The sequence below is a fragment of the Mustela nivalis genome (genome assembly GCF_964662115.1).
Source record: "Mustela nivalis genome assembly, chromosome: 6".
In the NCBI taxonomy this organism is placed as follows: Eukaryota; Metazoa; Chordata; class Mammalia; order Carnivora; family Mustelidae; genus Mustela; species Mustela nivalis.
This window is the reverse complement of record NC_139025.1, coordinates 37,194,451-37,257,649: the sequence shown is the minus strand read 5'-3', so window position 1 is coordinate 37,257,649 and position 63,199 is coordinate 37,194,451. Positions and strand designations below refer to the sequence as shown.

At 40.1% G+C, this 63,199-nt stretch overlaps 1 protein-coding gene across 1 annotated transcript; it reads right to left on the bottom strand.

Annotated features, from left to right (window-relative positions):
* Window positions 1–2,640: 2,640 nt before the first annotated feature.
* On the bottom strand, window positions 2,641–34,576 carry GPHB5 (glycoprotein hormone subunit beta 5). Its single transcript, XM_082736437.1, has 4 exons — window positions 34,503–34,576; window positions 11,245–11,347; window positions 8,372–8,581; window positions 2,641–3,976 (listed from the first exon to the last, which is right to left on the bottom strand). Exons 3-4 carry the CDS (start codon window positions 8,573–8,575, stop codon window positions 3,788–3,790), a joined length of 393 nt encoding a protein of 130 aa, XP_082592563.1. The 5' UTR covers window positions 8,576–8,581; window positions 11,245–11,347; window positions 34,503–34,576; the 3' UTR covers window positions 2,641–3,787.
* Window positions 34,577–63,199: the final 28,623 nt, after the last annotated feature.

Genomic DNA, 63,199 nt, shown 5'->3' with positions numbered 1-63,199 from the left:
ATATTCATATCTGTATTCCCCAGACACAGTGCCTTGCACAAAATTAAGGTTAATAAATAATTGTGGAAGGAAGGAATGGAGGGAGAGAAGTGGAGAGAGGGAGCGGGAAGAAAGAACTTTGAAAAAGATTCAAGGCTAGCATGGAGAGAGGTATTTCACTTTTCAATTAATAACTTTCTCAAATATATATATATATATATATATATATATATATATATATGTACATATATGTATTCATTTCTTTAATACCATGGACCAGGAACACCGTCTTCTGACGACTGCTGTGGTTTCGCTGCCTGTTAGAGCAATTACATTCACCTTCCCTCCTACCTCCAGCTATAGGTCATCACCTGGGCTCCGCTATCCCAGATCCTCTCATCTCTGCTGACACCAGGAAGCCCAGTTCCATGGTGGTTTCTCCTGCCATCAACCCCAGTCGACAAAGGACAACCACTATGGAGCCTTTCTGGGAGCAGGTGCCCCTCGCTAATGCATTCCTTAACACTTCCGTGAAGGGAGTGTCTGCTGAACCTCCAGGTGAACAGTCAACTGATGAGTTCTCGGGTCTTATATAATAAATCCATTCCAGCAGGCCCACCTCCCTGAGCCTTTTATCCTCAAATATTCTTCCAGGACAGTTCTGGCATCTTCTCTCCATTAATATAAGCCACTATAAGCCATTTTCCCCAAGCTTTAAAGAGCCATCCCAATAGCTCAGTGGAACAAAATCCAAGTGTAAGAATGTTAAGTCCTGATTCATGGGAGAAGGTGCCCATTTAAAAAAAACTCTTATCCAGTCTTAAATTCTGCCACTCTCCCCCTCATCAATTGAGATGGGAACCCGACACCCTCAAGATCCAATCTCATGTGCATTCTAACTCATCCCTGTTTACGTTCTTCGAGTCCTCAGGCAGCTTCTGTGGAAGATCTTGTTCTACCATCACTCAGAAAGTCCTTCCCTGGTTGGGTTATCCTTAGACTTGAACTTAATTATCCATAAGAGGTTGTGGAAAGTGTGTGAAGAGGTCAAGTATTAACACAGGCAACATCCTTCTTGGCTGGGGCCTCGGCCTGGCCTCGGTAAGGAGAAGTGGGTCCCTTCCGCTAGGGAAACTCAACTCATCCACTCATTGTCCCCTTTCCAGCCCTCCGTGTCCCACTCCTTCCCTAGAAGCACCTTGACTTAAGGGTAGGAGACTACTGGGCTAGTGCATGCAACCTTTTCAGTAATGCAGCGGCTCTCCCACTTGGGTCTGAGGCCTGATGTTGGGCACAGTGTGCCCTCCAGCTCCAGAAACAGAGGATGCCTTCAGTTGTGGCATTCTCGTCATGCCCTGAATGCTTTGACTGTATTTAACAACCAACTAATCCCACAGTCCTGACAATTTCCACTGTTCCTGCATCTTTCAGATGTTATAGATACTGATTAGCCAGCACATACATTTCCTCATGTAGTCCAACTCAGGGAACTCTTAGTCATTGTGATGCTATGGATGCCTTATGACCCCACCCCAGCCCCCACCCTGACAGCTAACATCACTGTCTGTGACATTTCAGCTAAGCATCCCAGAAGATAGCTATGCTGGATTTTATCCATTCACACCCTCCCCCTCCCTCCCACAGATCCACTCTCCACTCTTACTCAACCTGCTTCTCAGGAGGCCAACACTTATGGACTGAATCAATGGGCTCCCAGCTCCCTTGCTCTCTGCCTTCCCATTTAATTCTGCTGAAAATCAGAATGTGGAACAGAGTGATTTGGGGGTACTTTCTCTCCCCACCGGGCTTCAGTTTGGGACTGGCTAGGTCATCCTAAAAAAGATCACAGCTCCCAGGTGGCATTCCTCTTCTACTCTCTCTGGGGTCTGATAATCACTTACTCTTCTTCTCCTTCAGCCTAGGGATGTTCACCTCTTCTAAACAAGTATTTGGAGCGTTTTATCACCCCTCGTTGGTTTCCATAACTCTGTCCACACATTTATAAATAGCATCTTCCTTGAACTGTCCTCAATATCCTGCTGCAGTGTACCCCTTGTTTCCCAGAGGGCCCCTTACAGATGCTGTAGTCACCTTCTCTCACATTGTGACAAATCCTTACTGCTTCTGCTTTTCTTCCCTAAGTTTCTCTAAAAAGCAGCCCTTTCTATCAGAAAATTCTGAGGGAAGTTCTGAGGGACGGACTGAAAACACTTGAGAAGGGCCACGCTGCATCGTCCCGAATCACCACCCACCCCCTGGCCGGCAGAGATGGCAGGTGCTCAACTATGTGTTATGTGAGAGTGACCTTCTTGCCTCCCACCAGACCTGCACTAAAGACTAGGCTAGATTTTGCTCATGTCCTTTGTCCCCAGATGTCCACCTCCATACCCTAGTCCTTGACCATCAGTCCCAACATTCACCTTCCTATTTTCATGAGGACTTATCCATTCCTCCTTCCATGAGCACTCCTGGCTCCCAGCTGGGATATACCAGGGGCCTGAGTCCCAACGGAGCCACCTCTGGGATCATGAAATCCCGTCCCTTCCTAAACGTGACATTCTAAATGAATGTGTAAGTAAAAGTAGCTTTGGGGTTAATTTTGAGTGTGCTTGCTGTTGTTATTCCAAGAATATTAAAAAGACTAAAAAGACTTTTTTGAAAGTTTTCATGAATTCAAAAGACAGAGGACTTGCTTTATTGGCATTAATACAGATTTTCTTGGCATATCATGAAAAAGGAACAAGGTTCATTTCAACCCCAAAATGCCGAAATTAAAGACACTTGCATAATACCAGAGTCAAAAAAAAAAAAAAAAATCACAGAGAATCAGCTGCTGTAAGATTTTAGAGAGTGCAAGAGCTCGACCATCACAGACTTCCCCTGAGCCAGCAGCGCAGCTTTACCCGACAAACGTGCAAAATTTCTGAGTTTAAAAAAGTCACAAATTAAAATATGCTAAATGAGAAAGAATATTTGTGATTAATCATTTGGGGCCTAGCTTCGGGAGAGCATCACATGAGTCTAAAATCAGAGTTTAGCTGCAACGTCTTTAGACCTAAATGATGGCTTTAGTTACATATTTTTTTCTGAGGCTGTTTTTTTGTTTGTTTGTTTGTTTGTTTGTTTTTAATCACAAAAGGGCCTCTTTATTCAGGAGATCTTTGAGAATTATGCATGGGCCAAGAATCATCCAGAACTGGAGGTTTCTCAATTTCAGCTACTGTTGCCTCCTTTTTTAATCTGAGCAATCTCTGTTTCTCGTATAGGTAAGCACTCAGTTAAAACAAGAAGGGAGTATTTTCTCGAAGGAAGCTCGCAGCTGGATTTTCTTTGGGGGTGTGAGGACAAAGCATGGGTTTTATTAATTTCTGACCCTTAAATCATAAATCTAGTCAGAGACCAATTGTTAAATAAAACATGAAAATGTAAAGACTTTCTAGAGCCATTTCCTAATTACTCCTACTGTATTTAAACCATTGGCATATTATAAATCCAAATTGGAGGAGGATTGTGATATACACAGATTATGTTCTGAAATTCAAGGTAAAGACAAAATAATTTGCAAGTGTGTGAGCCAGAGAAATTATTGTGGTGAAAACACAGATACTGTTTTGCATTTTTAGCATCAATAGGCTGCCTCTGGGCCTTATGCCTGAGATGGGCCTAAGGAGGACAGGTACCCCTCCTCCACAGGGGCAGACAAAACTAGACAGTGCTCGAATACAGGGGGAAGGCTGCTCGTGCTGCCCATGCAGGTGGGTCTGGGAAGCTCAAGGCCACCAGCTGTGTTCTGCTGGCCACATCAGCTTCAGATGGTCTCACACTCCGTGGTGGCCGTGGAGCAGGCCCCACAGTCACAGCGGACAGCCACGGGGTAGGTATAGAAGGGGTCCACTCCAGGCGCGCAGTTGGGCAGCTTGACCGTCACTTGTCTGGTCTCGTTGTAGGTACAGACTCGATGATGGGCTTCAATGTAGGGGGGTTCCAGAATGGGCTTCTGTCCCCACAAGTAGAAAACAGAAAACCCATTAGAACAAACCATCCTGTTTCTTGTTCCCGGTACCATGTATCACTATCAGAAATTAACTCACTAGTCATTTATTTACTTGTCAATCTCTCTCGTCCCAGTAGAAGGCAAATTCCTGAAAGCAGCAACCTGCTTTCCATATCCTGAGCTCCCAAAAGAGCCATGGCACACGGCAAGTGCTCAATAAATATTGAGCAAATGGATATTCCTGATCATTGCAGAAGTCTTCTAACTGGTCTCTCTTCCACCATCATCCCCTACAGTCTCTTCATGACACAGCAGCCCCAGGCAATTCTTTTTAAAATTAGGTCAGATCCTGCTCAAAGCCCCAGACATTTCCCATCTCATTCAGAGTCAAAGTCAAAGACGTACGCCTTCGAGACCCTCTGCTATGTCTCCATCCTCCCTGTCTTGCTGGCTTTCTCACTCTGCTCCAGCCACAGGAGTCCCTGATCGTTCCTCAGACCCACCCACGAACAGTCCCACTCCAGAGTCTTTGCCCTGTTAATCCCAGTGCCCAGAACATTCTTCTCCCTTATGACGGACTCTTATGCCATTTTGGCTCAAGCGTCACCTTCTCACAGAAACCTTTCCTGACCATCTTTAAAATTGCAACATCCCACCTCCACACCCTGCCATGTCCCCACCCTCTTCCGGCTTTATTCTTTCTTCTGTAGCACTTGTCAGGACCGGGTGACACTTTACCTATTGTATTTATTTGTGTTGGGTTTCCCCCACCATTAGAACAGAGATTTATGCCCATTTTATTGACTGCTGCGCTTCTACTACCTAGAGTAGTCCCTGTCACCGAGGAGCTTCTCAATCGCTATTTGTTGAATCAATGACAGAAGACAGAGCAAGGAAGGTTCCAGAATGCCCTGTGGGCTATTCTGATCATCAAAGGATTCACTTCCTGACCTCCCCTTTTATACATCTTGAACTCCAAGATAATTTTATAAAGAGCCTAGAGATCAGGAAATGAGCACAAAATAGTAGTTTAAATCTCAAGCCCTAGAGTGGAAACTCCATCTTCCAGGAATTCACCAAAATGACCAACATGAATAAGAGGCACCACACTATGTTCTTTAGGCCTTTGAGAAAACGGAAGTTGTTCCCTTGGTCACATACTAGAATCCACTAGAAAGGTGATCTTGTGGACATCCAGGGAATGGGCACTGTTCAAAAAGGAGTGTCCTCCCAAATGTTACCATGGCAAATCTGGAAAAGTCTCTAGTGTTACCCAGCTTGCTCTTGCCATCGTTATAAACGAACAGGTTAAGGTCAAGATTCTTGCCAAGAGAATGAATGTACATACTGAGCAGGTTAAGCCCTCAAAAAGCCTAGATAGCTTCCTGAAGCACATGAAGGAACATGATCAGAAAAAGAAGGAAGCCAAAGAGAAAGGTACTTGGGTTCAACTGACGCACTAGCCGGCTCCACCCGGAGAAGCATACCTCATGAGAAGCAACAGAAAAGAACCTGATCTGGTGCAACCTCTTCCCTAGGAATTCATGGCATGATAAGTGCACAAAAAATAAAAGACCGCAAGACTGGGTTAAAAAAAAAAAAATTTGAATCCTGTAATCAGACCCTTAACCTTAGGCCCCTGTTGTGCCACTTGCCGAAGATTTTGGAAAGTCCACTTAACCTCTCAAAGCCTCGGATTCCACAACTGTAAAACAAAATCTTCCCCTCACAGCCTTTTTATGAGGATAAGGTAAGATGACAGTTGGGATGTGCAAGGCCCAGCACCAAGTTAAGTGTTCAGTAAATGTCATCTCTTGTTCCTACCAGAGCTGTTCTAAGAGTAAGGAAGTAATAATAAAAGTAGCAACTTACAAGCTTTCAAAAAACAGTGTCTTCACTCGTATTGGGTACGTAAAATACAGGTAATGAGGCCCAGAACAAAGTTCTTCCATGAACATCATGAAAAAGATTGGCTTTGCTTTTTCTAAGGACTATACGGAAGACCTCAACTTAATATCACAGCTTCCTCCACTTTTCAGAACCTCTTCAGTTTGCTTCGTATCCTCTTACCCTCAGTAATCTGGAATCTCAACCAGAGTTGCCACATAAAATCTAAGACACTCAGTAATATTTGAATGTCAAAATAAACAACAAATTTTTTTAGTGTAAAAATACGCCCCCAAATATTTAATGGGGCAGACTTATGCCAAAAACAAAACAACAAAAAAGCACAAAACAAAACAAAAAAACAAACACAATTGTTTATCTCTCATTCACATTAAACTGGCATCATGATCTGGTTTGGTTTGGGTTTTTTTTTTTTATAAATCTGACAACCCTAAACCCAGGCCATGAGCAAAGGCTATTTTCAGCAATGTTCCCCCTTTGAAGTAAATCCAGCCACTTTGTTGTCACGGACATCCTCATTTTAGACATGCTTTCCAGTTCCCAAAAATAAGTGCTTTATATCTCAGAAACTTTCAGATTACTGGGGATTAAATTTCATTCTTTTATTTATTTTCTGTAAGTGACCTCCCTGTACATACAGTAGAGTAAAGGCATAAATAAAAGCTGGCTAACATGAAGGAGAATCTTATTCCCTAATGGTCTTAATGCTTCCATTTCTCCAGTGAGAGCACAGTCCCTGACCTCCTGTGGGTGACCGGGATCCAATTAAAGACATTCATCAATTTTTAAAGAGAAGAGGAAAATGAACTGAATTGAAGGAAACACAGTTTGAAATCTGGGCCCAGAAAGAGCTCCTGAACTTTGAGTCAGGGTAGACACAGCCAGGCCAAGCCCTGAATATGAGAAGATACCAAAGCTCCCCAAGTCAGTTTGATGTCAAGTCACGGCCATGGTATCCTTAGCAGTTGAAATTCCATTTGTCTGTTAGGTCTTATACCCCTAGATGATGCAAAAAATACAGCAAATTGGGTGGAATAGCTTTATTTCATTGGGAGATTCCATCACCATCCCCAATCCACTCATGCGGTCATACTTTTATCTAAGTGATAGCAGGTTGCTCTCTGAGTCCCTGAAAGACGGCTATTTTTTCTCATGCCAGTGTCCTCTCGTAGTGCTCATGGACTTCTAAGTTGGCATCAATTAGGTTAAAAGATGTATGACTCCAGATAGAGGTCAATCCCATATAATTCAACAAATATATATTGAGTGTCTTGTTCCTACATGACACTTCAACAAGGGCTATCAAAAGCACAAGAATGAAACTTCTCTCCTAAAAAATTTACAATCTCGTGTTGTGTGATGGGAAAAAGTAACACAAAAGGTAAACCAGAGTCAGGGCTGACCAGGGAGTCAGAAAATCTCTAGGGAATGAGTTGGCCCTGGACACAAGCATCATAGGATATATTTAATAACAACAGATGAATATGAGAAGGGATATGAGAAAAAGACCAAATGTGAGATTTCACAAGGGGTATTTAATAAAACTTTTCAAAATCATTCTGACAAGACTGAAGCTCAGGACATTGGGAAAATAGGCAAACTTCATATTGCTGAGAATCTTGGATGCTGGCTTTGGAAATTCCAATAGTGGGTGCTCATTAGAAGTCTTTGAACCAGGGTGACAAACCTGCACTAGAGCTTCATTAATGACCAACTCGGACCTCAGTACAGAGTCAACAGTCACTCCATGGCATGACGGGACACTCTATGATAAATGGGCCCCTTTTCTTCTCATCTTGCAAACATCTCCTCACCTCAGCCCAATGGAGTTCTAACTTTGTCTAAGATTTTTAACCTCATTTAAATGTAATGCCTCTTAAAAGGCTGGATGGATATCATTGACTACAAAGGGACTTTGTGGACAGACATGTCTGTGACAATCTCTGAGGTCCCCACAAATTGCAGTGGGGAGCTGGGATAGGGCCACACTGTGCATGAGCCACTGAGGGAAGAACTGAGAACCTGCCCTCACCTTGCTCGAGAGCCTAAGACCTATCTCTTGTTAACTGGCTGGCTAGATCACAGGTAGAAGAGTATAGAGAACGTTTGGTGACACGCTTGAACCAGTGATTTATTCCCAACTTTCTACTGACTATCCATATAACTTGGCAGTCACTCACTCCTTGAATTCCTCCATGTCATCTGGAAGATGTGTAGAATAATAGCATATCTTAACCTTCCAGAGATGATTCCCAAATACACAGATACTATGTAAATATGAATATTAATTATATCAATGCTTTGTTAGAGGGGCAAGGTCATGCTTCTTTCAGATTTTTTTTTTTTTTTTTTTGGAGAATGCCAAATAATTGTCATTAAAAAAAATTCTGCAGGAATGCCCCCACTCTATCTCATTTTATTTAAAAAGTGAACACAGGAATCAGCCCAGGTGGCTGGCCTGAAGGCTTTGCCTTCAGTCTTGAGACTCACCTCCCAGGTTTCACAGCGGCCCCAGCAGGCATCCGTAGTGATCCGAAGGCCCCTGCAGCCTGGCTTTTTGGCCAGGAAAGTGAACTCCCTCACGGCACAGCCCACAAAGGTGAGCAGGTTCCCACTGGAGGTGCTGAGGACACAGCTGCAGCCAGCAAGGAGGAAGAGGGCCATGGGGCCAAGGAAAAGGTATGCCAGCTTCATGGTGTTCTTCCAGAGACGGAAAGGAAAGAGAGTTTACTAAGAGAGCCAGCTTCCCAGGGCACCTGGGTGGCTCAGTCAGTTAAGAGACAGACTCTTGGTTTCAGCTCATGTCATGACATCGGGATCATGAAATCAGGCCCCAGCATCAGGCTCCACGCTCAGCACAGAGCCTGCTTGAGACTCTCCCTCTGCCCCTTCCACCTGTGCTCGCTCTCACTCTCTCCCTGAAATAAATAAATCAATCTTTAAAAAAAAAAACTAAAAAGAGAGCCAGCTTCCTTCTAGGGGGTGACCAATGATATTATGGTCACTGTCAAAGGCATTTTGCTCTTAGCATTTCAGAAGAAATGAGCCAAGAAAGTGCAAATGCCCACAGACACCAACATAATGGCCCAGATATTCCTCTGACTCCAGCATGGTTTCCACGGACCTACTGTGCTCACTAGACATCTAACCCCTCCCCTAGGGCATTCTCAGGATTTTCCTTATTGTTCCCCAACTGCTGGACTTGACCCACATGTTAGAGAGCTTTATTCCAATGATGTCTTCAAAATAAATGCAAAATATGAGTCACACCAAAAGTAATGCATATCTGAACATACTCCACAAACACACACAAATTATTTTTGTTCATATCTAGGGTATTTGGTGCCATGTTCCCTACCTGCTCAAAATTATATTTTCAGTGTCATGGATGGGGAATGGAAGGGATGGCAATTTAAAAAAACCTCCATGCCCAGATGTACTATTACCAACCCAGGGCACAGAAAACAGGGATGTGCATAAGATATTATGACTCCCGGCACCTGAATTGGTAGCATTCATAAAAAATGTATCCTATTAGCTACAAATTGCCTCTGCTCTATGCTTCCACTGTAATAGGCACCTGGTTGTGATTCAATTTAAATCCACACATTGGAAAGCATTAGAAGGGTTTAAAACCTAATCCTAATCTACTGTCAAGTCTATCCTCCCTGGGTCATGGTGATTTTCTGTGCTTTTCCAGGAACCAGAGTCATTCCCTACAGGCTTCGCCCGCAGGACAGAACACACCTGGATGTTAAAGGGAGAGTGGACACCACGTGGATGGAATGTCCTCCATTCACTATCACCTCAAATAATTCATTACTGCTACAGAATTATTTATTTTCAAATCGGATATCTCGGTCTCATCTACTTCTCCTGATCTACCTCTGATCTGTCACCTTAGCAGGGCTCTTTGGAGTTCCCTTCTGGTGGACTGAAGCTACAAATACGGAGAAGCACTTACCTGATCTCGCTGGAGCTAACTCCTTTTAGAGCTCACACTTGCACCCAAGAGGTCAGAAAATCACAATGAGTGCCAGAAGTTTGCTCTGGTAAATGTCTCTACCCTCTGGTACCAGGCTGCTTGACTGCTCAAATATATAGGAAGGGTCTTGTCAATCAAAACAAAAGAGAGGCAGATCCTTACAGGAACCACTAAACACATCAAAGCCTTGGGATATAAAGCCAGTCTCTCTTTTCCAAAACTGATTAACTTAAAGGGTGTTGTTTTGTTGCTTAACATCACCTACTGAAACAGAAAGTTACCTTGGTGGGTGACATAATCCTAGGGAAACAGTCAAAAGTAGTTCACCTGGGAACAAATGCACTGGGGCAAGATGGATTAATTTTCCTTCATGGTAACCACAACTTTCCTTCGAAATAGGAGTCAGTCACTAGCCACTCACAACAAACCCTTTCCCTTAGCTCACAACACATTTCAATACATTGAAAATAACAAAACGGTAATTCTTCCTGGAAAGAACACAGGATCACAAGCTGAAAGGATGGAACTCACAGTAAGAAGAAACCTTTGAAAGTCTTAAAATTAGTTAAGGATTAGCTAATATTAATAACACTTTAAAATGAGTTTATAGGAAAACACACACACACACACACACACCAAAATGTCCAAAGAGATTCTCTTGTGGCACAGGAATTAAAGAGGACTTTTTATTTCTTCTATATGGTTTTCAGCATTTTTCACATTTTCTACACTGTGCAGACTTTTAGAATGGAAAATCAATTGATATTGACAGTTTAGAATTAAAATAAACCAATAAGTATATATTTGGGCTGCATGTAATGATATTCAATGTTGTTCCAACAGAAATGTTTCATTAGACTCTGGTTCTGGAAAATCTGAACTAAGAATGCAATAGTATTCTTTATGAGCATGGGACACAGTTTATATTCCAATCTGCAACAGTAGCATACAAATGGATTAAGGACCTCATTGGTCATGGTATTATTCTGGGTGCTTTAAAAAATAAATGAACCAGACACCGTCCCTGCCCTTAGGAGTTTATATATCACAGCAAATAATGACATAGCCAGAGACATTTAAGATGCACATTACACAAGTAAATACTACATAAAGAAATTAAAAACCTTTCTGTTTCTTGCAAAGGAAAAGTGTTCTGTAAATATATGCTACTCATTCAGGGCTTGATTTTTTTTTCAAAACGTGTTAACAACCCTCAGTGAATCCATCACTAGACCATCAACATACCCATCTCTAGAATCAGATTATGATACGTGTCTTATCGAAAATTGAGCAGGGCTTGGAATAAAGGACTTTCTCCAGCCCTTGAGCCTGTGGGTCGCATCACCAGAACTGGGGTCCTGTGGGACAGACTGCTTACCTGGTGTGTTCTTCTTCACTTGCTTAAAGTTCTCCAGTTGGTGGTGAGCTGCCATCCTAAATTGTATTTCTGAAGAGAACTCTTCAGCCCTTTTGTATCAGACCTGAAACATATATATTTGCCTCTGTAATGTCATGAGATAAAGACAACAAAGAGAAGCCAAGGGTACTTTTCTTCTACAACCTCCAATTCCCTTGTAATGCAGAACCAAGCAGCACACCTGCCCCACCCCCATCATCATTAACCTTTAAGAATGACAGTTTCTAGTCACCAAGCACCTCCTATGGATTCTGCTGTGTTTTCACATACATTATCTCTCAATCTTATAACACTTCTGTAAATCAATGATTTTTTTTCCTCCTTTTTCCATTGGGTGAAATAGAGGCTCAGTTATTTTGCAATCTGCCCCCCTCCAAAGCCTTCGACAGCACTGGGCATGGTAAAGAATGTGGTTTCATCTCTACTACCAAGTGTTGAAGGTGCTTCCTGGGACACTGCATTAAGGAGACCTCGGAATGGTCACAGTGCAGAGGCCATGGCTCATCAGCTTCATCATGGGTGTAGAAAAGGGGAATGATGTATAGATGCTACTTTTTTGCCATCCTTACATTATGCCTTGCCACTTGGCTCTCCACAGGCCAAGCAAGAGGTTGCATGTGGTGTCAAAGTCTACCTAAAGAATATCTTGGCACCAGGTGTGTGCATCTGTCACCTTCCCTCCCATCCCCATGGACGTTCCCACCATTGAAGTCACCCTCTTGAGGTATTAAATGAAGATGTGGGTGATGTCTCTCCAAGTGCAGACCCTGGAGAATCTTCTTTCATCCTGTTCTATTTTCATCTTCTTATGGATTCATTGTTCCCATGGTGGATGAGTCACAAGAAAGAGCTTCAGTAGGGATGTGGAAGGAGAGGGCAGAAGGAGCCTGGAGGAGCCTGGGGGAGCATGACAACAGAAAAGGAGAAGGGTCGGTGCCTTGAAGAGGAGACTGAACAACCAAGGCCTAGTCCAGGGAGGAAGGCCCAGACGGGGAGGGCCCAGGAGTGGGCAATGTGTGCAGGCAACAAAGACATCACAAGAGCCTGGCTATTTGCTCCGCTGCTCAGCCACGGCGACTGTCGGTGGCACAGCTTCCTCTGTGACAGACACGGGCAGGTCACTTTTCTCAGCTTCGATGTTGCCATCTGTAACATGATGCGGTTGGACCTTACAATTCCTAAGGCCCCTCTTGCACCAGAATTTAAAGTTTGGCAAACTCTCTTATGAACAAAACCAGCTGAGGGCAAGTCAGATGGAGAATCCAAAGATTCAAACTACAATAAGTCTTCCAGATGAGGGTTCAATTCTTGACTTTGACACGTGCCAACTTGTGATCTTGGAGAAGACTCATAACCCCCTGAGTCTTAACTTTCTACAAAACTAAAAATGCCTCCTGCATAGGGTTCCTGTGAGTATTCTACAAAATAATATCTAAAGAGGCGCCTGGGTGTCTCAGTTGGTTAAACATCTGCCTTCAGCTAAAGTCATGATCCCAGGGTCCTGGGATTGAGCCTGTATTGGGCTCACCACTCAGTGGGGAGCTTGCTTCTCCCTCTCCCTCTACCCCTACCTACCCTCTACCCGCTTGTGTCACTCTCTTGCACGCTCTCTCAAATAAATATATAAAATCCTTTTTAAAAAAAATAACATATATAAATTGTTCATCCCAGTGCTTGATACCTGATAAACAGGCAACAAATGTTTCTCTTTCTTTCCCATCATCATTGTGTACCTCCAAGAAATAAAAAGCTGTTAATAAGAAATTACTTCACATCATTGATTTTTAGGCATATCCTGATTTCAAAGGTATTAAATGTGGGGGGAAATGTGAGCCTGAGAACAGAGGAGGCAGTCTTTGAGGGCTGTGAGACCCCACCAGCATCCTGAAACCAGGAGACATGGGGTGGCAACAAGCTTGCTTCCCCAGCCAGCCTGTGGTGTTTTGATTGGATGCTAAAATTAACAACACATTTTCCAGTATGGAAAAAAGTCTGGAGCATAAGATTTAGTCTTGAAGGTCCAACTCTCACACTTTGGGGGTACACACTTTATCATAGTTCCCATATTCGATATAGGAATAAATCTTCATGAATATCCCAAGCAATTTCAGTGCTGGCCAACAAGAGAGTCAAATTAACTGAGCCAACCAATGCATACTAAATAACCCACTTTGTCCCACGGGTACTAAGTGAGGACCCACAGGAGCAAAGCTGTTTGTTCTGTAACTTACAATGATCTCTTAAGAATTGAGAAGAGATGTGCATGCTTTGATAATGTGTTTCCACATTGTCTTTTCAGAATAAACAATGCTCTATCCAAGGGTCACTTAACCAACATTAGGCTTCCTGTGGATGAAAAAAAAAAAAAAAAAGCCGTGAAGGAAGCTATGTGTTTCAAGGAATTAATAGAATTAGTGATTTTCTGCAAACAGATGTAAGGAAGGCCAGCCTTAGACTTTACATAGCTGTATGTTGCTTTTAATACCCCTTATTTGCGGTGGGGTGGGGGGTGGAAATCTGGGTTTACAAATGAAGACAAATGGTGAAGTACTTGGAAGAAATTAATTTTATTGAAAGGACATTTCTTCCTTTCAAAGCACTGGGTATTTGTGGGACAGCTCCTCATTTTATTGACTTAAAGAGATAATATTTGCCCTAGATGATGGTGTGGTTGCTATGGTAACTTTTTTTTTTTTTTAACGAGACTAAAAATAATGAAGCCTGTGTCTGATGTACTAGGACAAGTCAAGCCTTTCTCCACAACTGTCTAAAAGAAGTATCTGTCAGTTGTCACAGATTTATTTCAGATTAAGGGGCACATGGTTTAGGCACTGAAGTGGAATGTTTTTATTTCCGCCTGACTCTTCCACTTTTGAAGGTCATAGCTTTGCCTGGCATGGCAGACACATGCCTAATAGAGAGGAGCTTAATGAGTCACAAAGAAGCATTCTTTATTTCAAGTGCGTCCTGTATTCTCATTGGAACGAGGCCACAAAGCTGCTGGGTCCCCAAATCCTGCATTTGTAATTCCCTAGGCAGTTGCACAGACAAGGCCAAGGCTGTTGTTAGCGAAGCTTCGGAGCAACAGCACCTCATTTGTTTGCTGCTGGCTTTAGTCCAGAGAAAGATTCCTAGGATCACGGCTCCAGAGTGCGCACATGTGGCTCTGCGTGCCCGTGCTTGGGCCGGAGGGAAGGTGCCGGGAGAGAAAAGAGGAGAGCTGCTCTCCTCTCGAAAGTATTCACTGCACAATCCAGCACATATTTAGTAAAGCAACTACTCTGTGCCAGGCATGGGCCAGCCCTGGGGTCACTGGGCTCATTAAAAAAAAAAAAAAATGCTGATGTTGGGAGACATGGGGGAATAGCCAACAGCTGGAGAGATTTCCCTCCTGCTTCCCTTTCTCTGTTTTCTTTCTTCCTTCTTTCTGGCCTTCCGGTGTTAGTGAGTCTTACCATGTGTCACACACATGTGAGTGCGTGAGTTGAAAATGGAGATGGACCCGGGGACCTGTCCTCAGGCAATAGTCTAGTGAAGATGATAAATTAACCAATGTACATATGACCCAGAAATTGCACTCTCGGGCATTTATCCCAGGGAAATGGCAATTTATCTTCACACAAAAACCTGTACGCAAATGTTCATAGCAGCTTTATGGATAATAGCCCTAAATTGGAAACAACTCAGATGTCCTTCACCCTGTAAATAGTTAAATGACCTGTGGCACACCCATCATGCAGAATACCGCTCAGCACTGGCGGGAAAAAAGCACATGACCCCTTGTAAAGGTCTCTGGAAAAATCACACTGAGTGAAAACAGCCAATCCTGAAAATCGATATACTGTATAATTCTGGTTATGTAACATTCTAGAAATGACAAAATTATAGAGATGGGGAACAGACTAGTGGCTGCCAGTGGTCAAGGTGACTCGGGGAAGGAGGGAAATGGGTGTGGTTATAAAGGGTCAACATGTAGGATTTTTCTGATGCTGGAAATGTTTTGTCTCTTGAGGGTGGTGGTAGATGCAAGAACAAAACATGTAACAAAATTACAGAGAACTAAATACACACATGTTCACAAAATAAGTACAACGGGGTTGAAGGAAGCATGGCGGTTGACTATATCAATGTCAATTCCCCAGCTGTGATATTGTACCATTGTGTTTTAAGTACAAAACACATTGTGAGAAACCAAATAAAAGGTGCACAGGAGGGGCGCCTGGGTGGCTCAGTTGGTTAAGCGACTGCCTTCAGCTCAGGTCATGATCCCGGACTTCCAGGATCGAGTCCTGCGTCCGGCTCCCAGCTTCTAGGGGAGTCTGCATCTCCCTCTGACCTTCTCCTCTCTCAAGCTCTCTCTCTCACTCATTCTCTCTCAAATAAATAAATAAATAAATCTTTTTTTAAAAAAGTGCACAAGATTTCTCTGTATTATTTCTTACAACTGCATATGAATCTACAATTATCTCAAAATAGAAAGTTTGATTAAAAAATAAATCAACACTTTATTTAGGGGGTGGGCAAAACAGGTGAAGGTGGTCAACCAGGACAACTTCCAGTTATAAGATAAATAAGTCCTGGGGAGGTACCCTACAGCATAGTGACCGTCGTTCACAATGCTGTATCGTATACTTGAAAGTGGCTAAGAGAGTAGATGTTAAAAGTTTTCATCGCGAGAAAAAATGTGGAACTATGTGTGGTGATGGATGTTACCAAAATTTAATGTGGTAGTTATTTTGCAACCCATACATATATCAAATCGTGATGTTGTATACTAAAACTAAGACAATGTTCTATGTCAATTATACCTCAAATTTTTTTTAATTTTTTAATTTATTTCTTATTTTTTATAATCATATAATATATTTTTATCCCCAGGGGTACAGGACTGTGAATCGCCAGGTTTACACACTTCACAGCACTCACCATAGCACATACCCTCCCCAGGGTATACCTCAAATTTTTAAATGAAAAAACAATGACTCTGCATTCAGGAAAGCAAAACAAAGAAGTTCATTTTTAAGTATTACTGTTAAGAAGTTGAATTAAAACAATTAGAGGCTTAAAAAATAAATCAATCGATTTATCATTAAATGGGATAAATGCTATGATAAAAATGGATATGGAAAGCTATGAGAGCTTAGACTACACGGCATCAAAAGAGATGATTTCTGGAGCAGTGACTCCAGTGTGTTGAAAGAAAATACATTCCAGGCAGAGACATATCACCGGAATTGAGGGCAGAATGTCTGTCTGTCTTGCCCACCGTATTTCTCCAGTGCTAGAACACTGAACAGCTCAGTGTTAATGATCAAAACTGTTGAGTGAATAACTGAAGACATGGAAGAGGGTATGGCGAGTTTGAAAAGGTAGAAGGGGTCATCACGGTCGAGCACACAGTGCGTTCATGAAGAGAGACAGGGATGAGGACGGTAGCAGCAGATGGGCTCCGGGCCAGGTACTCTGAAGCCCTCATCCTAATTCTAACATAAAATAGGAGCCAAGTTTGTGTTTTAGAAAGATCCTGTGGGCACAGTGAGGAGACAGATTGAAGTTAAGATGCTGGCTGGGTAGGCTGCTGTGCTAACCCAGGTGAGTACTCTGCTCCCAACCTCAAACACTAGAAGTCCTGCGTCTAAAACAGAGGTGGCTGTTAAACATAGACTTTGAGGGGCGCCTGAGTGGCTCAGTGGGTTAAGCCTCTGCCTTTGGCTCAGGTCATGATCCCAGCGTCCTGGGATTGAGCCCCGCATCGGGCTCTCTGCTCAACAGGGAGCCTGCTTCCTCCTCTCTCTCTGCCTGCCTCTCTGTCTACTTGTGATTTCTCTCTGTCAAATAAATAAATAAAATCTTTAAAAAAAATAGACTTCGAAACACATATACAAAGAAGGTGAAATTAATTTTAGTGATTACTCCCAGGGTGTTGAGTGCCAGAAATAAGACCGTACTTAACCCAATATCACCCAAAATTTCTACATTTCAACATGTAATCAATATAAACCATTATTAATGAAATATTTTATATTCTTCCTGTATCTTTTCCTTATATGAAGATTTTGAGACCAACTGACAGCACATCTCAATTCAAACTTGCCACATTTCAAGTGCTTGAGAGCTACATGGAGTGGTTACCATATTGGACAGCCCAGGTCCAATCCAGAGACATGCCGCACAGTGGCAAGGAGTATTTTTTTGAGCTCTTAGACGCTTTTCATATGTCACATCTATTAATTCTCACAACAGTAATCCTATGAACTATTATTATCTTCCCTTTCTAATGAAGAAACTGAGGTCAAACACGTTAAACAAATTGACCATGGCCTTCCAGTTACTCAATGATGGAGCTAAAATTCAAATTCGGCTCTGACCGATCTTTACTTTATCTAGCTGCTTTAGCCACAGCATCGTGCTGTTGCAGGGAACAACCTTGACCTACAGTGAGGGGATCATAAGCTCAATCTTCTAGAAATATCTGAGTCCTCAGCCAGCTGAGCCTGTGTCCATGATGCACGTGAAATTTCAAAGTTTAAAGCAGTAAGGGGTACATTGAAAAATGATAGAGAGTGAGACTTACCAAAATGTATATTTTTTCAGATTTCTGATCTGCTGAGCCTGATTGCATAATTTGAAAGCCTCAGTGTTTTCTTACCTAACGTCACTGAAGAGCCTACTTCAAAATAAATTATGGAAAGAAATCTCTCCTAAGTGAAGATAGCCTGCCCTGACATTTACTGAATGATGAAGCCATGGTGATGATCAAGTCCAGAGAAGGGAAACGACTATGATCAAGGGGCTGGAGGAATTTCATAAGAAAGGATAGGCTTGGGACGGGGTGGGGTGGGGGGCGTTGGAAAACCACCAGCGTAAAGGATTAGCTGGACAGGCAAAGGTTGAGGAGAAGGAAAAGACCATTTAAGATCTCAAAGCCAGGACAGCTGCGGTACGTGAGCAACAATATTTTTAAGGCTGACCTAAGACCCATTTCTCTCTGTCGCCAAGGCCCCTGGGTCCTGGATGTCTCTTGGTACAAGTAACCCACCTTTGCAAAATGCTGGGCAAGAATTAGAGATGTAGTTTGAGCCTTTAAGAACTGAGTGAAGTAAAAGTCTCAAATCCATGATTCTGAGTTAACAAGCCATGGAGAGAAAACAATCTAGTCCCAGAACGTAAAGCTCAAACAGGCTGCACACAAGGTACAGAAACACTTAACACTATCTGTTGATTGCCTCACTATCTACATGACCTCGTTATTTGGATGTCACAGAAATGCCCCAACTTCCCAACTTCATGGTGTCTCACGGTTGTTTTATCTCTCTCTCTCTCCAGACTCCTTCCCACCCACTTCATCTGGCATTTCCAATCTCTGCAAATGAAACCTCTTGAGATTCGTTCTAGGCACCTCCCTGTCCCAAACTCTCCCACTCCCCACTGCACACACCCCCAAAATCCCATCCGTACTGTTGACTCACCTCCAAACCCTGCTAGATTCCCAGCTCTAAGTAGATGCTCCAGGACTCTCCCATTCACTCTTACATCCCTAATGCTTGCACATCATATGCAAGAAAGGTTTACCTGAATGAGTAAAAGACTGAATGATTGTGAGGAATAACAAATATCACATATGCCCACTTTCCCCAACTCAAAACTTCATCAGTCTCCATTAACATTTAGCAAGTATTTCCAGGAGAGCAATCAATCCCACAAGAATTGTTTTCCCATATCTAAATAAGAACCCAGGGGGCCAGTGCTGGTGTTCTCATGAAAGGCCCCCAGCTTCGAGTTAGTGCTGTATGAGGCCCACACATGGGGGTGTGGACTTTTCGGCCCAAAAAGCAGTCTTGATAGCATTGGGCCCAAGGAGCAGGGTCAGGGCCCACCTCCCCCATTATCATCTTTCTGACTACAAGACATTGAACCTGGTGGCTTCCACCCACCCCCCACCAACGCTCACAATTTTAATAGAACCCTCCATGCAGGGGTCAAGCAGGGCATATATATGCTTCGTGGCACTTCTTGGCAACTTGGTCTGTTTGGTTGGGTTTCATGACTAACTTCAATTTCTTGGAAGCAGAAAAACAATTTCCCTTTTTGCAGCTTGAAATATCTCATCAAAGAAATGTGGAGAGTATGAAAATTAGATTTGATTGGCAGCCAGCTCTTTGCTTCCATCACTTCTGTTCTGTAGCTCTCTTTAAAAAAAAAAAAAAAAAAAAAAAAAAAGGAGTAGGGTTTTCTGACAGCCTGATGGGCAATGACATAATTTTAATAATCCTCTCCTCTTTAGGCGAAATTAAAGAAAAAAATTTCACAATGAAATTACTGTGCCTCCAAGATGTAGTCACTAGATTCACCCTCTTTGCATTGTTCGTGTCCAGCACTCTGGAAACAAGATGCATATTTCAGGCATGCCTAACACTGTTGTTAATGCTCTACTTTCTGAACTGCCTTGAAGGTTGATGAGGCCTAAAGCAGATGGAGCCAGAAGAGTGAAGCGTTAGAAGTACTGTCAGAGTCCACAGACACATACACTCAATTCAACTCGGTTCATCGCATAAAATTACGAATCTGATTCTCCAGTTTAAAGAATGACAAGACCTTTTATTTTGAGATTCCAGCCTAATCTTTTTCTTCCAAGGTCATGCTCAGGATTGGTTGGGGAGAAGGATGCTTATCTCCCATTCCCACTTTTCCATAGTGGGCAAGAGAGAAGAGTGTACATAGAACACTTCAGGCTTCTGTCTCTGTATTCCACACTCCCACCATGAGTCTCTTATCAGATCAGTTGCTGAGATTGGGGAATAAACAAGCCTGGTGACTCAACATCCTGGAGAATCAGAGTTCAAGTAGATTTATCAGTGAGGATGGTTCTAGCTGCAAGTACCAAGGACGAAGCACTGAAGTTGTCATAAACATATATAAGTTTAAGTAGGAAGAAGTCCAGAATCAGGGAGATGGGCATTGGTGCGGCTACTCAAGGACCCAGGTGTTTTGCATTTTTCTGGTTGCCTCTGAGCATGTTGGCATGCCTCCCTTCATGACCTGCTCCAGCTCCAACCCGTGTCCCAAAACAAAACAAAAGAAGAAGAAGAAGAAGAAGAAGAAGAAGAAGAAGAAGAAGAAGAAGAAGAAGAAGAAGAAAGAAAAGGAATAAGGAGAGGAAAGCACCTGTCACAAGCATTTCTATTTTAAGAGAGGAAACGTCTCAGAGGAGTTTCCTGCTGATTTCCTCTTTAATCCCTTGGCCAGAATCAGGTCACATACTCACGTCCTAGCTATAAGGAAGTCTGAGAATGGAAGTACTTTCAGCATCCATGTAGAAGACCAGCTCTGCTGGCAAGGGAGAAAGGCCTAGAATGTCTGTAGGGTAAACAACCACCAGCGCCTGTCAAATGTTTTGATATTCAGAGCTAAGGCCATTTGACTACATATCAGGTTGTACTCTCTAATTTAAATTCATTCGGTAAGAAAGCCAATATTTTTACCTGCTCGCATCAGATCCCTGTGTCTCATTTTTCTGTTAGTTTCAAGCTCAGAGCAAAGGGAGGGTCCTGGTTACTTGTCCCCCCAAAATACTAACAATTACTGCCAGGAGCATTGTTGACTCTAGGAAGATCAACCACCACCACCTCTTTGGATCTCAGCTTTATATGGAAAACAAAGAATTTGGATGAGTGCATCTTCAAAGCCCCTTCCAGCCCCAACAGGCTCTGGTTTCATGACTGTGCGTTCAAATGTCTCCAAGCAGTGAATCAAATCACAAATAGCCTAAGAAATGTTATAAAAGGAAGAAATTCGACTCACATTGACTCGCATTAGCCTTGGGGAATAAAAACTAGTAAATAACGATGAACTCTGAAGCTAGTGTCAGTTTAATAAGAAGAGGAACTTGTGACTGTGCCCCCAGGCATGTGAGAGAGAGTAGCCATGTAATGGACTTACAAGAGTTTAGGAAAATCGCTGCTCCCTTGAAATGGAGTCCTGTAAGTCTAGCAGAATACAAGGCACTAAAAATGGATCTCTCCTTCATCTCTGTATTGAAATAACCTCTAATATCTACAGTGTACAGCCCAAAAACCTTGATGTCGTTTATAAAGGGTCCTTTCCAGCCTATCATTGCCCTACATCCACACACTGAACATACTAATAATAACAGCGAATATTTTTAAAGCATTACTCTGTGCTCAATACACATGAAGAACTTCATCTTTCATTGTCTCTTTTAACCCTTACCATAAGAACAGTGAATAAGATACCATCTTCATTTTACGTATGAATAAGCTGGAATTAAGTAATTAGCCCAAGGCCACACAGCTAAAGGTGGTAGAGTCATAATTTAAATTTAGGCAGACTGTGCCCAGAGCCCATGCCCTGAACCACTATGTTGTATTTCTCTGACAATATTTAAATATTTTTTAAAACTTGTTTACATTTCTTTTTCTTTTTTCTTTTCTTTTTATTCTTTTTTATCTTTCTTTTTTTTTTTTTTTTTTTTTGAGCAAGAGAGAGAGAGAGAATGCAAGTGGTAGGGGAGTGGCAGAGGGGGAGAGAGAGAATCTTAAGCAGGCTCCATGCTCAGCACAGAGCCTGAGGGCTCAATCTCACGACCTTGAGATCATGACCTGAGGTGAAATCAAGAAGCAGAAGCTCAACCAACTGAGCCACCCAGGGGACCCCATTTCTATTTCTACCAGTAATACATAAGGGCCATTTTCTCTTCATCCCCTAGTTTTACGTCTGACAACTAGATACTCCCATAAATATTTAAAGAATGCATGTGTGAATGAGTGACTTCCTATGCCGACTTTCCAGTCTTCTGCAAACACACTCTACTCTATTACACCCCCATGCTCTAGCTTAGACTGCTCCTTCTGTCCAGCAGACTCCTACTCCTACTCTTCCTTCAGGAATGGGTTGAAATGTCACATCCTTGTTCTGTTCCTCCCAACAATCTTCGAAAGAGAAAAATAGGTCATATGGAAAACAAGTCATAGAAGAAGGAACTAGAATCAAAAGCCATATGATTTACTTATTAATCAGGGTCAATTAATGATAGCTCCCAAACCTCAATAACTCACAATAAAATGAGGTACCTACTTCCAGTTATAAAATAAATAAGTCACAGAGATGAAAAGTACAGCATAGGGAATATAGTCAGTTATTGTAATAACATTACATAATGACAATTGGTGACTATACTTATTGTGGTGTGCATTGAATAATGTCTGTATAGAGCTGTTGAATCCCTATGTTGTATACTAAAACTAATATAACATTACAGGCCAACTATACTTCAACCAGTCAATCAATAAGTCACAGTCAGCAGAAGCAGAGGACAGGGTTCTTTAATCACTAAGGAACAGAGGACCCATCTTGTGATGGTCTGCAAAGGGAAGAAAGATCTTACAGGACCATGTGAACCTGCAGAGGGTGCATCACTCTATATCCACATCCCATTGGCCATAACTAAGCCTTATGCCCCTGACCTAACTGTAAATAAGGCTAAGGAACAAGATTGTCCTGAATGCCCAAGAAGAAGAAGAAAGAAATTTGGTGAGCATATGATATTGTTCTCACCATAGCTTCTTCACAGTGATACAAAAAAATGGCTTCAAACTGTTAATGAAAATTATTTTTATCTTCAAAAATTCTGTACCCACACCAATTTTCAATCAAGCATAAAAGAGGACTAAAGAAATATTCAGATATGTAAGATTGCCTAAAGTGTGTAGACCTTATGTATCCTTTCTCAGGAAGCTACCAAAGAAGGTAAACATGGAAATAAAGGAAGAAGAGAACATCAAATCCAGAAATCAAGGATCCAGTGCAAGAGAGAACTGAAGTCTAGAAATCATAGCTGTATGGAAGAGGGAGCAACACTGGAGCAGAAAAGGATAAGTACCTGCATTTGAAGAATGTGGAAAATAAAAGGGAGCTGGTGTGATGTGTGGGCTCTGTTATACCACCATGCCCTGGCTTATCCTGGTCCGTCATCAACCATAGTAGCAGTCCACAGATAATATCTAAAAGTTATAAATCTAGAAATAGCAGTATATGCATATGACTTGGAAATGGAGAAGTAGATTACAAAAGGAACAGCTAAAATGGTTGCTCCAGGATACTGAACTGGGAGGTAGGGTAGGATAGCACAAAAGAATGCCATTTTTCATGACAGCTCTTGGTAGAGTATTTGAGTTTTTAATCACGTCTTTGCTAAAAATTTTATATATTTTTTAAATAAGAGAAGAAGGAGAATGAAGTTTTCATAACGGCTCCTTTGTCTTATCCAAAGAGTCCACCAAGAACCTTATTATGGTTTCAAAATGTCAAGGAGGGAAGAAAAAGACAGGGCAAATGTGCACAGATAGGACGTCTTCTTTAAACCCCAAGCACCCAAGTGGTGTATTTTCTCTTTCATCCATTTCTTTTTAAAAATACTGGTCAATGGCCCCACCTTCGTGAATAGGTTCAAGGAAAGAGGGAAAGGACTGGAAATAACAGATAGGACCATGGACAGAGCCCCTGGATGATCACTAGTGACCACCACCTATGCTGGGCCTATCCACCATCTTGCCAGAAAAAGGTAAAATAAGACATTTTAGGCATTTTTTCTGAAATCAGTATACTCTATATCCTCCTTATCTACTGGCTTCATAAGCCTCTCAATATTTTTTTAGTTTGACATGAGTTTTTGGTGAGTCATGTGGATTGCCATAGGTATTGGTTTCCTAAGGATTTGTACACATATCAGTCTTACCTGTCTTATTTCAATAATTCATCTTTTTTTTTATTATTATTCAGGAAGCATTTGTCCATTTCTTGGCCTCTTACTGCCCTCCATGCTTCCAAAAGTTAACCAATAGTGGTTCTGGTCTCAGTTCTATAAAACTGATTAGAATTTTTTTTGCTCAATTCTAAATACTTAACCACATTTTTAAATGTGGGGACATCTCAGTTGTCTCTTCAACAACATTCACCCTGCAGTCATCTTCTGAGCACCATTCTAGGTATGGGGGGGTGAAAAATATGATAATACTTACTGCTATTGAAGGACTCAGTCTAGGGGCGCCTGGGTGGCTCAGTGGATTAAGCCTCTGCCTTCGATTCAGGTCATGATTCCAGGGTCTTGGGATCGAGCCCTGAATTGGGAATCTCTCCTCAGCGGGGAGCCTGCTTCCCCCTCTCTCTCTGCCTGCCTCTCTGCCTACTTGTGATCTCTCTCTCTCTCTCTGTCAAATAAATACATAAAACCTTAAAAAAAAAGAAAGAAAGAAAGAAAAATAACTGGGGAACCCGAGTGGCTCAGTGGATTAAGCCTCTGCCTTTGATTCAGGTCATGATCCCAAGGTGTGGGATCCAGCCCTGCATCAGGCTCTCTGCTCAGCAGGGAGCCTGCTTCCCCCTCTCTCTCTGTCTACCTCTCTGCCTACTTGTGATCTCTCTCTCTCTGTCAAATAGATAATAAAATCTTTAAAAAAAAAAAAAGAAACTCAGTCTAGAGGAATAGGCTGAAAATTAAGTCAATAATTTCATCAGTAGTAAGGGCTATGGTAGAAATATGCATATAGACTGTGGGTTAGGAAAAACACTTGAAGCAACCTGGAGAAGGGAAAGGCTTCCTGGAATTAAGCATCCTTTTAAGCACATGAGGGACTTAGGAGTGAACATGTTGAGAGAAAGGAAAGGGCATTCTGGGTAGAGGAAAGAACATGAAAAAGCTCTGAAGTTAGAGAGATCTTAAAAGGGCCAGGGAATCAAAAGTCATTTGGGCATAGGAAGAAGATGTCAGGCCCATTCAGAGAACAATGGGGGCATGTTTTGAAAGGAAGACACTGAAGGATTTTATTCAAGGGAATGTTGTGATTAGATATGAGTTTCCAATAGATCTTGCTGATTCAGAGAAGTCAAGTGTGTAAGTCATAAGAAGAGGAAGGAGAGACTGGGGAAAAGAGATTCTGAGCAGACATGAGACCATTGAGGTACGAAGGGGAGAAATCCTGAGAGTGTGGATGAAGACAATGGAAGTGTGAATAAAAGGGAAGAGAGAGCAACTGAAATCTATAATTAGGAGGTTAACCCAACCAGATCTAGCTATAAAGTGTGAAGGAGGTGAGACACCTCGGATGGCACAAGTGTCTGGATTTTCTGAGTTGGTAGATGGTGGTATCATTGGCCAGTCAGAAAGGGACTCTGTTGGAGTAGATTTGGGGTCAAGTGTGTTCACTTTGTTGTGATTTTGAAATACTTGCCAGACATTTGAGTGGATATGTAAATATCCACTGTGGATATTATATATTTACATATTTACATGTTGATTACATTGATTAAATATTGATCACATACAAATTTACATATTTACATATTGAGTGGATATGTAAATATGGATAGGTAAACACATAGGTCTACAGTCCAGAGAAAGGTCTAATCAAGAGAGAAAACAATTGAGTCATCTGCACATAGAGGTGGTGGAGGAGGGGATGAATGAGATTTCCTCGGCAAGATGTGTAGTAAAGAAAAAGATAAGAAGTCAAATAAGGAAGCTCATAGCTTAGTACTGAGCTCATTTGGACTAAAGCATTTATCTTCTCAGGATTCCTACACCTTGACTTAACCCCATCATTTTGATGTCTATGTACTTTTATCCTCTGCTTTAGACACAATCCACTTGAAGGTAGGGGCAAAATCTTGTTTGATTTAGTATTCCTGGGATCATGTACACAACTAAGAATGTTCTATATGTTCAATAAATATTTATTGAATAATGATCCTATATTCATAGAGTTTATGGAAGAGAGAAAAATAGCAAGTCTGATATGCTTCAAATTCAGAATAGCATGAAGTTTTAGCATGCTACTCAAAATGAATTATAATCTAACAACACACCTCTTCTCTCTGCCTCTTCATTCTCTTAATACTCACTTAAGAATAGAAAAATAGTTTCTAGACTTTACCATTTGCTTCCTTTCCCCACTATGAAAACAGGAGTATTTTATTTTTCTGGCATGCCTTAGCTCACTTTAAAACTAAATTTTAAAACCATAGAAATAATCTTGATTGGCTTCTGCTCTCTGTTAATCATCCTTTGAGCCCTGGTGGGCAGGGTGAGATCAGGCTCCCTCTTGGAGATAATACATGGGCAACAATTCCAGCTCAAGAAAAAGCAAGCATGATTACTCTGCGTGAGCCTCCCTGGGACAGTTTACTGACATTGGAAATTCGTCATGGTTACCAAGTACTTTGATTTCACAAAAATAAGAGGTCTTCTTTGCTGAGGTGAAAAGTAGTGTTTCGGTTTATACAGATTAACTAGAGAAGAACCACAAGTTCAGGGTCAAAGAGCCAAGATTTTTCTCCTCTTACTGAGCCAGCTACCAGGCTATTCAGAAGATAATGATTGGTGTTTATAGTTACTATATTGGCAAGTTTGAAAGATGGTAAAGATGGAATGGATTTTGTCTTTGAAAAGAGGCCACCAGAGGCAGGGTACTTCTCCATCTGCCTGTCGAAGTCTTCATGTTCCCCAACAATTGTGTTCTGGTTGGTAACTAACCAAGCAAATGCAAGTTAAGGTTCTGTGTTTGGCACACTGTACACAAAAAAGCAAACCAAAAACAAAAATGTTAGGTGACAAGATTTAAGTTCTGGGCTTTGGTTTTGGTTAGTCCAATGCAGCCAAGAGCCAAGGCCAGGGGTCCAGACAAAGCTGAGGACTAACTGCACCTGGGAAACTGCACCTGGGAAACATCAGCACCTGCACCTGGGAAACATTAGCAACTAAATCAACTCTTCAATTTCAGTGTCAACTTTTAATGGAAAGTGTTCTCCTCACTCTCCCACCTCTGAGACCAGAGTCTAGATGCTGATGGTGCCATTTCATACCTAATAGCAGAAAATATTATATATATTATATATATGTATATGTATACATATATATGTATATGTATTATATCCTGATAAGGATGCTGTGCAAATAACTACCAAGGTTCTAGAGACCTCATAAATTCATACAAACCTGTTGGGAAACACTGTGTCCATAGGTCTCAAAGTCATAGAAAGTTTTCTGCTTTCTATTCCTGGGAATTTGTCTTAAGGAAAAAAATTCTAAAATGAGAATAAAACTTAGGCAAAATGCATTTATTGCAGCATTACTTTACAAAAATAGCAATAGGAGCTATTCTACTCATACAGGACAGCAAGGCATTCAATTATGATCCATCCACAGCTATGTATAGAAGAATGAAACTCAACCATTCTTTTACACCGTACACAAAGATGAACTCAAAATGGATGAAAGACCTCAACGTGAGACATAAATCCATCAAAATCCTAGAGGAGAACATAGGCAGTAACCTCTTCGTCATTAGCCACAGCAACTTCTTTCAAGACAGTCTCCAAAGGCAAGGCCAAAAATGAACTACTGGGACTTCATCAAGATCAAAAGCTTCTGCACAGCAAAGGAAACAGTCAACAAAATGAAGAGGCAACCCATGGCAAACAAAACAAAGAGGCAACCCATATTTGCAAATGACACTACAGACAAAGGACTGATATCCAAGAAATATAAAGAACTTCTCAAACTCAACACCCAAAAAACAGATAATCAAGTCAAAAAATGGACACAAGACATGAACAGACACTTCTCCAATGAAGCCATACAAATGGCTAGCAGACACATGAAAAAATGTTCATCATCATTAGCCATCAGGGAAATTCAAATCAAAACTACACTGAGATATCACCTTACACAGTTAGAATGGCAAAGATTAACAAAGCAGGAAACAACAAATGTTGGAGAGGATGTGGAGAAAGGGGAATGCTCTTACAGTGTTGGTGGGAATGCAAGTTGGTGCAGCCACTTTGAAAAACAGTGCAGAGATTCCCCCCAAAATTAAGAATAGAGCTACTCTATAACCCAGCAACTGCACTACTGGGTATTTACCCCAAAGATACAGATGTAGTGAAAAGAAGGGCCTCATACACCCCAATTTCATAGCAGCAATGTCCACAATAGCCAAACTGTGGAGAGAGCCAAGATGCCCTTCAACAAAGGAATGGATAAAGAAGATGTGGTCCATATATACAATGGAATATTACTCAGTCATCAGAAAAGATGAATACCGAAGTTTTTTTTCAACATGGACAGGACCGGAGGAGATTATGCTGAGTAAAATAAGGAGAGAAAGTCAATTATCACATGGTTTCACTTACTTGTGGAACATAAGGAACAACATGGAGGACATTAGGAGAAGGAAAGGAAAAGTGAAGGGGGGGAATTGGATGAGGAGATGAACCATGAGAGACTGTGGACTCCGAGAAACAAACTGAGGGTTTTAAAGGGGCAGGGATTTAGGGGATGGGTAAGCCTGGTGGTGCATATTAAGGAGGGCACGTATTGCATGGAGCACTGGATGTTATATGTAAAAAATGAATCTTGGAATACTATGTCAAAAGCTAATGACATATTGTATGGTGACTAACAAAACACAATAAAAAAATTTTTTAAAAAGCTGTAGTCTGCACACAATGGAATGATATTTATCAATTAAAATCATTATAAATACTGTAGCATGTAGAAAAGCATTTGAAATATGGTTAAGGAGAAAAATCAGAAGAAAAAATACATGGTATAACTATATCTGTTAAGCAATTATGCAAGCCTATGGATGAAAACTGGATCATCATATGAAAAATAATTTATTAAGATGAGTAGATTGTATTAACTGTAAAAACTGAATGATTTCAAATCTTCAAGGGAAGAAAATTCTAATATTTAAACAATCCCACAAAGAAGAAAAACATCCCAATTCCTTTACAAAAGCACTAATACTGAAACCAGAACAAGACAGCTCTAGAAAAGAAAGCTATGTAATCTTATTTCTCTTATGAACACTGATGTAAAAATGATAAAGAAAATATTAGCAAATTGAATCCAACAATATATTAAACAAATACTACAGCCAACTTGGGTTAATTCCCAAAATACAAGGATGATTCAGTAACAGGAAATCTGTTCATATAATTCTCCATATTAATAGGTCAAATGAGGAAAAACACATGATATCATCTCAAGGGAGCCTGCCAAAGCATGTGTTAAAATAAACATGACAGTTATTCCTGATTTAAAATAATATTTAAGGAGTGCCTGGGTGGCTCAGTCGATTGGGTGTCTGCCTTTGTCTCGGATTGTGGTCCCGGGGTCCTGGGATCCAGCCCGGGTCAGGCTCCCTGCTCTGCGGGAAGTCTGCTTCTCCCTCACCCTGTGACCCACCTCTCTGCTCGTGCTCTTGTTCACTCTCACTCCCTCTCTCTCTCTCAAATGAATTTTAAAAATCTAAAAAAATAAAATAATATTTTAATTCTTAGGAAAATAGGCACTTTCTCAACATCATATGTATATTCCCATGTGTGTATAGTTTTTCCCTCATGTATATAGTTCATTCAGAACTACAAAAATGCAGCAACAGTGGTGCCTGTGTGTCTCAGTCAGTTAAGCATCCAATTCTCAATCTCAGCTCAGGCCTAGGGTCATGAGTTCAAGCCCCACACTTTTTTTTTTTTTTTTTTAACCATAATCTATTTTTTTTTGTATGACATAATTTATTTATTTATTTATTTTTTTAAATTTATTTTTTATTTTCAGCATAACAGTATTCATTATTTTTCACCACACCCAGCACACTTTTTTTTTTTAAGATTTTATTTATTTATTTGACAGATGGAAATCATAAGTAGGCAGAGAAGTAGGAAGAGAGGAGGAAGCAGGCTTCCTGCTGAGCAGAGAGCCCAATGCAGGGCTCGATCCCAGGACCCTGGGATCATGACCCAAGCCGAAGGCAGAGGCTTTAACCCACTGAGCCACCCAGGTGCCCCAAGCCCCACACTTTTAAAGAAAGAAAGAAACAGGAAGGAAGGAAGGAAGGAAGGAAGGAAGGAAGGAAGGAAGGAAGGAAGGAAGGAAGGAAATGCAGCAATAATCATTTGATCTGATGAGTTCCTTGAAGATTAAGTAGGTATAATGACCTTTCAAAGGCTCAAAGGCAAGCCCTGGTATCACAGTGTGCTGGCCTTTGAAGGTTGCATCTTCAGGTCCAACTTACTTTACCCTGTAACCATTAGGATGCTTTGAGCTGCAATTAACCCCATTTTCAGTATTTTCCAATAGGTTCCCATGGCCTAGATGAGAAATTCCCTTCTGCAGCCTCTAGGGACCCACTCTCCCTCTCACCACCAAGCTCCATCTCATTCAGCTGTACTGGTCCTCCAGTTTTTTTCTAAGGCACACAAAGCACTTTCCTGCTCGGGACTTTTGAATTTGCTGCTCCCCCTGTCTGGAAAGTTTCATCCTCCAATGTTTCAATGGCTGGCTCCCTCACATTATTCACTTTCCTGACCAAATAGCATGTCTCCTCCCAGAGCGATGACCACCCAACAACACTCCCTATCTCACACTCTGCTTGATTACTTGACATCACAGTACACATTCACGTGGTATTCCCTCTGCTACCAGAAATGACGTTTCATGAGGGTAGGCACTTTGACCAGATCGTTCACAGCTGCATAGCCAGTACCTAGGACAGCGTCTGGCACATAGTAGCTGCTAAGTAGAAACAGGGTAAATATGTTGCTAGAGCAAGAGAAACTCTGACTCATACAGATTTAAACAATTAAGGAACTTGTTTTCTCACAAGGCTAAATCCCCAAGGCTTTTTCTCTCTTTCTCCGCAATTCCCTGGATTCTCCCCTCTTTTAAATGTCAGCTTTGTCCTCATACAGAGGTGGCATTTGTAGTCTCAGGATAATGGCAGTAGCAACCGGAACAATGTGCCCTCTCTCTCATGTCCATTTGAAAGAGAAAAAGGCTCTCCTCTTGTGTTTGTCAGAGCTGTCTCAAGATGACACATAGGGACACCTGGATGGCTCAGATACCTGGGTTAAGCATCTGCTGTCAGCTCAGGTCATGATCCCAGGGTCCTAGGATTGAGTCCCACATCAGGCTCTTTGCTTAGTGGGGAGCCTGCTTCTCCCTCTCCCTCTGCCTGCCATTACCCCTGCTTGTGCACACTCTCTCTCACAAACAAATAAATGAAATCTTTAAAAAAAAAATGACACATTAAAAAAAAAAGAACAATTATAGCCCCTATCATAGAATAGAAGCCATTCCCTTCAGTCTGATTGAGCTTCCTTAGTTCACATGTCCACCCCAAACCAGACCCTGAAAAGGAGGCTTGAGCTTCAAGGTTGGCTCACGTGAATTAGGACCCACCACTGGAGAAGAGCTGGAGTCAGCCTCCACTGCCTTCCCATGGGTATGAGGAAGGTGTGGATTGATGCTTGTCCTAGATAGACAACTAGCCAGGATTGCTACAATCTCTGACTTCAGGGGAACTTCTCAAGCCCCTGGAAACTTTTCCAGAGTAATTGGCCTCTTGGGATCTTGAAACACGATCATTTCCTTGGGACATTTCTTGAGTTAAATAGCATTCTTAAATCAGAGAGCTGCCTCAAAAGTTTTCCTCCAGAAAAGCCTGAACACTGGGAGAAAGGGAACCAAATACAGCCCTTTCATGGGAAAGAAAAGAAGATGGAAACAGCAATGCAAAACACATTTCACAGGAGAGCATTTCTTGCAAATTGGTATCAAAACACAAAGCATATACAAAATACAATATTCTTCCACAGAAATTAAAGATCATTTAATTCATATTTAGGCAACGTGAATAGAGACAGCAATTCAGCCCAGGAGAAAATATTTTGTCAGCCAAATGAGCAAGGTTGTAAATCACTGAGAACATATCACTAGTCAGATACCCTGAACTGGTCAACAAATAGTTTGACTATGAAGTTGCTCAGGGTACAGCTCTCACATATGGATGATTTACTAGGGAACAGACCCACAAGGAGACATTGAGAATCACTGGACAATACTGAAGGGTTGTCTGTCCTTTAAACAATATTACAATATCCTATATCACCCACCGCAAAAGCACAAACTAACTTCTAACAGATCACCCCTGAAAGATATTCAATCATTTTTTTTACATTGTGACTCCTTCTCTGAGAAGCTTTACAACCCATATAATTATTTTCTTTTTAATTAGCTTTTGGGTTGTTGCTTAATATACTAAAAAATTAGAGGGGGTGACTATTTCACATGCTTTGAAAATGCTGTTTTCTCAACATTAGATACAGTAACAGTATTATCAGTTGGACTCCCCCTACTCCCAACACTCAAGCCTGCAAACAATGCAAAGCAAAGACAAGCCTTTTATTTCTAACACAGAGAAGACAAGACTTTGAGTATAACTTTCTTGCTTCTCTCTAACTGTCCTGCAAGGGCATCTTCTTCAAAAGGGCTTCATGTTTTTCATTTCATGAAAAACATCCACTAATATTGCAATGGATGAAAGGAAAATGTATAAGACTTGAAGATGTACAATGTTGCATGAATGGCTTAGAAAGTATACACAAGTTACCACAGAACATACCCCCAGAAAGGGACAGAGCTGAAAGCAGACTCTAGTAATGACTATTCCCCACCAGGGCTCCTCTGCTCCGGCAGGGCTTCTACTGTGGAGAGATTGTCCCTCAGCCAGGCAGCCAGGTCCCTTTCAGGTGTGTCTTGCTATAGAAACAGTAGGATCCCAGTCATGTGCTATAGGAAAGCACAGATTTAGCTGTGAGTTTTCTTTCATCCAAAACAAAGGTCTAGTGAAAATTTAAATACCCGTAAGGACATACAGGTACATATCCATAAGGTTATGCATAGACATATCCAAAACAAATTTGCTGAAAAGTGGATAGAGTCAATAATATTATAATCAACCTTGTATGGTGACAGATGGAAGCCATACTTGTGAGGACCATAGCATAACCTACAAGTTGAATCATGATGTTGTATACCTGAACTATTGTGACATTGTGTGTCAACTATACTCAAATAAAAAATATTTTGGGAGGGCGGGACGCCTGGGTGGCTCAGTCATTTGAGCAGCTGGCTTTGGATTTTGGTTCAGGTCATGAGCTCAGAGTCCGGTGCCAGGGCTCAGCACGGAGTCTCCTTGATAATTCTTTCCCTCTACCCTTCCCCCCACTCACATGCACGCTCTCTCTCTCTCTCAAATAAATAAATAACTCTTTTAAAAAATCTTTAAGTTGCTCAAAGGAATCATAGCTATTCCTAGTTCTGAATATGAGAGAACTTTCTCCCATCACCGCATATTAAGCATGTGAAATAGTTGACTGGAGTTCCACTCTATTTCCATAGAAAGTACAAGATTAATTATTTAGGCTGTGGCAGCTGTCTAGCAATCAGGAGATAAGGCTGATGTGATGAGGACAGCAGAGTGATAAGATGAAAGTCCCTGCGTCCCATTGTTCCACTAAATTAACCAATCTTCAGACTTCTAGTTGTGTGACTTTCTAAATATTTTCCTTGTTTAAGCCACTGTTAGTCCAGTTTCTGTTAGCTGCATCCCCATCCCAGCTGACACATACAATGAGACCAGAAGAGTAGAATCCCACGTTGAATTCGCTTAAACTAAAATATTCATGCATTTAGATCAGAAAGTTCAGAAGCACCATTATTTGAGTGGGTTCATAAACACATTGTTGATAATATTTCTGACCAGCTAATTCTGGAGAGACTCATGGAAACAGAGATAAAATCTAAGCCTCACTCCAACCAATAATTTGACCCCCTTTTTCCTCTTAATCAACAAAACTAATTCACATAAAATGGTTTGCAATTCATATTTGTTGATCTTAGTTTGTACCAGCCACTATATTGAGTACTTTATGCATATTCTCTTTTTTAATCCTCAGAATAATCTTATGAAATAAGAAATATTATCATTCTTTTCTTATAAATGAGGAAAATCAAGCTGAAAGTGGCCATCAGACTTCCATCTTGCCATAAATCTCTTCTGTGTTATAATCTTCATCCTTTGTTGTAATCACTTATGAGTAATGAAATACACAAATATCAGGAAGTAAAAGAAAGGAACAGAACAGTAAGAGTCTCCAATAATCCAATGTTAGAATAAATTCATCAGTGATTAGGCAAACAAAGTCATTCAGAACTTAGAATAAGCTAATGTGGAAAAACCAACTTTACATAAATTTCTTCCAATACTATTGTTCTCTCCAGCAGGCTTGGAGTGGGTTTCTATCACAGTGTCCCATGACTAGATACTGGGAAATTTCCCTTCAGAAAGGATACCCACCTGTTAATGAAAAATTCTCCAGTCTTTTCCAGACTTTCCCCTAGACAATTAATCTTCCAATTCATTTTCATAAGTTGTCGATCAGATGTCATCAATGGTAATGAAATCCACATCATTAAAATATAAAACTTTCAAACTACATCCGTAGAAAGAAAGGACAAAGACAACAAAAGGCATGTTTGTTTACTTTGGGATAACATAGTAACTCTGCACTATTTAGTCAACTCTCCAAGTAAACCATGATTTCTATTATTCATAACCCTGACATTTGATCAAAGTAAGCTACTAAAAAGACTAAATGTGGCTTATGTCTCCATGCTCTTTTCTCTGGTAGTTAAGCCAAACACAAATTTCATTATCTGGTTTCTAGTCACAATAATGAGTCAGATTGTTCTAAAATCTCAAGACATCATAGCCAAGGATTCTTGAGAGGGGCTGTAGGTGAATCTGAAGAAACAGAAAACAGTAGTAATGGCAATGGTTTTTAGGACTAATTTGTCAAGTGAAGGGGAAAAGTAAAGGCTGTGAGTAGGGATTTTTCAAAGCAGTAATATAATTCTCTAATCTCTCCTCTTGAAAATTGTCACTCAAACTCACTAAGGTTCCAGGATAGTTTTAGGATAATGTACTGTCATAGCAGGTTTTCCAGCTCTCCATAAAGAATATTCTGTAGCAGACTTCATCACTTTTTCTGTTTAAAAGCAACAACAATCGTTGCTTAGAGGTTACCACTTGAATTCATCCTCCTTATAGGGGATGAAGAAAAATGCCTAAGTATTCCTTGTATGGAGATATATTTGCTGGTGAGGGAGAAAGCTATAGGACTAAACATACCCCAGGAATGTGCTAGTAAAGCCATCAGAGAGGAATATAAGACTCAGATAAAGTCAACATATTTAATCACATATTTACGTCCATAACCAAGACCATCAAGGGACAAGTGGAATCATGACATGCATTTTACAGACATCTAATCCCAGCAACAACCCCATAAAATGGGTCACGTTAGTGCCACTTCACTGGAAACGAGAGTAATAAACTACCAAGAGCGATATTAAAAATCTTAAAAATCTCTATTATTGTCTATCCTATCATATTTCAATACACAACAAAAACACTTGACACATACTTCCCAATCATCATTGCACAAATATTAAAATGATTCAAGGATTGAGATTTAGTAGAATGAATAATATGTACTTCTTTATCAAAGACATTTTTAATTGAAACTGACATTATTTTTTAAACTAAAAATATGTGTGGATGAAAGTGTCTAGAATTCACTGTCATTTTTCTACCTAAACTTGTTCACGGTAGAACTAAAATAAATACATCTCAACACACTTTCAATTAAACAATCACTAGCTTTTATTAGTGGTTATGAAGTCAGTAATAAATGGACTGGCACAAATTACTGATCTTTCTTTCTAAACCTCAAAATCAAATCTCTGTAGTTTTTAAGAAAAGCTGTTTTAGTTGAAAGAATGGTTTTTACCTTAGATGATCAGTCTGTTAACAGTATTGGATTATATATAAATTTCAAAAAATGTATTGCCCTGAAATATGGGCAATACATTACAAGGATTGTGATATGGTATTGGGAGCTACCAAAAATTTTAGTTTACTCAGTGAATGGAAAAAAAAATTGAGCAGCACAAAGTGCTAGATAGAAATTGTTTTCAGTCTTTCCCATTCTTAACCCCCTTCAGGAATTTTGGATTGCTCTTGGCATAAAATTCAAATGCTTTAGTGTGCTTTGGGGTCAAATGTTATGTATGCTCTGGCTTTGCTCCTTGCTCTTTCTTTATTCAGGTCATCCATCTTCTTAAGGGCTTTACTGTAACTACAAGAACAAATTACCAGACCAAATTAAAAAAAAATATTCCAGATAGATAACTGATTGATTTTATTTATATATCATATATGTTGTATTTGGAGAAAAAGAACCTAAATCTTATGTCTTTTCCTTTTCTTAAAAAATTAACATATTTACATTATTTCAAAAGCAAACCAATAGTGAAAGTCTTTCTCCTGTCCCATCGGCTCTTACCCAGAAAGGTAACCACTTGTGTTAATTTCTTACTTGTCCTTCCAATATATCATTAGGCAAATATATCTTATTTTTCCCTCTTTTCTATTACAAAGAAAAGGTAAGTATACTGTATAAACTCTCTTTAATACTGCTTTTTTCACCCAATGACTTATTTTGGAGATCTCAATTTATCAGTTCTTAGAGATTTCCCTCATCCTTCATTACTAGCTGCATGGTATGCAATAGTAACTTCCATATGTAATACCCTGTTGCTTCCAGTCTTCTGCTACCCCAAACCATGCTGTAACCAATAACTGAACACATACAGGATGGCTTCTTAAACCCAGCCTTTCACTTCCTGGACAGAAAGAAAGTATAAGCATACTTGTATTCTAACCCCACAACCAAAAATGTGATTCCTTAGTTTCCAATCATTCCTCCTAGAACTCCAAGGAGTTTAATTTGAAACTGAATGCTGGCAATAATTGTATAATTGTGCAAATAAGAGAAACCAACTCTGATGGACTTAAGTGAAAAGAGAAGCAAGGCTGGAGGCCAGGCTCAGATATCAACCAGAATAAGAATGACCTGGTTAGGGAGACACTAGTCACAGGCCACCACAAACACTGTAACATTGACTAGCTCTGCTTGGGCCTCCCCCACTGGACACCAGATGCGCACAGTGGAGTCCTCATTACCGAATTATGAAAGTTTGCATCTTCTAGAGGCATCACTCCAGATCCTAAAGCCCAGGAAAGTGGCAGGAGATGAGCTCTGTGGATTTTCCCATGAATAGGTAGGGGATTGAGATGTTGGCAGTCAAAAACCCAAAGAATGTATACCAAATAGAAATCAGTAGCACAGCCAAAATTGGAACCCAGGTCTCATGGACATGAGTGAGTTTTTCTCCCCTCCATTTAGCATCTTATTCTGTCTCAGTGAAGAAAGCACCTCCACAAACTTGTCCCCAACTAAAATGCAGATTCTCTGGCAGCTCTGATGATATCATTAGTGAAAGTCAATAGATTCTCCATAACAGGTGACCAGGAATAGATATTCTTTCCCTCTTTTCTATTAAGATTAGCTATTTCCAATTAATTTTTATCCTGTAAGGATCTAGATGTGCCCTTGTTTGTAGAGAGCCCTGACTGATAAATGTCAAATAAACTAGCTCCCAACTTCGGTCTCATAAAGTTATACCCACTCAGAGCTAAAAGGGACTCTGCCACGGCATTAGTCCAATGTTTCTTTTTTCTTTTTTCCAATTATTTTATCATGGAAACATACATATTATACAAAATTTACCACCTTACCATTGTTAAGCGTACTGCTCAGTGGTCTAAAGTATGTTCATACTGCCATGCAACTACCACCATGACTCTTTTCATCTTATAAAACTGAAACTTCATACCCATTAAACAATAACTCCATATTTCTCCCTCTCCCCAGCATCCTGACAACCACCAATCTGTTTTGAGTCTCTATAATTTTGACTAGTTTAGTAACAAGAGGCAAAGAAGGACACTATACAATAATAAAGGGGACAATCCAACAAGAAGATATAACAATTGTAGATGTTTATGTACCCAACAGTGGAGCTCCCAGATACATAAAACAGTTAATGAACATAAAGGAATTAATCCATAGTAATATAATAACAATAGGGGACTTTAACAGCCTACTTCCATCAATGGACAGATCATCCAAACAGAAAATCAGCAAGGAAATGGTGGCATTGAATGACACACTGGACCAGATGGATATGACAGACATATTCAGAACATTTCATCCTAAAACAACAGAATACACATTCTTTTCAAGTGCACATGAAAAGAACTTGCACTCTCCAAGAAGAGATCACAAATTAGGCCACAAAACAAGTCTCAACAAATTCAAGAAAATTGAAGTCATACCATGCACTTTTTCTGAACACAACACTATATAACTAGAAATAAACTATAAGAAAAAAATCTAGAAAGAGCACACATACATGGAATTTAGATAACATGTTATTAAACAATGAATGGGTCAACAAAGAATTCAAAAATTAAATGAAAACACAATAGTCTGGGAGAGGAGCAAAATGGCAAGGAGTAGGAGACCTTCATTTCAATAGGTCCCAGGAATTCAGCTAGTTATCAAACCATTCTGAACACCTACAAACTCGACAGGAGATCAAAGAAAAGAATAGCCCAACTCTAGGAACCGAAAAGTGACCACTTTCTGGAAGGTAAGACATGCAGAGAAGTGAATCTGAGTCCTCAAATGGGAAGAGACCATGGAGGGAGGGGGTGGAGCAGCTCCCGGCAAGCAGTAGAGCAGTGGAGCACAAAACCAGAACTTTTAGTATTCGGCTCTACTGAAGGACATCACTACAGAGGCTAAGCAGGGGGGTGGAACCCTCTTTGGGACAGTGTGGTCTCAGGTCACTTGGGGTAACAGATACAATGGGGGTGTCTGAGTGTGGCAGAATTCCCAAGTATTGGAGGCGGGGAGCTGGCTGCAAAGACAGACCCACGGGATGCCTGGGTGTCACAGTGATTATGCATCTGCCTTTAACTAGGGTCATGATCCCAGGGTCCTGGAATGAGTCCCACATGAGGGTCCTTGCTCAGCAGGAAGTCTGCTTCTCCCTCTGCCTGCCAGTCCCCATCCTCTCCCCACCTGCTTATTCTCTCTCTCTCTGACAAATAAATAATCTTAAAAAAAAAAAAAGACAGAGCCTAGGAGAGATCTCTCAGCTCAGGGTTACCTTAAACTGTGATCCGAGGAACAGTTGGGCCACTACTCTTCAAGTAGAGATACCACGAGCAGCAAATCTAGGGAGATCTGGGAGAAGTGGTGCTGGAGGGCATGGCAGGAATCTGCTGTGTTTGGAGCCTACAAACAGGGCCATGTACCAGAGCTAGAAACACTTGGTCACAGGCTGGGTGAGCTCAGAGTGCAGCTGGAGACTAGGGAGATGGGAGTGATTGACTGCTTTTCTCTGAGGGTGCACTGAGGACTGGGGTCCCAAGTTTTTGGCTCCTCTGGGTGAGAGATTGGGAGGCCACCATTTTCATACCCTTCCTCCAAAGCTGTATGGAAAGTGTTTAGGGAACAAAAGCTCCCCAGAGCAAACCAGAGCAGATTACTTAGCCTGGCCCCTGGAAAGGGCAGTATAATTCCGCCTTGGGCGAAGACATTTGAGAATCACTGAAACAGGCCCCTCCCTCAGAAGATCATCCAGCCAAGACCAAGTCTACCAATCAATGAGAACTGCAGAACTCCAGAGCCAGGGGGAAAGCAACACATAGAATTCATGGCTTTTTTCCCATGCTTCTTTAGTCTTTCAAAGATAAATTTTTTAATTTTATTTTTTTCTTATTCTATTTTTAAAATTTTTTTCTCTTTCCTATTTTAACCTTTTTTAAAAAACTATTTTGTCTTATTAATACCTTTTAAAAATATTTTTAATCTTTATTGTTACAGTCATATTCTATCCCTTCATTGTATTTAACCTTATTTTTTGTATATATATAAGTTTTTCTTTCTTTAAAATTTGGGAGGCAATTTTTTTCTAACAGACTAAAATGCAACCAAAATCAAGTGTATGGCTCTGTTTTATTCACCAGCCTATATATATATATATATATATATATATATATATATATATATACACACTTTTTACATATACATTTTTTTTCCTTTCTTCTCCCCTGGTTTCAGGTCTCTTCTGACTTGGTTAGTGTATATTTTTATGAGGGCATCATTACCGTTTTAGTATTTTGTTCTATCATTCACCTATTCCTCTCTGGATAAAATGACAAGGTGGAAAAACTCACTTCAAAAAAAAAACAAGAGGCAGTACTGACAGCTAGTGATCTAATCCATACAGACATTAATAAGATGTCAGAACTAAAGTTCAGAATGATGGTTATAAAGATGTTTGCTGGGCTTGAAAAAAAAACATAAAAGATAATAGAGAATCCCTTTCTAGAAAAACAAAATCCCTTTCTGGGGAAATAAAAGAATGAAAATCTAACCGAGTTGAAATCAAAAAAGCTATTAATGAGGTACAATAAAAAATGGAGGCTCTTACTGCTAGGATAAATGAGGCAGAAGAGAGAATTAGTGATATGGAAGACCAAATGATGGAGAATAAAGAAGCTTAAAAAAAGAGATATAAGCAACTACTGGACCATGAGGGGAGAATTCAAGAGATAAGTGATACCAGAAGACAAAATAATATTAGAATAATTGGGATCCCAGACAAAGAAGAAAGTGGGGGGCAGAAGGTATGTTGGAGCAAATTATAGCAGAGAATTTCACTAATTTGGCAAAGGGAACAAGCATCAAAATCCAGGGGGCACAGAGAACCCCCTCAAAATTAACAAAAATAAATCAATGCCCCATCATCTAATAGTAAAATTTACAAGTCTTAGAAACATACAATGGTAGAAATATTTGATTGGCAGCAGACCTATCCACAGAGAACCTGGCAGGCCAGAAAGGACTAATATGGTATATTCAGAACATTAAGTGAGAAAAATATGTGCAAAGAGACCATTTCAAGCTAGGCTATCATTGAAAATAGAAGGAGAGATAAAAAGCTTCCAGGACAAACAAAAACTAAAAGAACTTGTAAACACTAAACCAGCCCTACAAGGAATATTGAAAGGGGTCCTCTTAAGCAATGAGAGAGCCTAAAAGTAGTAGACCAGAAAGGAACAGAGACAATATACAGTAACAGTCAACTTACAGGCAATACAATGACACTAAATTCATATCTTTCAATAGTTACCCTGAATGTAAATGGGCTAAAGGCCCCAATCAAAAGACACAGGGTATAAAAATGGATTAAAGAAACAAAACCCATCAATATGCTCTCTATAAGAAACCCATTTTAGACCTAAAGACACCTCCAGATTTAAAGTGAAAGTGTGGAAAATAATTTACCATGCTAATGGACATCAAAAGAAAGCTGGGGTGGCAATCCTTATATCAGATAAATTAGATATTAAGCCAAAGACTATAATAAGTAGTGAGGAAGGATACTATATCACACTTAAATGGTCTGTCCAACAAGAAGATCTAACAATTTTAAATATCTCTGCCTCTAACATGGGAGCAGACAACTATATAAAACAATTAATAACAAAATCAAAGAAACACATTGACAATAATACAATAACAGTAGGGGACTTTAACAACCCCCTCACTGAAATGGACAGATCATCTAAGCAAAGATCAACAAGGAAATGAAGGCCGTAAATGACGCACTGGATCAGATGGACAACACAGATAGATTCATAACATTCCATCTGAAAGCAACAGAATACACATTCTTCTCTAGTGCACATGGAACAGTCTCCAGAATAGATCACACCCTGGGTTACAAATCAGGTTTCACCGGTACCAAAAGATTGGGATCATTCCCTGCATATTTTCAGACAACAATGCTTTGAAACTACCACAAGTTTTTCAGACAACAATGCTTTGAAACTCAACCACAAGAGGAAAGTTGGAAAGAACTCAAACGCATGAAGGCTAAAGAGCATCCTACTAAAGAATGAATGGGTCAACCAAGAAATTAAAGAATTTTTAAAAATTCATGGAAACAAAAAATGAAAACACAACTGTTCAAAACCTTCGGGATACAGCAAAGATGGTCTGGAGAGGAAAGTGTATAGCAATAAAAGCCTCTCTCAAGAAACAAGAAAGGTCTCAAATACACAACCTAATCCTACACTTAAAGAGCTGAAGAAAGAACAGCAAAGAAAGCCTAAACCCAGCAGGAGAAGAGAAATAATAAAGATCAGAGCAGAAATCAATGAAATAGAAACAAACAAAAAGGTAGAACAAATCAATGAAACTAGGGGCTGGTTCTTTGAAAGAATTAATAAGATTGATATACCCCAGGCCAGACTTAACAAAAAGAAAAGAGAAAGGACCCAAATTAATAAAATCGTGAATGAAGGAGGAGAGACCACAAACAACACCAAAGAAATACAAACAATTACAAGAACATATTATGAGCAACTATACGCCAGCAAATTTGACAGTCTGGAAGAAATGGATGCATTCCTACAGACATATAAATTACCACAACTGAACCAGGAAGAAATAGAAAACCTAAACAGACTCATAACCAGTAAGAAGATTGAAATAGTCATCAAAAATCTCCAAAAAAGCAAGAGCCCAGGGCCAGATGGCTTCCCAAGGAAATTCTACCAAACATTTAAAGAAGAATTAATACCTACTCTCCTGAAACTGTTCCAAAAAAATAGAAATGGAAGGAAAACTTCCAAACTCATTTTATGAAACCAGCATTACCTTGATCCCAAAACCAAAGATCCCACAAAAAGAACAATTACAGACCAATATCCCTGGTCAACATGGATGCAAAAATTCTCACCAAAATACCAGCCAATAGCCAACAGTACATTAAGAGGATTATTCACCACGACCAAGTGGGATTTATTCCTGGGCTACAAGGTTGGTTCAACATCTGCAAATAACCAATGTGATACAATACATTAATAAAAGAAAGAACAAGAACCATCTGATATTCTCAATAGATACTGAAAAAGCATTTGACAAAGTACAGTATCCTTTCTCGATCAAAACTCTTCACGGTGTAGCGATGGAGGGTACATACCACAAAATCATAAAAGCCATCTATGAAAAACCCACAGTGAATATCATTGTTAATGGGGAAAAACTGAGAGCTTTTACCCTAAGGTCAGGAACACGGCAAGGCTGTCCACTATCACCACTGCTATTCAACATAGTATTAGACGTCTTAGCCTCAGCAAATGGACAACAAAAAGAAATAAAAGGCATCCAAATCAGCACAGAAGAAATAAAACTCTCACTCTTTGCAGATGACATGATACTTTATGTGGAAAACCCAAAAGACTCCACTCCAAAACTGTTGGAATTCATACAGGAATTCAGTAAAGTGTCAGGATATAAAATCAATGCACAGAAATCAGTTGCATTTCTATACACCAACAACAACACAAAAGAAAGAAAAATTAAGGAGTCAATCCCATTTACTATTGTACCCAAAACCATAACATACTTAGTAATAAATCTAACAAAAGAGACAAAGAGTCTGTAGAGACTGTACTCAGAAAACTATTAAGTACTCATGAAAGAAATTGAGGAAGACACAAAGAAGTGGAAAAACATTCTATGTTCATGGATTGGAAGAACAAATATTGTGAAAATATCTATGTTTCCTAAAGCAATCTACACATTTAATGCAATCCCTATCAAAATACCTTCGATTTTTTTCAAAGAAATGGAACAAATAATCCTAAAATTTATATGGAACCAGAAAAGACCTCGAATAGCCAAAGGAATGTTGAAAAAGAAAACCAAAGTTGGTGGCATCACAATTCCAGACTTCAAGCTCTAGCACAAAGCTGTCCTCATCAAGACAGTATGGTACTGGCACAAAAACAAACATATAGATCAGTGGAACAGAATAGAGAGCCCAGAAATAGACTCTCAACTCTATGGTCAACTAATCTTCAATGAAGCAGGAAAGAACGTCCAATGGAAAAAAGACAGTCTCTTCAACAAAGGGTGTTGGGAAAACTGGACAGCCACATGCAGAACAATGAAACTGGACCATTTCCTTACACAAAAATAGACTCCAAATGGATAAAAGACCTCAATGTGAGAAAGGAATCCATCAAAATCCTTGAGGAGAACACAGGCAGCAACCTCTTTGACCTCAGACTCAGCAACTTCTTCCTAGAAACACCACCAAAGGCAAGGGAAGCAAGGGCAAAAAGAACTACTGGGACTTCATCAAGATCAAAAGCTTTTGCACAGCAAAGGAAAGAGTCAACAAAATCAGACAGAACAGCTGACAGAATGGGAGAAAATATCCGCAAATGACATATCAGATAAAGAGCTAGTATCCAAAATTTATAAAGAACTTACCAAACTCAACACCCAAAGAACAAATAATCCAATCAAGAAGTGGCCAGAGGACATGAACAGACATATCTGCAAAGAAGACATCTGGGTGGCCAACAGACACATGAATAAGTGCTCCACATCACTCAGCATCAGGAAAATATATATCAAAACCACAATGAGAAACCACCTCACAGCAGTCAGAATGGCTAAAATTAACCAGTCAGGAAATGACAGATGCCAGGCAAGGACGCGGAGAAAGAAGAACCCTCCTACACTGTTTATGGGAATGCAAGCTGGTGCAATCATTCTGGAAAACAGCATGGAGGTGCTTCAAAAAATTGAAAGTAGAGCTACCCTATGACCCAGCATCACACTACTGGGTATTTACCCTAAAGATACAAATGTAGTGATCCAACAGGGCATGTTCATCCAAATGTTTATAGTAGCAATGTCCACAATAGCCAAACTATGGAAAGAATCTAGTTGTCCATCAACAGGTGAATGGATAAAGAAGATGTGTTTTATATATATTTCTTATTCCATCATATATATATATATATATATATATATATATATATATATATATGATGGGATAATATGCAGCTGTTAAAAAATAAAATCTTGCCATTTGCAATGACATGAATAGAACTAGAGGGTATTATGCTAAGCGAAATAAGTCAATCAGAGAAAGAAAATTATATGATCTCTCTAATATGAGGAATTTGAGAGGCAGGGCATGAGGTTGTGGGGGAAAGGAAGGGAAAAATGAAACAAGATGGGACTGGGGAGGGAGTCTAATTATATGAGATTCCTAATCTCAGGAAACAAACTGGGGGTTGCTAAAGGGGGCTTGGAGGATGGGGAAATAGGGTGGCTGGGAGATGGACATTGGGGTGGGTATGTGCTATGGTGAGTGCTGTGAATTGTGTAAGACTGATGATTCACAGAACTGTACCCCTGAAACAAATAATACATTATATGTTAAGGGGAAAAAAGAAAACCCAATAGTCCAAAATCTTTAGGATGCAGCAAACATGGTTATAAGAGAGAAGTTTATAGTAATACAGTACCTTAAGAACCAATAGAAATCTCAAATATAACTTTCATAGAGTAAGTATCTCATTTATATGGAATTACACATTATTGTCTTTTTATGACTGGCTTATTTCACTTAGCAAAATGTTCTGAAGGTTCAACTCTATTGTAGCATGTGTCAGAATTTCCTTCTTACTTAAGGTTGACTATTCCATTGTATGTGCATACCACATTCTCCTTATCCACTCATCTGTGGATGGATCCTTGGGTTGCTTTCACATTTTGGCTATTGTGAATAATGTTGCTATAAACCTGGGTGTACAAATATCTCACAGACCCCCCCCCTTTCAATTCTTTGGAGTATATCAAAATCCAGAAGTTGAATTGCTGGATTATATGGTGATGTTTTGGGGGAACCACTATACTATTTTCCACAGCATAGGCCAGTTTTCTTAATCCACATATACCCAGAATGGACTTGGCTACTGTAGGCCTACAGTACTGCCTAGGAGAGAACAATCTGCATAAATCTCCTTATGTTTATCTAAGCACCAAAAAATCTTGTCCCAGCAAGTGTTAATTGTCAGCATGGACTGGTTTCACATGACAGAAGTACACTCCTCTGATCTGACTTCAGCGAAGTGCCTGGTGTAACTAGGTCAGAAGACCTCCAGTCCCTGTCTTGGCCTTCTTTGACTTCAAAGGCCTCACAATAGCCATTCTGGACCCAGAACATCAGCTCCAAATCATCCTCTAGTCCCCTAGTCTCTCTCTTGAAGGGAATCCAGGATTATCTCATGATATTAAAAGATACTGCAAATAGTCACGTACCACATCCCTGCTGCCTGCTGTATGTGTTTGTTTCCTAGTGCTGTTTAGAATGAATTACCACAAACCAGCAATTTATTCTTTCATGATTCTGGAGGCCAAAAGTCCAAAATCAAGGTGTTGGTAGGATTGGTTCTTTCTGAGGGCCCATTCCATGCCCCTTTCCTAGATTCTAAAGGCCACCAGCAATCCTTGGTATTCCATGGCTTGGAGTCGCTTCTCTCCAATCTCTGTATCTGTCTTCACATCACCTTCTCTGTGTGTTTGTGCGTTTGTGTCTGTGTCTCTTTCTCGCTCTGCCTTTCTCTTCTAAGGGGACCTGACATTTGTTTTAGAACCTACTCCAAATCCAGGATGATCTCATCTTAAGATTCTTAACTTAAGATTCTTAACTTAATTACATCTGCAAAGACCTATTCCAAATGAGGTCACATCTGAATTCTTGTCACATTCAGATTCGGGTTGGACATATATTTGGGCGACACCATTCAACTCACTACACCATAGATAAAGAAAAGAGAGAGGAGCTGAAGTGTCCTTGAAAGGAGACTGTCAGGGATGAGGAAACAGTGTGCTTGCCTCTATCAAGACCGCTTATCCTTTTTTTTGCCTCTGGATTTTGATTGATAATCAAAAATAATGTACAATTTGACTTGAATGGAACCTACTCCAAAATAATGAATAAGAATTACCTTTATAAATCTTTTTTTTTCCATAAAGAATTGTCATTTTCTGGAGTGCCTGGGTGGCTCAGTGGGTTTATCCTCTGCCTTTGGTTCAGGTCATGATCTCAGGGTCCTGGGATCAAGCCCCACATCAGGCTCCCTGGGAGCCTGCTTCCCATCTCCCTCTGCCTGCCTTTCTGCCTACTTGTGATCTCCCTTTCTGTGTCAAATAAATAAATAAAATCTTAAAAAAAAAAAAAAGAATTGGCATTTTCTACTTAGCAAGAGACTCTAGGACTGGCTGTTTCTCACATCAACTATAATTATTGTTACCATTCAATCCTGTACCTGGGAACCCTGCCTCTTATCCACCTGAAAAGGAAAATAGATTATAAGTTCAATTAAAATTGATTAGAAAGTTGGACAAGAGCTCCTGGAGGTAATTACAAGAACAGGGCCTCCCATAATTGAGAGAGTTTTCCTAATAGACAAGAAGAAAAAATAATCTTTCAAAAGACAAAGAGAATATACTTACATGAATGGAGAACAAGAACCTGACTGGGACTGAGGAATATATTGACCTAGAGGAAATTGAAACATCTATAAGGATAGGAGCTGAACACACAATAGCAATTTCCCATGCAGAAGAATGATTCACTCAATCAACTCAGTTATGAGGACACCAAGATATAAGGACTTGCCCATGGCACTCATAAGATCATGTTGAATTAAGTTCATGCAGTACAGACTGAGTTAGACAGACATGATCCTTAGGGCACTCAAATGTCTATAGATTTGTCATCTTGGTATTTGCTACCAGAAATACTCCAGATTAGTATGGACCAAGCATGAATGCCAAACAGTATTCTTGAGCTAATGGAAGCCCCTAGGTATGATCCCAAGGCCTCTGGGTGTATTCCCGAAGTGGAACACGTCATGGAATCCCACTGCCATCTTGACTCATTAGAAACAGAACAGAGTTGCTGGGGGGCTTTCTAGCCTGATGCTTCTTTATCATGTGTCAGGATGGTTTGGAACACCGGCTCCCACCCCAGGGGACAGCCATCACAGGAACTGCTCATCCTACTCAAAGGTCAGACTGCTGGAGGAAACATGAAGGCAGTGGCCCAATAGCTTGCTGGGGGGATCCATGCTTTGTGATGGGTTGGAGATCACAAAGCACAAACCCATCATCACATGTTCCATCCCTAATACCCTCTAAGCCACTCTTACACAGTGTCCTTGTTGCTAATATTTTCTAGAAACCCCAAGCCTAGAATCTCTACCCAGTGGCTTTGCCTCAAGGAAATTTGCCCTACTCACTCAGCAGAGAGATATTGAATCCCACAAGCATATAAATGTGCAGAAAAAGAAATCTGTCTATTATAATGGAATAACATGGTCAGGACAATAGCATCAATATTTCCCAGACAACCATCATCAGATAGTTTTTCTTATACATAACACACTGCTGGAGAATGCTAAGCATTCACTAAACACTTTGGGAATGAAAGTGAGCCAACTCTCAACTTTCCTTAACTCAGCTTGGGAGACATACATAAAACCTCTCCATATAGATTGGTATGTGGCAGTGGGCAGCTCCTGCAACCAATACCTAAAAATATAAGAATGGCTTTGGAACTGTGTGGATACTGGAAGAATTTTGAAGAACATGACAGACAAAATCTGAATCAGCTCCAATAAACTGTTTGTAGAAGGAATTTTGAGGACACTGCTGGTAAAGTCTTAGAAGGAAGTAAGGAACATTATATTGGAAATGGGAGGAAAATGAAATGCTTGCCTTGTAGTGGCGGAGAGCTTAGCAAAGTTGTCTTCTGCAGCAAAATGTAAAGCAGAAGATGTAAGTAATGACCTTGATTATTTAGCTAAAGATATTTCCAAGCAAAGTGAAGAAGGCACCATCTGATTTCTTACTGTTGCTTATATTAAAATGCACAGAAAGACAAATTGAGAGAAAACCATTACATAAAGAAAAGCACTTAATGATTCTGAAAATTATTAGACTTCTCAAATGGCAAATGGGAATGGCTTCCTTGCACTGTCAGGAAAATGTGGCATGGAGGAAAAAACCAAGAGTTTGACTGTCCAACCTTTTGTTAAAATCTCAAGACAAATCAGAAAAACAGAATCACATAAAGGGTCCTCTCAATATATTAAGGGTATATCTCACAGATCCTCTTAATCAAATCCAAGTGTTGGTGGGAAGTTTAGGAGCCTTATCCTAAGTCATCTCAGCAGGAGCACAAGGTAGAAAAGGGCTTATCTCAGAAAGATCTGTAAGGTGGTGTGGCTTTTGTTAATGAAATGAACTCCACTGAAATCCATGAAAGACCCGAAAAATTTTTGAGAAAGTTATCTCAGAAAAACACTGCTGGGTTGGGCTGAAAGGAATAGAAATTCTACCAAGAGAAGAGATATTTGGACTCATAAAATCCTACTTGAAGGAAGCAGGCTAATGGGATTATTAATCTGCAAACATGTCCTTCCATTTAAAAAGGCAGAATGGAATAGGGAGGAGTCAAGATGGCAGAGAAGTGGGGCATCTGGGTGGCTCCGCATCGGGCTCTCTGCTCATCAGGGAGCCTGTTTCCCCCTCTCTCTCTCTGCCTGCCTGTGATCTCTGTCAGTCAAATAAATAAATAAAATCTTAAAAAAAAAAAAAAAAAAGATGGCAGAGGAGTAGCAGACTGAGATGACATCAAGTTGCAGGAGTTCAGCTAGATAGCTATCAAACATTCCGAACACCTACAAACCCAACAGGAGATCAAAGAGAAGAAGAGCAGCCATTCTAGAAACATAAAATTGACCACTTTCTGAAAGGTAGAACCTGCAGAGAAGTGAATCCAAAGTGACAGGAAGATAGACTGCGGGGGGAGAGGCCGGCTCCCAGCAACCGGTGGAGGAACAGAGTACAAAATTTGAACTTTTAGAAGTCTGCTCCACTGAGGGACACCACTCCAGAGGCTAAGTTGGGTGGGGCCCTCATAGGGAAGTGTGGTCTCAGGTCCCAAGGGGTCACAGAAGGATCAGGGGTGTCTGAATGTAGCAGAGCTTGCAGGTTTCAGAGCAGGGAAGCTGGCTACAGAGATGTAGGTGGGGAGTGAGCTCTCGGCTTGGGGTTACCTTAAACTGTGATCGGCAGCACAGTCAGACCACTGTTCTTTGAGAAGGGACCCAACAAGTGGCAGATCTGGGGAAACCCACTTTCCTCCTCTGGAGGCAGGAATCTGCTAGGTTTGGAGACTCCAAACATGGCTGTGCTCCAGAGACAGAAACACTCAGTCACAGGCTGGGTGAGCTCAGAGCATGGCTGGACACAAGGGAGATGGGACTGATTGAGTGCTTTTCTCCAAGGGCGCCCTGAGGAGTGGGGCCCCGAGCTCTTGGCTCCTCCAGACCAGATATTGGGAAGCTGCCATTTTCATTCCCATCCTCCAGAGATCTACAGAAAGCATTCAAAGAACAAAAGCAATGGACAGCAAACCTGAGCAGATTCCTTAGCCCAGCCCCTGGCAAGGACGGTGCAATTTCGCCCCCAGAAAATAAATCTGAGAATCACTACAACAGGTCCCTACCCCAGAAGGTCATCAAGAACATCCAGCCAAGACCAAGTTCACTGATCAAGGAGAACAGTGGAATTCCAGAGGAGGAATATAATCCCAGAGGAGGGGAAAGCAAAGCATAGAATTCATGGCTTTCTCCCCATGATTCTTTACTCTTATAAAGTTAATTAATTCTTTTTAATTTTATTTTTTTTCTTATTCTAATTTTTTAAATTTTTTCTCTTTCCTCTTTTAATTTTTTTTAATGAGTTTATCTTAACAATACCAACCTTTTTAAAAAAATCATTTTTTTAAAGATTTTATTTATTTATATGACAGACAGAGATCACAAGTAGGCAGAGAGGCGGGCAGAGAGAGAGAGGGGTAAGCAGGCTCCCTACCAAGCAGAGAGCCTGATGTGGGGCTCGATCACAGGACCCTGGGATCATGACTGAGCCAAAGGCAGAGGCTTTCACCCACTGAGCCACCCAGGCACTCCTAAAAAAAAAAAAAAATCCTTTTAAACCTTCATTATTATAGTCATATTTTATCTTTCATTTTTTTAAAGATTTTATTTCTTTATTTGACAGAGAGAAATTACAAGTACACTGAGAGGCAGGCAGAGAGAGAGAGAAGGAAGCAGGCTCCCTGCTGAGCAGAGAGCCCAATGCGGGACTTGATCCCAGGACCCTGAGATCATGACCTGAGCCGAAGGCAGCGGCTCAACCCACTGAGCCACCCAGGTGCCCCTATCTTTCATTTTATCAACCTTTATTTTTTATACATATACAGGGTTTTCTCTTCTAAAAAATTTTGGGATACAGTTTCTTCTAATAGATCAAAATATACCCTAAATCTAGCACAGGGCTTTGTTCTAGTCTCCAGCCTGAGAAAATTCTCTCCACTTTTTTTCTTTCTTTTTCCAACCAACTTATATTCTCAATTCCTTTTTTAGAATTTTTTAAAATTTTCATCTTTACAGTCATATTCTATCCCTTCATTGTGTTTACCATTATTTTTATATACATATAAGTTTTTCTTTCTTTAAAATTTTGGGAGGTAGTTTTTTCTAAGAGACCAAAATACACCCAAAATCAAGTGGGTGGCTCTGTCCTATTCACCAGTCTAATATATGTATATTTTTCATTAAAAAAAAATTTTTTTTAACTTCTTCTTACCCCATTTCATCGCCCCCATTTTGGGATCTCTTCTGATTTGGTTAGTGTAAATTTTCCTGGGGTCTTTACCACACTTTTAGTATTTTATTCTCTCCTTCACATATTCTTATCTGGATAAAATGACAAGATGGAAAAACTCACCACAAAAAAAAAAAAAAAAAAAAAAAAAAGAACAAGAGGCAGTACCACAGGCTAGGGACCTAATCAATATGGACATTGGTAATATGTCAGATCTAGAGTTCAGAATGAAAATTCTCAAGGTGCTAGCTGGGCTCAAAAAAGACACAGAAGATATTAGAGAAACACTTTCTGGAGAAATAAAAGAACTAAAATCTAACCAAACTGAAATCAAAAAATCTATTAATGAGGTGCAATAAAAAATGGAAGCTCTTATGGCTAGGATAAATGAGACAAAAGAGAGAATTCGTTATATAGAAGTCCAAATGATGGAGAATAAAGAAGCTGAGCAAAAGAGAGACAAACAACTACTGGACCATGAGGGAGAATTCGAGAGATACCATAAGACAAAATGATAATAAGAATAATTGGGATTCTAGAAGAAGAAAGAGAGAGGAAGGCAGAAGGTTTATTAGAGTGAGTTATTGTAGAGAATTTCCCTAATATGGCAAAGGGAACAAGCATCAAAATCAAGGAGGCTCAGAGAACCCCACTCAAAATCAATAAAAATAGGTCCACATCCTGACATCTAATAGTAAAACTTAAAAGTATTAGAGACAAAGAGGAAATCCTGAAAGCAGCCCAGGACAAGAAGTCTGTAACATACAATGGTAAAAATATTAGATTGGCAGCAGACTTAGTAACAGAACCTGGCAGGCCAGAAAGAACTGGCATGATATATTCAGAGCACTAAAAGAAAAACATGCAGCCAAGAATACTATATCCAGCTAGGCTACCATTGAAAATAGAAAGAGAAATAAAAAGCTTCCAGGACAAACAAAAACTAAAAGAACTTGTAAACACCAAACCAGCCTTATTGAAAGGGGTCCTCTAAGCAAAGAGAGAGCCTAAAAGTAGTAGACCAGAAAGGAACAGAGACAATATACAGTAACAGTCAACTTACAGGCAATACAATGACACTAAATTCATATCTTTCAATAGTTACCCTGAATGTAAATGGGCTAAAGGCCCCAATCAAAAGACACAGGGTATAAAAATGGATTAAAGAAACAAAACCCATCAATATGCTCTCTATAAGAAACCCATTTTAGACCTAAAGACACCTCCAGATTTAAAGTGAAAGTGTGGAAAATAATTTACCATGCTAATGGACATCAAAAGAAAGCTGGGGTGGCAATCCTTATATCAGATAAATTAGATATTAAGCCAAAGACTATAATAAGTAGTGAGGAAGGATACTATATCACACTTAAATGGTCTGTCCAACAAGAAGATCTAACAATTTTAAATATCTCTGCCTCTAACATGGGAGCAGACAACTATATAAAACAATTAATAACAAAATCAAAGAAACACATTGACAATAATACAATAACAGTAGGGGACTTTAACAACCCCCTCACTGAAATGGACAGATCATCTAAGCAAAGATCAACAAGGAAATGAAGGCCTTAAATGGCGCACTGGACTAGATGGACAACACAGATAGATTCAGAACATTCCAACTGAAAGCAACAGAATACACATTCTTCTCTAGTGCACATGGAACAGTCTCCAGAATAGATCACATCCTGGGTCACAAATCAGGTTTCACCGGTACCAAAGATTGGGATCATCCCTGCATATTTTCAGACAACAATGCTTTGAAACTACCACAAGTTTTTCAGACAACAATGCTTTGAAACTCAACCACAAGAGGAAAGTTGGAAAGAACTCAAATGCATGAAGGCTAAAGAGCATCCTACTAAAGAATGAATGGGTCAACCAAGAAATTAAAGAATTTTTTAAAATTTATGGAAACAAAAGAAAATGAAAACACAACTGTTCAAAACCTTCGGGATACAGCAAAGATGGTCTGGAGAGGAAAGTGTATAGCAATAAAAGCCTCTCTCAAGAAACAAGAAAGGTCTCAAATACACAACCTAACCTTATACCTAAAGAGCTGAAGAAAGAACAGCAAAGAAAGCCTAAACCCAGCAGGAGAAGAGAAATAATAAAGATCAGAGCAGAAATCAATGAAATAGAAACAAACAAAAAAAGTAGAACAAATCAATGAAACTAGGGGCTGGTTCTTTGAAAGAATTAATAAGATTGATATACCCCTGGCCAGACTTAACAAAAAGAAAAGAGAAAGGACCCAAATTAATAAAATCGTGAATGAAAGAGGAGAGACCACAAACAACACCAAAGAAATACAAACAATTACAAGAACATATTATGAGCAACTATACGCCAGCAAATTTGACAGTCTGGAAGAAATGGATGCATTCCTACAGACATATAAACTACCACAACTGAACCAGGAAGAAATAGAAAACCTAAACAGACCCATAACCAGTAAGGAGATTGAAACAGTCATCAAAAATCTCCAAAAAAGCAAGAGCCCAGGGCCAGACGGCTTCCCAAGGGAATTCTACCAAACGTTTAAAGAAGAATTAATACCTATTCTCCTGAACCTGTTCCAAAAAATAGAAATGGAATGAAAACTTCCAAACCCATAATATGAAACCAGCATTACCTTGATCCCAAAACCAAAGACCCCATCAAAAAGGAGATTTACAGACCAATATCCTTGATGAACACAGATGCGAAAATTCTCACCAAAATACTAGCCAACAGGGTCCAACAGTACATTAAGAGGATTATTCACCATGACCAAGTGGGATTTATTCCTGGGCTACAAGGTTGGTTTAACATCCGCAAATCAACCAATGTGATACAATACATTAATTAAAGAAAGAACAAGAACCATATGATACTTTCAGTAGAAGCTGGAAAAGCGTTTGACAAAGTATAGCATCCTTTCTTCACAGTGTAGGGATAGAGGGTACATACCTCAACATCATCAAAGCTATCTATGAAAAACCCACAACAAATATCATTCTCATTGGAGAAAAACTGAGAGCTTTTCCACTAAGGTCAGAAATATGGCAGGAATGTCCATTATCACCACTGCTACTCAACATAATACTAGAAGTCCTAGCCTCAGCAACCAGACAACAAAAAGAAATTAAAGGCATCTGAATCACCAAAGAAGTAAAACTCTCACTCTTTGCAGATGACATGATACTTTATGTGGAAAACCCAAAAGACTCCACTCCAAAACTGTTGGAATTCATACAGGAATTCAGTAAAGTGTCAGGATATAAAATCAATGCACAGAAATCAGTTGCATTTCTATACACCAACAACAACACAGAAGAAAGAGAGATTAAGGAGTCAATCCAATTTACAACTGCACCCAAAACCATAAGATAACTAGGAATAAACCTAACCAAAGAGGCAAAGAATCTGTACTTGGAAAACTATAAAGTATTCATGAAAGAAATTGAGGAAGACACAAAGAAATGGAAAAACTATTCCATGTTCATGGATTGGAAGAACAAATATTGTGAAAATATCTATGTTTCCTAAAGCAATCTACACATTTAATGCAATCCCTATCAAAATACCTTCGATTTTTTTCAAAGAAATGGAACAAATAATCCTAAAATTTATATGGAACCAGAAAAGACCTCGAATAGCCAAAGGAATGTTGAAAAAGAAAACCAAAGTTGGTGGCATCACAATTCCAGACTTCAAGCTCTAGCACAAAGCTGTCCTCATCAAGACAGTATGGTACTGGCACAAAAACAAACATATAGATCAGTGGAACAGAATAGAGAGCCCAGAAATAGACTCTCAACTCTATGGTCAACTAATCTTCAATGAAGCAGGAAAGAACGTCCAATGGAAAAAAGACAGTCTCTTCAACAAAGGGTGTTGGGAAAACTGGACAGCCACATGCAGAACAATGAAACTGGACCATTTCCTTACACAAAAATAGACTCCAAATGGATAAAAGACCTCAATGTGAGAAAGGAATCCATCAAAATCCTTGAGGAGAACACAGGCAGCAACCTCTTTGACCTCAGACTCAGCAACTTCTTCCTAGAAACACCACCAAAGGCAAGGGAAGCAAGGGCAAAAAGAACTACTGGGACTTCATCAAGATCAAAAGCTTTTGCACAGCAAAGGAAAGAGTCAACAAAATCAGACAGAACAGCTGACAGAATGGGAGAAAATATCCGCAAATGACATATCAGATAAAGGGCTAGTATCCAAAATTTATAAAGAACTTACCAAACTCAACACCCAAAGAACAAATAATCCAATCAAGAAGTGGCCAGAGGACATGAACAGACATTTCTGCAAAGAAGACATCTGGGTGGCCAACAGACACATGAATAAGTGCTCCACATCACTCAGCATCAGGAAAATATATATCAAAACCACAATGAGAAACCACCTCACAGCAGTCAGAATGGCTAAAATTAACCAGTCAGGAAATGACAGATGCCAGCAAGGACGTGGAGAAAGAAGAACCCTCCTACACTGTTTGTGGGAATGCAAGCTGGTGCAATCATTCTGGAAAATAGCATGGAGGTGCCTCAAAAAGTTGAAAATAGAGCTACCCTATGACCCAGCAATCACACTACTGGGTATTTACCCTATGGATACAAATGTAGTGATCTGAAGGGGCACAGTCACCCAAATGTTTACAGCAGCAATGTCCACAATAGCCAAACTATGGAAAGAACCTAGATGTCTGTCAACAGACAGGATAAAGAAGATATGGTATATATATATATATATATATATATATATATATATATATATATATACATACACACACACACACACAATGGAATACTGTGCAGCCATCAAAAGCCATTTGCAATGACGTGGATGGAACTAGAGGGTATTATGCTGAGCAAAATAAGTCAATCAGAGAAAGACAATTCCCTGATATGAGGAATTTGAGAGGCTAAGTGGGGGGTTTGGGGGTAGGGAAGGAAAAAAGAAACAAGATGGGATCAGGCAGAGACAAACCATAAGAGACTCCTAATCTCACAAAACAACCTGAGGGTTGCTGGGGGGAGGGGAGGAGGGAGAGTGTGGTTGGGTTATGGAATTGGGGGGGATATGTGCTATGGTGAGGGCTGTGAAGTATGTAACCCAGACGATTCACAGACCGTACCCCTGGAGCTAATAATACATTATATGTTAATAAAAAAATATATTTTTTAAAAAGGCAGGATGGAACCAAGAACCCAGGAGACAGATCCAAGGATAGTTATTTCCAGTACTCCTCTGTACTTCCCATTTTCTCCTTTTAAACTGCAATTTTAAACTGTGGCTATTTCACAATTTCAGGTTGCAAGAGCAAGCGGTGGATAACTTGTCTCTCTAGCTTTAAAAATTGATAAATCTAGAGGAATTTCACACAAAGAGTGTGGTTTCTGGTTTAGATGAGATTCTGGACTTTGAGTCTCTTGGCTTCCTTTGGAAAAAGGTGAATGTATTTTGTGCATAGGAGGGATACACAGAAGAGAGTAAATCATTAGGAGCCAGAAGGCAGACAATGGTTAGCAGATTCAAAGATTGTTCCCAGTGGTCCCAACTTGCTGGCATTCATACCCTGTATAACCTCTTCCCCTAGAGTACAGCCTGAACCTGTGATTTGCTTTAGACTAGAAAATGGCAAAAACAATAAGATGTAACTTCTGTGACTACATTACAAAGATTGAGTCCATCCTGCTAGTGGACTCTCTCCCTCACTGTCTTCATTGTAGCTAGAGCACCCATGTTGGGGATGCCTACCTGGAAAGGAACTGAGGATAGCCTTTGGCCGACAACCAACTAGAAACTGAAAACCACACCCCGCCAATGGCCAGAGCTAGAAACTGAAGTCCTTGGTGTTATAAATGCAAAGATCTGGATTCTGCTAACAACCACCTGAGCTTGAAAGTAGCTCCTTCCCCAGGCAGTCTTTCACATCAGACCACAACCTGAGAATGAACATAGCCTCCTGAGAAATTTTGAGCAGAAAATCCAGTTAAGCCAGACCCAGACTCCTCATCCACAGAAACTATGAGATAATAATTGTGTTTTTTTGTAAACTTCTAAGTTTGTGGTAAATTGTCACACAGAAATAGATAACTAATCCTGATTGTAGTAATCTAGCCTGAGCTTTCCAAATGTACAGTACAACACTCACACCTCCATGCTCAAGGCCCCAAAGAGACTTCCAAAGGAGAATCTCACTCCCTGAAAATACCTTAGTCTAGTGGCTATGTTTATTATACATATTATTCACTTATTCATTCAATACATACTTATCAAGCACCAAAAAATGTGCCAGGACTGTTATTCTAGGGGCAAGGTTATAGCCATTAGTGAGGCAGATAAAGTCTTTGCCCCTAGGAGGTTGACGTTCTAGAAAAGGAGGCTGTCAAGAGGCAAATGAAGAAAAGTAAACAACAAATAAAAGATATTTTCAAGGTGTGAGAAGCTATTTGGTAAAAAAAAAAAAAAAATAGGACAATGAGATGTGAGTGATTCAAAGAAGGGACTCTTTTATTCAGGTAGGCCAGTCAGGGGTGTCCACCTAAAAAGTGACATTTAAGTAGAGAACTGAAAAATGAGAAGCAACTATCAATACAAAGTACCAAAGGCAGAGGAAACAAGTGCAAAGGCCCTGAGGCATGCCCTAGGAACAAGATGGCAGGCAGTGAGGATAATAAGTGATTAGTGAGTAAAAGAGGAAAGTAACGGCAGAGTACTTCAGGGAGTTGGGTAGTGCCAAATAACTTGACCCCCTTGTAGACCATGCTTGGGAGTCTATTTTTATTCCTAGCAAATCTTGTAGTCATAGAAGGATTTCAGGATCTGATATTCAGAATGATCCACTGGTTTTCCTTCAGGCTTTCTTTTACTTACAGAACCAGTAATGAGTCATAGGATAGAAACAAATCATGAGTTTTCTTGAAAAAACATGGCCAGACCTGCACCTGAAGACTTTTACTACCTCCCCAGGTGTCGCTGACTACAACCACAAAGCTGGCAGGATGACAGCTGCTGTGACCATCCCCCCAAGGGCTTGTGTCTAGCTCCCTCTTGACTGGCCCTTCAAGGAATGGACACAATTCCAGAGGCGTGCAGCCACATCTGGCCACCAGGTGTACACAGGAGCCTCGAGCCACTTGTCCCTGGATGGTGGCAGCAGACAACCTGCCCCCTACTTCTCACTTTGGTTTCTCATTTTCATCTTTAAAAATAAATCTGTAAAAACCCAATGAGCTGTTCACGTTGAACGTGTGCACTCTTCTGCAAGGCTTTTCTACTATAATCAGCTGCAAAGACGGAAGGATGCATGCAACTTCATAATGAAAACAACACCTCCACACCTGATGTGTTTTTTATTCATGAGCTTTTTTAAATGCTTCTGCCCAGCATTCCCTTCTCTCTCCCACTGCTGTAATTGAGCTAAACTGTTCATGTCGGGTTTTATGAATCTTCAGAGGTTTCCCTCTGTGATAATTCCTCACCAAATTACCAATAATAAGGGAGCAGGACTACACCCCCACAACAATCCCCGTGACCTTTGGGCCCTCAGATTTAGAGGTGGGGGAAAGATTATGAAAGCTGTCTGTCTCCCACCTGCCTCCTCCCAGATGCCCCCCAGTGCCACCTCTCCTAGGCTTGGGGGGCCCTCCCACCCCCAGCATCCAGCCCTATCTTCTGGAGCTCTCACAAGGAAAACGCTTGCCTTTGAGATTCCACAGGCTTGATCCATTCAATCACAATCACTGACACTTCAGATGGCTCCTTACATGAATTCACTGTTGTCTGAGGCACTCCAGGTGCCGCAGTGCAAGGCGGAACAGTGATAATAATATCCTTTTTGTGTCAGTGAAATAGCCTGGAAATGCCTAACGAATTAACACCATCTGATGTGCACATTTCCTCATTGGAGCAAGCTAGAAGACTGCGTGTGCCAGCTTTCTTTCTAATCTGGGACACAGTAAACAGGGGCATGGGTCAATTCCTGAGCCTTGCATTCTTAAATGCTCAAAAACAAAAGTTATGTATTTAAGGGGATGTGAGCTCACTAAGTTGCTCCCTAATGCTTGACCTGGATCTGCCTTATCCTTCTATATGGTAGTTACTCCAGCCTCAGAGAGAGCCCCTTTTATACCAACAGGCATGTCTCGGTCTGCCACTGAGGTTGACTATGGTCTGGTTTACTGAGCTTTTGAGAAAAGACTACTCACTAGTTATTTGACCTATTTTTCAGGCATTGAGACTTCGGTGAAAGATAGCTCTGTTTCTTCTGCAGGGTTACTCTCTTCTCTCCTTTTTCACTACTTTTAGCTCATATGGACTCCTCCAGCTGTCAGTGGTGGCTCCCACATCTCCAATTGTTTATACTGCTGCTCCTTCATTTAGCAACTCTACACACATTAATAATAATACTTTTGCACAATCTATGCCTCCCATCCTCCTCATACACTTATATCACCATTTTTGTTGCTTCAGTAATCAGGGACTACATCAATAAGACTATGAGAAGATTCTCGGCAGCCTAGTAACCTAGGTGACGTCATGTGCTTGCCATATGCACCCAGAGAGGGGCGTCATGTCTGAAGCATCCTACCAAATAATGTGTAACTTCAACTTAATCATGAGAAAACAGCAGAAAAACCAAATTGAGGGACATACTAAAAAATAACTGACCAGTACTGTTCAAAAGTTTCAGGAATGAAAGATAAGGAAAGACTTGTGATTTTCTGAGGGTTTTTTAATAGTAACTTGTCAATGGGTGTGAGGGAGTATCTCACTGAAGTTTGGATTTGCATTTTCTTAATAATTAGTGATGTTGAGCCTCTTTTCATGGGCTTATTGACCATTCATATACTGTCTCTGGAGAAATCCAAGTTTTTTGCCCATTTTGTTATTGGTTTGTTTTGTTGTTGTTGAGTTTTAGGTCTCTGTTTTTTCTGGTTATCAACTCTTTATTAGGTAATATAATATGCAAACATTTCTCCCCTTCTGTGGGCTGCTTTTCTATTCTGGGGTTAGTGTCTTTGGATACACAAAATTTTTTGAATTTTCATTGTCCAATGTATCTGTTTTTCTTTGATTATCTGGGTCTTTGCTATCATAGTCAATACATTATTGCCAAATCCAATGTCATGAAGCTTTTGTCCTATTTCCTTCGAAGAGTTGTATTGTCTTGGGTCCTACATTTGGGTTCTTGATCCATTTTGAGTTAATTTTTTTACATGGTATTAGAAAATGGTATGACTTTATTCTTTGGCATGAGCATATTCAGTTTTCCCAGCACAGCTTGTTGAAAAGAATGTCCTTTCTCGATCTAATGGTTTTGGCATCCTTGGCAAAATCATCTGACCATATATGTGAGGGTTTATTTCTGAGCTCTCTATTCTCTTCCATTGGTCTTTATGTCTGCCCTTGTGCCACTAGCACCATCATATTTTGATTTTTGTAGCTTTACAGTAAGTTTTAAAATCAGAAATTGTGAGTCCTACAGTTTTTTCTTTTTCAAGATTGTTTGTCTATTCAGGGTTCCTTGAGATACCACATGAATTTTTTTAATGGATCTTTCTATTTCTACAAAAAAAACTTCATTGGGATTTTGAGAGTAATTGCACTGAATCTGTAGATCACTTTGGGTAGACTGACATTTTAACATTATCAAGTCTTCTCATCCATGAGCATGGTATAGGTTTCCATTTATATATGTCTTTTTTAATTTCTTTCAGCAATATTTTATAGTTTTCATTGTACAAACCTCTTCATTTAATTCCTAAGGATTTTATTCTTTTTGATGCTATTTGGTATGGGGAACTATTTTTGTAATCTCCTTTTCAGACAGTTCTTTTTTCCCCTTTAAATGTATTCATCTCTTAAATCAGATAGTAAACAAACAGAAAGTACAGTTAAAAATCATTGTTACAATAATTCTAGCTTTTATAGTTGCCCATGTATTTTTCTTTATTGAGATCTTTATTTCTCTATACAGCTCTGTGTCTTTAAGGTCTATTGTCCTTCCATTTCACCTTGCAGGACTCCCTTGAGCATTTTTTGAGGGGTGGTCATAATGGGCACAAACCACCTTTTTATTTATCTGGGAATGTTTTAATTTTTCTCTCCCTTTTGAAAGACAGTTTTCCCAGATATAGAATTCTTTGTTGATTTTTTTTTCTTTTACATTTGAATATATTAGCCCGCCGTCTCTGGCCTCCAAAGTTTCTGCTAAGAAATCTGCTGATGATCTGGTTGAGGATCCCTTGTATGTGATGAGTTGCTTCTCTCTTACTGCTTTCAATATTCCCTCTTTCAAGATCCTTGGACTTTTTGTGGTTTGATTATAATATGTCTCTGTGTAGTCCCTTTAAAGTCCTCTTACTTGGAGTTCATGAACTACTTGGATATTGAAATTCATACCTTACATTAAATTTGAGAAGTTTTCAGCTATTATTTCCTGTAATATTCTCTGCCCTTTTCTTTCTCTTCTGAGATTCCATGATGAATATGTCTACTAGTGGTGTCCCACTGTTCCCTTAGATTCTGTTCACTTTTCTTTAATCTTTTCTCTGTTCTCCGCCTCAATAATTTCTACTGTCCTATCCTTGAGGATTCTTCTGCCTCCTCAAATCTCCATTTGAATCTCTACAGTGAATTTTTCATTTCATTATTGTAATTTTCATCTCCACAATTTCTTTTTGGTTGTTTTAGTTTTCTATCTCTTTACTGATATTTCTATTTTGCTCACATTTGATTCTCTTGAATTTCTCTACATCTTCCTCTTTATTTGAGCAACTTCGAGGCAGTTGTTTTAAAGTCTTTATCTTGTATACTTACCAATTGGTCTTTTTCAGGGAGTTTTTGTTGATTTTTTTTTCCCCTTTGAATGGGCTATATCTTTCTTATATGCCTTGTAATTTTTTTGTTGAACCCAGCTCTTTGTATCTAATGATGTGGTAACATGGAAAATCAGATTCTCCTCCTTCTTCAGGGTTTATTGTATTTTGTTAGTTTTCATTTGTTGTTGCCATTTTAACTGTTGTAGGGTGTTTCTATGTTGAGGACCAGCCTGGCTTGTAAACTGAATGTCTTCTCAGATTTTTTATGAGACTTTCCTTGGGCATTTTTTTTTTTTTTGGTCACTTTTCAATTTTCCCTGCATATGCAGTTGTTTTTTTAAATGTCTTAGCCTTTAATGGCTGGATCCTGAAAGGGGGAAAATTGAAGCACAAAGGGGAGATAAAAAGGCTCTTTAAATCCTCTGGAAGTCACTTCGGCTAGAAGAGGAGGGACCTGCAACACTGAGGGAAGGTACAAGAACTTTGGATGCCTGCCTCTGCATCGTGGTGATCAGAAGAAGCAATCAGCAATCCAAATACAGATCTCCAACATTTGGAGGAGAGGTCCCCCTTTTCCCACCCTAGTGCCCACATATTGTAGGCAACCTGCTCCAGGAATGTGTACAGAT

What these genes read in the sequence shown, in the direction of transcription:
- GPHB5 (XM_082736437.1), bottom strand. Translation starts at nt 8,575, where the DNA reads ATGAAGCTGGCATACCTTTTCCTTGGCCCCATGGCCCTCTTCCTCCTT. An exon ending in GCCGCTGTGAAACCTGGGAG is followed by an intron (nt 3,977 to 8,371) that starts GTGAGTCTCAAG and finishes TTGTGGGGACAG; the next exon opens with AAGCCCATTCTGGAACCCCC.